We start from the raw sequence: 72,089 nt of genomic DNA on the forward strand, positions 1-72,089 counted from the left end.
TATCACCATTGTGATCTCTGTACTTTGGAACATATGTGCTGTCAGACTTAACAGAATAAAGCCTTTTCTGTCTCTGAATCTGTTCTTTTAAGTAGTTTGCAGCAGTCCCTGTTATTCTGTCATCCACTTGAAGTAAGAAAAGTACATGCTCCAATTCTTCAAAATACTTCAATGGAATGGCATTTTGTCTTATATGATAAACCCTACCATCTGTCATGAAATACAACATGATGTATTCTTTCAAGTAGGTATGGTAAACCATCTGTACAGATTCCAGTTGATTCAATCTCTCAGGAGTTGCTCCAATACCTGGTTCACTCAAGGAAGTTGGATCATTGGTAGTGTTGTGTACTCTTCTTTCATCAGCACTTCCCAATCCAGTTTTATCTCTTGCTTCCTTTCCAGTAACTACTCTTGCTTAAAAACCACTTGCAGTAGTCTTCAAAGATTGAGTCTGTTTTGCTTTAGTGAATCCCGGTAGGAGTGTCTTTGGTCTATCTTCTGATATCAAGTTAACTTGAGCTGTGTCAGAGGTTACTTGCTTCTTTCGAATATCAGAACTTACAATTTCTTGACTCTGAACAACTTGAGCCATGTCAGAGGTTGTTTTAAGAACTTTTCTTGAAGTCAGAGCAAGATCATCCTTTTCATCAGTAATTTCTTCTTCCTCAGGAGGTACATAAACCTTGATAGGTTCACCAACCTTTTCTTTACCCTTGGATCTTGGATCTATCTGTGGTTGTGATCTAGCCAATGTTGCTTCAGTATGTGTCCTTTCTTTGATCACAATGCCTTTGAGTTTTGGAAGTGACTTTTTACCAGAAGCTTCAGATTTAGATATTACTTTCTTTAATTTAAGCCTGGCTTCTTCTTCCTTTAAACTTTCCAAGTCCATTCCTGGATTTTCTTGAAGAAATAACCGTCTTGACATTTCCTCATCAAGATCTAAAAGTTCATCAGAACTTAACTTTTTACCAGCAGCAGAACTTATTCTTTTCCCAGTATCAGAATTTGTCCTGTGACTAGCTTGTCTTGATGTAAACCTTCTACCTTGACTATGACCGCTACCCATTCCAGAGTATCCTTGGTCATCATTTCCATCATCCTTTCCTTGCAGTGTCTTGTTAGTTTTGCATTTGGACTTAATTACCTTCTCCCCCTTTTTGGCATCAGCAGGTAGTAGAAGAGAGAGAAGCAATTCCACTGAGGATTGGATTTCAGTAAGTTGCGATTGCTGAGAAGCTTGATTTTTAATAATTTCATCAATCTGAGCTTGTTGATGATCTTGAGTCTTCTCAATATAAGCAATCCTGTCAATGGTAGGTTGGAAGAACTTTTTCTTATCAATTTTCCAAACTTGTTCCTGTTTGATAAAGTTCTCCTGAATCTTGTGTAGCTCTGCATGAGTAGTTGAATGAAGACCTTGTAAATGTTTATTACTCAATGCAGTGACCCTAAGCTGAGTTTTAAAATCATCAAAATTTAACATTGCATCAGCTTTAGTCAAGTGCTCAGCAAGATGTTTTTCAGTTGGAACACATGAAACTGAGTTCCATTCCTTAGTCCACTCCTGACCTGCAGGAGTTTCATTCCAAGGTACTGGTGCTTCCCCGGTAATAAATTGTTTAACCAATTCAGACTTAGGAAGAGTCTGTTGAGGAGTAAGTCCTGAAGGACCTGCTTCATCAGCATCTACAGTTGGAGCAACATCACCAGTATCTCCAGCATGTGCAGCATCAGAACTTAAAGAATCAGTATATGCTGATAAGACAACAGTGTGAGTAGCAATGGAGGCTTCAGCATCCTCTAATTTCTGATCTTGTTCTAAGTTCTGATCAACAGCCATATCCTGATGGTCACCTAAATTCTGATCATCAGCATCTTGATGCAGAGAAGGTGTTGTTGATAACTCTGGAGTTTGAACAGCATCAGTAACAGGTGTTGTGGAAGGAATATTTGTTGATGGAGCTTCTAAGAGAATTACTGCAGGCATAACCAAGTTTTGAACATCAATATCAGCACTTGTGCCTGGATCAACAGAAGACACAGAAGGTGTGTTAGCCTTTTCAGAAACAGCTTCCTGAGATGGAGTTGATGGAGAAGAAGTGACTGGAGCAAATTCCTTGTCTTGTGAGATCAGAGATTCCTGATCCCCTTCCTTAGCTGCTTCCTCTTCATCATCTGAAACTGGCCTTTGTGCCCTCTGTTTCTTGTACTTCTTTGTTGATTTGGATTCCTTGGGAGTTTCAGGAACTGTCATTCTTCTAAGCCATTTGAGAAGCCTAGATCCCCCAATTCCAGAATCCTTCTGAGAAGTCACTTTCTCAGCTTCACCTACAACAGGTTCTGAAGAAGGAACCTGTTCCTCAGTATCAGATTCATCTCTCAGTACAGTCCTCCTCCTCTTTTGAGGTGTTTGAGGAATAGTTTTTGTCCTCTTTGGCTTGGAGGATGAGGGTTGAACAGTCTGTAAAGTAGAGAGATAGGATTTGAGATAAGTCATGAGGGTAGGTTGAGTAGTATGAGTGATAGGTGCTGAGGATGATGGTTTTTGAGTGTTTGTGGTTGGTTGGACATCAGAGTAAACAGGTCTATAAGTATCAGGATCATCATTTACTAGGATCTGTTTTACAGACTGAGGAATCTGTAATGGTCTAACCACTTTTTTTTAGTATCAACATTTACCAGATCATTAAAATATCATTTTGCAACTCTAAAAGGTGGGGTTGAGGAACTGACTAATTGAGGTTCATCAGTACAAAAAGTATATAGAAGTTGACAGAATCTAGCAAAATACACAATATTTCTATTCTATGTCATCCTATCCCCAATAAAACCAATTATTCCAGTTGCAAAATCAAAATGAGTTTGATGAATAATAGCATACCCTATGTGCTGACTCAGAATTGGGATAGCATCAAAATTCGAACATTTGTTCCCAAAAGCTTTGGTGATGCAGTCAAAGAAGAAACTCCATTCTCTTCTGATATTAGCCCTTTTTAACTGCCCAAGCTTTGCCAAACTCTTTTCATATCCCAAATCAGCCATTAACTCCTGAAGTGCTGATTCCTCTGGAGTTGAAAAAGTACAATTTTCTGGGAGATGTAGAGCTTTGCGTATTGTACCAGGAGTGACTACATAAGATGAATCACCCACTTCAAAAATAATACTGGGAGTGCCATGTTTACCACCATCATCAAAGTGCCCAGTCCGCCAAAACGTCAGAACTTGTTGACTCGAAAAGACTTCAGGCTGAGTTAATGCGTACCTAATCTCACTGTGTGCAAGAAGATCTTGCACAAAATGCAATTAAGATGGAGCCTCAACATGATCAAGAATTGCAGCATAGTTGTTTGGAACAAACTTAGCTCCATCAATGATTAAATCCTTAGGTGCCATGTGAAAAATTGAGATTCAAAAGTGCCTGTTAGGTGTTTGATAAGATGTCTGTATGAAAAACCAACGTGAGAAGAAAGAGAGTAAAAGTAAGTAAAGAGAAAAAATATGAAGAAAATAAAAGATTAAAGAAATCCTCTCTCTGTTGTACTTATACTCTGAACAAAAAAGTTACCGTTGGACACCTGTCAGACATGCAGTAATAACGGATAGTTACTGGGCTCGAGAAAACAGGAATCATTACTTACCCAGTTGCCTGTTTTCAAGGAAAAACCGTTCCACTTATCAAGAGAAACAGTTTTAATTCAAAATTTAAACCGTTATCACTGATTGAATTATTTTTCACTGCATCATTAATATTCTGAAAATAAATCACATGAAAATGACCAAGAGAAATTAGATAAGTGCTGAAAACGAATCAGAACTTAATATAAAACAAAATTTATATGGTCATCAGAATATCAATCAGGATTTATCAACACAAGATAAAATAACTCAGAGACAAAATCTTGAAGTAAAAACAACTTTCATTAATATATCAAGACAATACATTCATGAAATGGAAATTACATCAATACTTATACAAGATTTTCCCTAAGCTTCTAAACCTAACATCAACAGCCTTAGTCCTAGCTAAGAAGCCTGACAAAGCTGATGATGAAGAAAAAAAGGAAGAAGACGAGATTAAGTCATCTTCTTCTTCCTACTCTCGACAAACAGAATGGCGAGTCGGATGATTCGCTCTTGCTGGTGAAGACGATGAAGATGAAGTTCTCTTCGAACGGCCACCAGATCACGTTTGATAACCTCTGGAAATTGAATCCAGAGATTGTGAGGAATGTTGGTGATAGGGTATGGAGTTGGAATTCCATTCAAAAAGACATGCACAGTCTCATCACCATAATTGTAGAACCAGCCAAATGCAGCCATTTGTGATGATAAATGAAAAACGAGAGTGAGTTTGTGATAAAAGTGTGATGAGAAGGCTGATGTGAAGTGGTTGCTTATATAGGCAAGAGAATGCCAGGAGACGCAAAGAAATTGAATGCTGACAGGTAGAATTAATTCTACCTCGTCTCCCTAGACTTTGAAAAAGAATAACATTCATTGGAAAGAGGAATCATGGTTTAAAACGCACAAGAGACAAGAAACAGTGGACTGTTCAAGTACGAATACCATTAATCCTAATCATAGTGACTATTAATCTTCCACTTCAACATATTCTAGTTCGAACTGAGACTGTTACCAATTTTTATTCACAGATAAGCCAAGTAAAGGATTAGACTGAGAAATCAGAACTTAGACCTATACCAGAACTTAACAGTCATAAGAACATAATTTCTTAACTCGAAGAAGGAATGCCCATCTTAGTAAATCCTCATACAAGTTCTGAGTTATAGACTTCAGAACTTAATCATCAGAATATGAAACCAGAGCTTGTCCTCAGAATTTATGCAAAGTGACACAATGACTGTTTATCTAGAATAACAGAGACCTCCACAGTAATTTTCATCATTCAGATGGAGAGATTAGTGTGTGCATTTAGCTAAATAACAGACAAAGAGTAAAGTCTGATTCACTTCAGTACATCTTAGAAATAAGGCATAACTAAAATTTTGCTAAAGAGCTGTCATTGTCCTGAAACCTACTGATGAATGAGTTCATGCTTGAGTCCACCTCAACTGTTTTGTGCTAATTTTATGCATCTTTTGAAATTCTATTTTACAGTGGCTTCTCAGTGTAAATGAGTCACGACTGTTTATCAGAATTTATGCTATTATCAGAGTATTTCTCCAGTAATCATAGAGTGTGAAAAGTCACCAAGAAAATATTTTGCTTTTCTAATGCATATTTACTTAATACCAGCAATGCACTTGGGTCGTCCCTTCCACATTTTTACTCTAGATCTCAAAGGAGTACCTGATTTTATTCTTTGATCTTTTTGCTTTTTCTTTTGATAAGTGAGGTTTATCAGCACTTAGTACATTCAGCAGTTTTACTAGTATTAGAACTTAACAGATGAGTAGCATTATTCTAATTTGTGACTTAGTAATAAGATATACAAAGTAAACTCAACTAAGCTCAATTATCAGAATTTGCTAGTGTCATAAGATTTCCACTGAAATAATTACTTCTTACATGGAATCATTTGTTTATTGAAGACTACTAGGTCAGTATCTAGCACAGTTATCCTCATAGGATTGAATAATTACTTAAACAGACATATCACTTATCCGAGTTGAGAAATATATATCAGACAACAATCAGTACTTAAAAACATTTATCAATTAAGCAAAGAATACACAATGAGATTAATTCTGTAAATACTGAGCATAAAGTCTGATAACACAGAACAAGACTAAGCAGATTTAAAGAAAGAACCTGAAACCATTCCAAGTTCATTTACCAATCTTGTAAAAGTAGCTTCACACAGTGGTTTTGTGAAGATATCTGCTAGTTGTTGATCTGTGGGAACAAAATGCAATTCCACTGTACCTTCATCCATATGTTCCCTGATGAAGTGGTACCTGATGCTGATGTGCTTTGTCATAGAGTGTTGAACTGGATTACCTGTCATAGCAATAACACTTTGATTATCACAGTAAATAGGGATTTTGAAATATGTTAACCCATAATCCAGTAACTGATTCTTCATCCAAAGAATATGTGCACAACAGCTTTCTACAGTAATATACTCTGCTTCTGCAGTTGATGTGGAAATTGACTTTTGTTTCTTGCTGAACCAAGAAACCAATCTGCCTCCAAGAAATTGGCAGCTTCCACTTGTGCTTTTCCTGTCAATTTTGCAGCCTGCAAAATCTGCATATGAGTAACCTATTAGTTTAAAGTCTGATTCTCTAGGATACCACAATCCCAGATCAGCTGTTCCTTTAAGATACTTAAAGATTCTTTTCACAGCTGTTAAGTGAGGTTCTCTTGGATCTGCTTGAAATATTGCACAAAGACAGGTAGCATACATGATATCAGGTCTACTAGCAGTTAGATGGAGTAGAGAGCCAATCATACCTCTGTAGTCAGTAATATCTACTGATTTACCGGTATCCTTATCCAGTTTTGTTGTAGTGGCCATAGGAGTGGATGCACTTGAACAATCTTGCATTCCAAATTTCTTCAGCAAGTTTCTGGTGTAAGATTGACAAATGAAAGTGCCTTCTTCATTCTGCTTGACTTGAAGGCCCAGAAAGTAGCTAAGTTCCCCCATCATACTCATCTGATATCTTGACTGCATCAGTTTGGCAAACTTCTTGCAAAGTCTGTCAATTGTAGATCCAAAGATGATATCATCAACATAAATCTGGACAAGAAGTAAGTCCTTTCCATGGTTGAGGTAGAATAGTGTTTTGTCTATTGTTCCTCTGTTGAATCCACTTTCCAGAAGAAAATGAGCTAAAGTCTCATACCATGCTCTAGGAGCTTGCTTAAGTCCATAAAGTGCTTTATCAAGCCTGTAGACATAATCTGGATGTTTGGTATCTACAAAGCCTGGAGGTTGTTCAACATATACTACCTCCTCCAATTCTCCATTGAGAAAAGCACTTTTCACATCCATTTGAAAGACAGTAAACTTTTTGTGAGCAGCATAAGCCAAAAATATCCTTATGGCTTCTAACCTAGCAACTGGTGCAAATGTTTCATCATAATCAATTCCTTCATGTTGAGAATATCCTTTTGCAACCAGTCTTGCCTTATTCCTTGTAATTATGCCATCACTGTCAGTTTTGTTTCTGAATATCCATTTTGTACCAACAACAGATCTATTCTTTGGTCTTGGCACTAGGGTCCAGACTTTGTTTCTTTCAAATTCATTTAACTCTTCCTGCATTGCTTGCACCCAATCAGCATCTTAAAGAGCTTCTTCAACTTTCTTTGGCTCAGTCTGAGAGAGAAAAGAATTGTAGAGACATTCATTTGAAGTACCTGTTCTAGTTCTGACACCTGCATCAGGATTTCCAATTATCAAATCAGGTGTATGTGATTTTGTCCACTTCCTTGCAGATGGAAGGTTGTCTCTAGAACTGGATGCTCCCCCATGATCCATGCTATCTTCATTTTCATTTTCTGATGCTCCCCCTGAAACTATGCTCTCTGAGTTGGATTCTTCAGTATTTAGATTTTCAGCACTATCAGAACTTGGCTTATCAGAACTTGACGAATCAGAACTTGAAGAGCCAGATGCATGTTCTGATGTTTTTTGAGATGAGGTAGGATCTTGAGTATGCTCCCCTGCATAGGTGCATCTTCCTTTGACGTAGTTACCACAGTTTCAATAACATCATAGTTTAATCCATCAGAGTTTACAGTATCAGGACTTAGACTGTCAGGATTTTCAGTATCAGAATTTGAGTCTTTATTTTCAAATCTCAGCTGATCATGGTAAATGAAATCTTCAAGACCAGTAATCTTCTTGTCATCAAAAGAGATATTGATAGATTCCATGACCACTTTTGTTCTCAAATTATAGACTCTAAAGGCTTTTGTGGAAAGTGGATATCCAACAAAGATTCCTTCATCAGCTTTTAGATCAAACTTTGATAGCTGTTCAGGATGAGTCTTGAGAACAAAACACTTGCATCCAAATACATGAAAATATTTCAGATTTGGCTTCTTTTTCTTCACCATCTCATATGGTGTTTTTCCATGCTTGTTAATGAGTGTTGCATTTTGAGTAAAATAAGCAGTCTGCACAGCTTCAGCCCATAAATAGGTTGGAAGCTTCGCTTCTTCAAGCATTGTACGTGCAGCTTCAATGAGAGTTCTATTCTTCCTTTCAACAACTCCATTTTGCTGTGGAGTTCCAGGAGCAGAAAATTCCTGCTTTATTCCATGGTTTTTGCAGAACTCTTCCATTATCAAATTCTTGAACTCAGTGCCATTATCACTCCTTAAAACTTTCACAGAATCTTTGACCATTTTATCCAGATGTTTGACATGATCAATCAAGATAGATGCAGTTTCACTTTTTGTGTGCAAGAAATACACCCATGTGTATCTGGTGAACTCATCCACTATGACCAACGCATACTTCTTCTTTGCAATAGACATGACATTTACTGGACCAAATAGATCAACATGTAGTAGATGATAAGGCTCAAGAATTGATGATTCAGTCTTGCTCTTGAATGAAGATTTTCTTTGTTTGGCCATCTGACAGGAATCACAAAGACCATCAGGAGCACATACTGACTTTGGCAGTCCTCTCACAAGATTTTTCTTGACCAGTTCATTTATATTGTTGAAATTTAAATGAGAGAGTTTCTTATGCCAATTCCAGCTTTCTTCAATTGATGCTCTACTCATCAGACAGATTGCAGAACCATCAGTACTTGTTGAAAGTTTAGCTTCATAAATGTTACCACGCCTGTATCCTTTCAGAACAACTTTGCCTTTAGATTTACTCACAATTTCACAGTGTTCTTCAAAGAAATCAACATGGTAACCTCTATCACATATTTGACTTATACTCAGTAGGTTGTGTTTAAGTCCTGAGACCAGAGCTACTTCTTTAATTATGACATTTCCAAGATTGATATTGCCATATCCCAATGTTTTTCCAATGTTGCCATCTCCATAAGAAACACTTGGTGTAAGGCATATGTCATAGCCTATTTGTATATTCGAGGATTTAACTCAACTCAAATAAGAATGTAATAAGTAAATAGTGGATCTACCGTCGAAGAGATCTCGCAAAGTAATATCTGTCAAAGGATTCAGAAATAAGGTTCATCTACAGACTTGAGGAATTAACTCACTGGAAGAAGTTCAAGAAATTGATCAAGCCTCAGTGATATAAATCAAGATCGTGGATTTAATCAAGTGACAGAGATCTCGTCAGAGTATCATTAATTACAAGGATTTAATCTGAAGAAAATCAGAGTATCAAAGTTAATACATGAAGAAACGTCACGGAAGTTAGTCACTCATGAACCAGACAGTACATCGAGTGTCAACGTTGAAGTGGTGGAATTGATTCATAATTCTCAGTGATTTTCAGAAGATATTCAGAAGATTGGTTGCTGCTCAGGGTTAGTATTAATTCTCTATTAATTAATTAAGTCATATAATTTAATTAAGAAAATAAATTATATCTGCAAAGATTAATTTATTTGATTAATTAAATTAATTAATTAATTAATTCAGAATTAATATTAAGGATTTTCAGAATTTAAATTGGATTAAAAACAGTCTTAAATCAGCAAGACAATTGAAAATGAACTAGCATGACAATCAGGATTGTCATACCGATTGTCATGCCAAGTCATTTCAATTATCCTACCGAAAGTTCTACCGGGAAGGAGATAGTCTTGCTAGTTCAACTGATTGTCATACCGAAAGTCATTGTAGTTCAATCAGATTGTCTTGCTAGTTCAATCCATTGTCCTACCGAAAGTCTTGCCAGCTATAGGATTGTCATTCCAGTTCAATTCAATTCTGTTGAATGAATTAAAAATACATAGAAGCAGCAGAAAGAATAATAATCATCCAATCAAGAACACAGAACTTGAGAACAAAGAAAAAGAAGCAGACACAAATATTTCATCTCATCTGCAACTTCAAGATCAATTTCTAGATTGTAAAGTTAAATCCAATCAACTAGAAATCTTTATCTTGTTCTTGTGTAACAATCTAGCGGATCAAAATCCCTAGAACTTAATCTCAAATTGTGTTTAGCATTTGAATCTTTTTATTACAAAAATAGAAAAAGTTCATGTCGAATTTACTCTAGATTTGTGATAATTAATTTGAGATTAATTCCTTGTAATTGATACAGTTGCTGTAACACCTTTCAAGTTTAATAATATTTTTATTTAACTTGAATTTTGTTTCACATTTTTTATTCCGCATTTAATTCGATTATTCGGTACTGTTTGTATTCAACCCCCCTTCTACAAACACATTGAGACCTAACAATTGGTATCAGAGCCTTCTGATTAACGAACAAATCAAGATCCTAGACTTTTGTGATTTTTCAACTCCTTGAATTTTTATTTATTCAAAAATTCATAATGACTTCACAAAAAGTTGGAACCGTTAAAATTCCACTATTTGATAAGGAAAATTATATCATGTGGAAGAAGAAGATGCTATTATTTTTACAAGTTGCAAATCCCAAATATCTGAACTTGTTAAAGAAGGGTCTAAAAACTCCGATGGTTATTGAACCAGAGGTGATAGTAGATGATGTTGTGATTACCATAGCTAGAACCTATCCAAAAGAGCCTGAAGATTTTACTCCTGCTGAGAAGGAAGAAGCCTCCTTGGATGCCAGCCTTCAATTAATATTAATTGATTCCCTTGATCCCTTGATGAACAGACATGTGATGCACTGTAAAAATTCCAAACACATGTGGGAAACTATTGAGGTGATTAATGAAGGCACAAAGGAAGTTAGGGAGAACAAGTTGGAGATCCTAACCTCTGAGTATGAATATTTTAAATCAAATCCAGGAGAAGGAATTACTGAAGTGTTTGAGAGGTACAATGCGTTGATCAACAACCTGAACATAAATGGGAAATATTATTCAATCAGGGAGGTCAACAAAAAGTTCCTTTTAACACTGCCAACTCATCTTGAACATAGAATCACTGCCATTAGAGAAGCTAGAGATCTGAGTGAGATTTCTTTGGACAGGCTCTATGGAGTGTTAAAAACCTATGAGTTGGAGCAGATTCAACAGAAGAAAGTCTACGTGAAAGAGATAGAATGGTCAGCACATCTACTGCACTTATAGCTGAAGGTCAACAACAACAGCAATCTCAACAATTGGAGAGAATGGTACAGTGTTCCAAGGCTGAGGAAAATATGTTAGTAGCAGAATATGATCCTCCTACTACAAATCAATCAAGTGATGATTTTTATTCCTTGAAAGAGCTGGAGCAATTGGAAGATGAGTCAATGGCCCAAATTGTCAAGAGATTCTCCCATGTCAGATTCAAGAGGAATCCCAAGCTTAAGTACAAGTCCAACTACAACAAATTCCAGAAAGGTGGATCTTCATCCTCTAACACCAGCAGTGGTAGATACAAAACAGTGATGGTTGATCGGAGCACCATCAGATGTTATAACTGCAATGAGTTGGGACACTTTACCACAGAATGTAGGAAGCCAAAGCAAGTAAGAAAGAACTCTGAAAGGGCTTATCTGGCAAAGGAAAGAAGCTGGGATGATACTGACAGTGAAGATGAAGATGAAGGAAATCTTGCTCTTATGGCTATTGATGGAAAAGCTTCATCGTCAAGAATAGAGGTAAAACTTTCTGATGCTGAAATGGTTTATCATCTAAAAGGTAACTTAGATTGTGCACGTCATGATAATGAACTGTTAAGTTTACAGATCACAGACCTTGAGAAAGAGGTCAATGAATTAAGACTTGTTCACATTAATCAAGACAAATTAAAAGAACAAGTATCTTTTCTAGAGAATAGAGTTGACTGTTATAGAAAACTCGAAACTATTCTCAAAGACAAGATCACCGGTCTTGAGACTAAGGTTAGAGCCTACTTCAATTCTTGTTCGAAGGCTAAAGAGTTCTACAGTAAGCAATCTGTTAATCAAACATCTAGAATAGGTTATGATTACAATGTTGCTATTGGAGAATTAGGCATAAACTCCCCTCCTCGTGTCTGTGCTAAAGGGAGGGAAGTACCACATGTGCTTAAGGGTGTTGATGAACCCCTCTATAAACCATCAATTGCTGAACCATTTGATGCGACCTCTTCTGTTATTCAGGAAGAAATACGTACTGAAGATCATGCTAATGAGAAGGTTGTTTCCAAGTCAAGTGTGTCGAAAGTTCCAGTCAAAGTTGTGAAAGCAACTGAGACTAACTCAGACACACATGAGTTGGATAACAAAAATGCCATGTCTGCCATGTATAAATTGCCTACTATTAATCACTCTCATAAAGCATGTGGTGTTTCTAATTGTATGTCTTGTGCTTTTAATATGATGTATGCTTATTTTAATGGTAAGCATATTTCTAATGATAAGAATACTCCTCGTCAGCATGTGAATAACAAGAAGCATGATAGGTCTAAGACTGCTAGTCCTTCTAAGGCTAGAAAGGAGACATTTATGCCTAAGCTTAAACAGAAATTTGTTAAGGCTGTTTACAAGGTCAAATGTTCAGTCATTGAGAAAGTTGAGGTAATTAAAATTAAAAATGTTGTTTTGCCTGACAAAGGACAGTTCTACAAGTATGCCGGGCCCAACCAAGTTTGGGTTCCGAAGAAGGTCTAATCCATTTGTAGTGCAGGGCATTAAACAGGTGTAACCGGTAGTGTGGATTCTTGACAGTGGATCATCAAGACATATGACCGGAGATAGAGCCCTGCTATCAAATGTGGATTAAGAAAGCTGGCCCCCTGGTTACCTTTGGAGATAACATCAAAGGTTTATCTGAGGGATATGGCTGTTTGCAAGCTGGGAATGTTATCATTGAAAATTTTGTATAGTGTGCTAGGTTATTATCATGAAGCATCATCTAACATATAGCACCAGTAACGAGACTTGAGAATATTACGACATATCAGGCACCTGCTGCACATTACACTTGGAATTGGACTCTAGTAAGATGTGTACAAGTGTACTCCTGGTTGGTGAGTCAAAAGAGGAAGTCAATGCACCACAGTTCATGGACTTTGCAGCTGCAGATCTATTGGACTATGCAATCTCTTCTTCACAATCTCACTTCAGGTTGGTATGAACTAGTGTACTACTCAAGCAATCGTCAAGAACATGGTATGTCACTCTAACTGAAGTTATTGTTTAATATGAACTAGTAGAGTCGTCATATTTTTAACTCTCTTATCTTTAGGCACAATCATATAGTTTTATATGTGCAGTGATATATTATTTATGCAACATAACAATTAGTATCTAAAGTACTTGACAAGTATCGGTCAATGATATGTTGTTAACATTATGTTGCAGATATTTGTAAGCTTTTGACATGAATGAGAATTACTTAGACTTTACCCTAAGTGATCAATGTTTTATCAAAAACTCATTCATATTAAAAAACAAAATCAAACTTCTTTCTACATTAGTGATTTCTTATTTCATGTAAAATCCTTTGAAATCACTATTGTACATCATTACTCTCAAAAGATTAAATGTATAATTTTTATTTATTATAAATCTTAAATACATTTTATCTCTATAGTGCCATATATTCTGTGTTAAAGGTTCAGTCTCCAATGACTTTCTTTCATTGACAGTCATGAGGTTGAAAACCCACAACGTCTATCCCAGACTGTAAAGACAATCATAAAAACAGAACCAACCAACACTCTCTTACCACTAAATATAGTATGAATGAGCGTGAGGGAGATAGTGCCTTAGTGCACCACATAAGGAAGGTTCTGTAGTCAACCCAGTAGCTCTGTCTCCTACATAGATGAGTAGTATTTAAACCGAGACAACTGCTAGCCCCCTTACATCTTCTCAAAAAGATGTAATGGCTGAAAAGGCTAAAAAACAGTTACTAGATTCATTCTCTCAACAGGGTGCGTCTATTGAAATTTTCCTGTCGGCCAAGGCATCCGATGTAGTGTCACCACTTCAAACATAAACAATTCTTGATGCACAAGGAGAGGTTACACACACAAAAGATGAGTTGACGGAAACAAGAGTTTCGACCATTTTAAGGTCAGATTCGATTGTTCAAGGTTCGTTAATGGACCAATTGCCTTTACAGGTGTTAGGAGAGGATACTGATCCAAAAGCCATATGTCAGTGGTCAGTGTCTACCTCCCCAGTCTTAAATCCCCTGGATGCATCTGCGGATAGTGGATCTGACATAGGCGCAGATCGGCAACTTGTTGACAATGATTCAGATATTACGTGATGAGTCACAAGGAAATGTCTTCACAGACATTAGAAGGGAACTTTGATCTTTATGCTAAATTCTTTGGATCATTGTTTACCTTCCCAGAATTCAAATCTGGAACCCTAAAAGGGAAACTAGCAACTTGTAGATTATGACTCAGATTCATCTGACGATTTAACAAGGATGGGGATTTGCGAACTCCCATTGCACCACCTGTGACCTCCTTAAGGATGGCTAAGGTGATTTTCCTTGCAGGTACAGCTGGATTATGGAGCTATGAGAGAAGAGTGATACATTTGTGAGAATGAATGTAAACACGAGTGGAGAGAAGAGTGAAACACATGTGAGGTACACTAAACAGAATCACACACTCACAGTGAGGAAGAAAGAGAAACTACTTGTTATTTCTTTTCCAACCAAGTGAAATATGAGAACTCCTTCAGACGACATCATACATTCCTTCTTTAAGGGGGAGATAAAAGCTTAAGTAATAGTTTGGAGGATTCCTCAACTAAGGGGGAGAAATAGCAGGGAGGAAGAAAAAGATCAAACATGTACACTACACTACACCATTGTTGTTTGTAACTACGGATCCTATTGTACGGGAGAAGTGGTAAACACAAGGTGATTTTCTAGTAAGGGAAGAAGCTGTTTTCAAAAGGGGAGTACCATTGGTTTTTATCTACGGATCCTATTGTACGGGAGAGGTGGTAAACGAATGTGATCTTCTTTAATCAGTTGATTCTCATAGGGGGAGAAGCAAGAGAGATATGTGCTTCTCAACAGGAAATGTGGTTGTACAAAAGAAGATGAAACTACTTGAAGATATGTTCAGTCTAGAGGAACATCTATTTGGAATCTGGAAAAGGTTAAATGTTATCCAGAACTTTTCTGCTATTTACTTTGCATTTCTGTTTATATCTTTTTCTTATTTGTTAGTTGAGTTATCCTCTAGGTATTTGTGTGTTATTGTCTAACAAACAAATAGGGGGAGATTGTAAGGCATATGTCATAGCCTATTTGTATATTCGAGGATTTAACTCAACTCAAATAAGAATGTAATAAGTAAATAGTGGATCTATCGTCGAAGAGATCTCGCAAAGTAATATATGTCAAAGGATTCAGAAATAAGGTTCATCTACAGACTTGAGGAATTAACTCACTGGAAGAAGTTCAAGAAATTGATTAAGCCTCAGTGATATAAATCAAGATCGTGGATTTAATCAAGTGACAGAGATCTCGTCAGAGTATCATTAATTACAAGGATTTAATCTGAAGAAAATCAGAGTATCAAAGTCAATACATGAAGAAACGTCACAGAAGTTAGTCACTCATGAACCAGACAGTACATCGAGTGTCAACGTTGAAGTGGTGGAATTGATTCATAATTCTCAGTGATTTTCAGAAGATATTCAGAAGATTGGTTGCTGCTCAGGGTTAGTATGAATTCTCTATTAATTAATTAAGTCATATAATTTAATTAAGAAAATAAATTATATCTGCAAAGATTAATTTATTTGATTAATTAAATTAATTGATTAATTAATTCAGAATTAATATTAAGGATTTTCAGAATTTAAATTGGATTAAAAACAGTCTTAAATCAGCAAGACAATTGAAAATGAACTAGCATGACAATCAGGATTGTCATACCGATTGTCATGCCAAGTCATTTCAATTGTCCTACCGAAAGTTCTACTGGGAAGGAGATAGTCTTGCTAGTTCAACTGATTATCATACCGAAAGTCATTGTAGTTCAATCAGATTGTCTTGCTAGTTCAATCCATTGTCCTACCGAAAGTCTTGCCAGCTATAGGATTTTCATTCCAGTTCAATTCAATTCTGTTGAATGAATTAAAAAGACATAGAAGCAGCAGAAAGAATAATAATCATCCAATCAAGAACACAGAACTCGAGAACAAAGAAAAAGAAGCAGACACAAATATTTCATCTCATCTGCAACTTCAAGATCAATTTCTAGATTGTAAAGTTAAATCCAATCAACTAGAAATCTTTATCTTGTTCTTGTGTAACAATCTAGCGGATCAAAATCCCTAGAACTTAATCTCAAATTGCGTTTAGCATTTGAATCTTTTTATTACAAAAATAGAAAAAGTTCATGTCGAATTTACTCTAGATTTGTGATAATTAATTTGAGATTAATTCCTTGTAATCGATACAGTTGTTGTAACACCTTTCAAGTTTAATAATATTTTTATTTAACTTGAATTTTGTTTCACATTCTTTATTCCGCATTTAATTCGATTATTCGGTACTGTTTGTATTCAACCCCCCTTCTACAAACACATTGGGACCTAACACTTGGGCCAGCTTTCTCCACAAAGTCTGATAGCAGGGCCTTATTTCCAGTCATATGTCCTGAACATCCACTGTCCAGAACTAGAATATTTTTCCTGTTGCCCTGCAATCACAAAGACCACTAATTATTAGTTTTAAGGACCCAGACTTGCTTGGATCCTTTGGCCTTTTCAAGTTTGTTAACATTTGCAGCGGATTTAGCATCAGAGTTTATGTTAACATTTTTCTTATCAGAACTTACACTATCAGACTTTGACTCAGAATTTACACTAGAAGGAACAATGGAAACTTTCTTCAAAGAAGGTTTTATTTGATAATAATCATAGTACAAGCTATGATATTCCTTACAAGTATAAATGGAATTCCATAAACTACCACAATGAAAACAAGGATTTTGTGGTTTGTATCTAACAGACTGACTCTTAACTCCTGATTTTGAAGGTAAGGAGTTAATATTCTTATTCTTCCTGCAAAAAGAAGCCAGATGGTTAGAACTTCCACAGTTATGACATGTTTTCCTAGAAGCATCAGGAACAGGTTTATAATTATTGCTTTTATTCACACCTTCCTTTCCATTCCTATTTTTCCTAGGTGATTTTACCTTGTTTGCATTCTTAACATCTTTCAGCTTATGCTTAAGCTGCTTCTTTGTCATTAAGCCTATGTTCACTTCAGCTGTCTTTTCCTGTTTTAGTTTGTCAGAAGTTAATTCCTTTGTAACTTCTGATTTCTCATTTTCAGACTTTACAGTTACAAACTTAACAGGTTTTAACTTTGGCTTTTGCTTATGAACTAGCTTAATTTCTTCAGTTCCTTTATCATTCTTATCTTCTCCATAACCTAAGCCCTCTTTCCAGTTTCCACTACTTAGCAAATTTTGAGTTGTTTTTCCAGAGTTAGTCCAAGTCCTGATAATCTCTCTTTCCTTTTCTAACTCAGTTTTTAGAGATTCATTCATTTTTAGCACTTCATCCCTAACATAAAAAGCATCATCTCTATCCTTCTGAGTTTGATGGAACATGACTAACTCTTTTTCTAAGAAATCATTTCTTTTCTTAAATGCAAGATTTTCAGAAGTTAATCTCTCACATGTTAAAGTTTGATCTCTATAACTAACAAACATGGTTTTAAGATATCTTCTCAACTCATTAATATCATCAGTATGAAAAGCATAAGTAGTCTGAGGTACCTTTGTTTCAGCAGCTTCAGAACTGCTCTCAGCACTTGATTTATCAGCATTTGCCATCAATGCATAGTTCTTCTCACTTTCAGAGTCTGAGGTGTCTGTCCAGCTTTTCTGCTTTGTGACAAGAGCCTTGCCTTTGTCACCATTTACCTTCTTGCAATCAGGAGATATGTGGCCTTTCTCACCACAATTATTGCATTTAACATTGGTGTAATCTCCTCTGTCAGACTTTCCTCCTCTGCCTTTAGATCTTCTGAAATTCTTCTTATCAGAACTTATGCCTTTCCTGGAAAACTTCTTTCCCTTCCTGAACTTCCTGTATGCAATCTTTGTGATTCCTTTCACCATAAGAGCACACAGCTTCATCATCTCCTCATCAGCATCAGTCTCAGGCAAACTTTCAGAATCTGAGTCATCATCACTCTCAGAACTTGATGACTCAGTATCAGACTTTATGAAAAGAGTTTTACCCTTGTCTTTCTTTGAGGAAGCTGCTTTGGGGGATTCTTCTTCAGCCTTAAGAGCAACTGTCCTTGACTTTCCTCCTTTCCTCTTGCTTCTTTGTTCCATCTCAAGCTCATGAGTCTTGAGCATACCATAGATTTCGTCAAGAGTTGTTTCATCAAGATTATAGTTGTCTCTTATTGTCGTTGCCTTCAAATCCCACCATTCAGGAAGAGCTAACAGGAACTTAAGGTTTGAATCTTCAAGATCATACTCTTTATTAATCAATGACAAATCATTCAAAAGTTTGACAAATCTATCATATAAATCATTCAATGACTCATTAGTCTTTGAGTCAAAGTGTTCATACTCTTGAGTGAGTATTGTCTTCCTGTTCTTCTTAATTATCTCCGTTCCCTGACACCTTGTTTCCAGAGCATCCCATATCTCCTTAGCAGTCTTGCAGTTGATTACCCTGTTTGACATTACATTATCAATGGCACTATGCAGTAAGTGTCGTACCTTGACATCCTTAGCAATTGATGCTATATCTTCAGCAGTATAATCACTCTTCTCCTTTGGTACGGTCTTTGCTGCTTCACCTGCAACTACAACAGCGAGCTTGGTTGGTTTGTGAGGGCCTTCCTTGATTCTATCAAGGTATTCTGGATCTGTTGCTTCCAGGAACATGGTCATCCTTACCTTCCATATGGGATATTCAGATGGTCTCAGTATGGGAACTCTGATGGTCTCATACCGACTCTGAATTTGTGTCTTTGGTGGTTCCTCAGTTTTGGTAGGCTTAGTTGGAGTTCTGTGTCCGACATGATTGTGTTTGGATCTTTAACTGTATGTGTGTTAACAGATAGGCTCTGATACCACTTGTTAGGTCACACACACACTGTAGAGGGGGTGAATACAGTGTATAGTACACTCAAATCGAACTTTAAGAACTTAAGTAACAGAAAACAAACTTTATTGAAACAATAAACTCTGTTACAGTATGGAACTGTTACCTCTCAGTGATGAACAATATCACGAGAGCTGCTAGGGTTACAATGAATAATCTTCTCGAATTATGATAACACTTATAGTGTAAACCCTATGTCTGTGTTTATATACTACACAGTTACAAGATAATCGCTAATTGATATGAAATATAATTCTGCTTCCTAAAATATATCAATCAGATATATTTTCTTCCAAGTATTCCATTCTTCACGGAATTCCTTCTTCATGCATATCTCTTCTTATGTTTATCTTGATCTTCTTTCCTTTAATCAGCTACTGTCCTTATCTGATCGTCCTTCAGCACTTAAGTTCTGATATCTATCTTCTGATGATTATCTCCTGATAACATAAGTACTGATATCCTTAAGTCCTGACTTCCAGTATAAGTACTGATCAACAGTTAAGTACTGATTTGTCCTGTTAAGTAAGATCTGAAATCTAAACATAAATTATATTAGCCATGACATTATCAAATATATCTAACATAAATATATCGGGTAATTTTAAAAATACAGGTATCAATCCAACCCATGCAGCGGGAAATCAGAAAGATTTTAAAATAAGTGGACTAGATAATGTGGAACTGTATGGGTTTAAACTGGAGAAAAGGAAAAGCCAAAAAAGTGAGGCCCATGACCAAGTAACCCAAATAAATCAAAAAAATACAACTAATGACTCTATGCTTTCTAATATGGATTGTAAATAGACCTCCCCAATTTTCTTGGCTACGCTTGTAAAACAAGCTAGCCAGTCACAATGAGTTGTCTAAGTTGGAACTGTCGAGGACTTGGGAACCCTCGCATAGTTCGAGCTCTCCATGATCTTCTAAAAGATCATAAACAAAATTTTGTATTTTTGTTAGAGATTAATTCTTATGCTAGTAAGATTGAGGAGTTAAGGGTCCGGTTTGGTTTTGAATAATGTTTCTCGGTTGATAGAATTTGTCGCAGTGGAGGGCTGACAGTTTTATGGAACATACCTATTTAATGTGAAATTTCTGGGTACCCTCATAATCATATTGATGTTTTGTTTCAGGAGAATAATAAGGTTTCTTGGCGACCTACGTGCTTTTACGGGCATTCTGAACGTAATAAATGACGTGACTCATAGAATCTCTTACGCAGGTTGGTCAACATCTCCCCTATACCTTGGTGTGTTGGAGATTTTAACGATTTAATGTACAGTTCTGATAAGAAGGGTAACGTCTCACACCCCCGGTATCTTCTGAATGGTTTTCGTATTGCTATAGAGGAGTGTAATATAACTGAGCTTTATTTGAATGGGGGAATATTTACCTGGGAAAAGGGTATGGGTACGAGTTCATGAGTTAGAGAGAAGCTTTATCAAGGCTTTGTTACAACGAGCTGATGGGGCAAGTTTCCTCTCCATAATTTGAAATTGATTCATACGTCATTTTCTGACCATAATGCCATTTTCCTGGTGTTGTTCAAGGTCAATATGTTGAGGAAAACATTTAGGTTTCACTTTGAGAACACTTGGCTGAAAGAACATAATTTTATTAGAGATGTGTCTAAAATTTGGAGAGCTATACCTCCTTCACACCTTCTTCCTAAACTATTTGAGATCACATCTTTTATGGCCAAATGGGGGAGGTAATTCTTTCATAAGTTTCGAGAGAAGATTAAGGAAAGTAAGGTGAAGCTTGATAGCTTGGTAAATTGTACTGATGATCAGAGTGTACAGGAGTATATACAAGAGAAGGAAAGGCTAAATACTTTTCTACTTTATGAGGAATCGTATTGGAAGCAGCGAGCTAAGGCCTTTTTGCTCAATGAAGGGGACAACAATACAAGGTTTTTTTCACTCTTGTGCATCTGCAAGAAAAAAAGGAAAACAAAATCAGCTTCTTGGTGAATAATGGCGGAGATCGAGTAAAGGACCATGAAGGAATGTGCGACATTATCCGTGACTACTTTACCACACTATATGCAGGTGAGGAACTCAATACCAGTATTATGGAGTTGGATAGTCCTAGAACTATGACAGACGTACAAAATTTGAAGTTAATGGTGGAATTTACCCTTAAGGAGTTCACTACTGCAATCAAACAAATGCATCCCGACAAAGCGTCGGGTCCTGACGGGTTGGACCGAGCTTTCTTTTAGAGTTTTTGGCCTATAATGGGTCAGGAAGTGTTCAAATTTTGCAGTGATTGGCTTCGATCTAAAAGCTTCCCAGGGGAGTTAAATGTCACCAATGTTGTACTAATACCTAAAAGAGAAAATACATCCCAGATGAAGGATCTCAGGCCCATTGCGCTTTGCAATATCCTATACAAAATTTTGGCTAAAATCATCTCTAATAGATTGAAAGATGTCTTTCCCCACATCATCTCGGAGAATCAATCCATTTTTATCCAAAAAAAATATAACTGATAATGTTCTTGTCATATTTGAAATTATTCACCATATGAGTCACAAGAAAACGGGTAAAGAAAGTGAGATAACTTTGAAGCTTGACATCAGCAAAGCCTATGATAGGGCTAGCTGGTCTTTTTTTTGTCAGAGAATGAAGAGTTTGGGCTTTTGTCAACTTTGGATTGACAGGAAGATAATGTGTGTAAAAATGATCACATATAATTTTTGTTTTAATGGCTCTGTTGTAGGTCCAGTAACACCAAAGAAAGGATTGAGGCAGGGGGATCCACTCTCCCCTACCTGTTTTTGTTATGTGTTGAAGGACTTTCAAATGCTCTTGATATAGCAACATATAATGGAGAGATAAACGGAAGTCAAATATGTCCCATAGCTATAACAGTTTCTCATTTATTGTTTGCTGATGACAACTTCTTATTTTTCAAAGGTACAACAGAGGAAACGACAAATGTTAAGAATCTCCTTTTTAGATATGAACAATGTTCTGGACAGTCTATTAACTTTCAAAAACCAAGTGTGTATTTTAGTGCGAATATTAAGCACGATATAACTCGAAATTGCTAATATCTTGGGAGTTCACAATGAGATAACATGTACAAAGTATCTTAGTTTGCCTTCGGTAGTTGGAAGATCAAAAAAACAGGTGTTTGATTATCTTAAAGATGAAGCGAGTAAACGAATTCAGTCATGAAAATCAAAGCATATATCCTGAGCTGGTAAATCTGTGTTAATACGGAATGTAGCACAATCAAATCCAGCTTATAGTGTGTCATTTTTTCTGATTCCCTAGAGGCAGAGACCCTTTGTCATGATCTGGAACAACTCTTTAATAATTACTGTGGAGAAATGAGCCTGTTGCAAATTAAAAAGGTCTGAATTGGCTGTCTTGGAACAACATGAGTGTTGCTAAAAGCAAGGGAGGTTTAGGTTTTGAGAAACTTACATGGTTTTAACATTGCATTACTTGGTAAGCATGTCTGGCAATTTATGTATAAACCAAACTCCCTGGTGGCTAGAATTTTCAAAGCAAGGTAACTCCCCAATTCCCATGTATTGCATGCAACAAATAGCCTGGGTTCCAGCTTCATATGGACGGGCATTTGGACTGCTTAAAGAGGAACTCTATAAGGGTTTCAGATGGGTCATTGTTGATGGTAATGATATTGTTGGTACTAGAGACCGGTGGTTAAGGAGAAAAGATGATTTTTGTCTTGAACGGAATTCTGTGTACGAGGGGAGATTTGAGATTGTCTCAAGCCCATTCTTCCCAAATGAAAAGAGATGGAATCAAACTCTAATCAGGAACAACTTTCTGGAAATTGATGTAGATGTTATTCTCGTGGTCTGAATTCCTCAGTGTTATGTTGCTGATAAGGTGGTGTGGTCGACCTCTACTAATGGAGTTTATAATGCTAAAGCTGGGTACTGTTATTAGTATAATTTGAACTTTGCCTCGATTGTATCAACTTAGTGTGTGGGCTGGAAAAGAATATGGAAATTGAAGCTACCATATAAGGTGAAGGTATTCATTTGGAGGCTTTGTCGCAATGTCATTCCAGTAAGGAGAAGCTTGAGCTTCAAAGGTATTAGACTTCCAATAACCTGTGCTATGTTTTTTAGGGATATTGAACACATGGCCCATCTCTTCTATGATTTCGATTTTGCTGTGGGATGTTGGTCTCATGTAAACCTGTGGTATGACTGGAATGCAGTAGAATATGCCCATGAATGGTTGCTAGGAAAGTTAAGTAATTCAAATGCAGAGGAGCTTATCAAGATTTATATTGTACTATGGGGGGGTTTGGCATTGGAGAAATAAAAAAGTTTGGGACTAAAAAACGGTCTCTCCTGCATTTTCCATGGATAGCAGCTTCGGAATGTACCATGAGTGGAAAGATGCTAGAAAGAGAAATGCCATTAACTCAACAACAGTGCAAGGACAGAAGCAACAAAATCACAAATGGCACCACCCAGAAACATGAACATTTAAGATCAATGTAGACGCATTAGTTCAACCGGGGTCACCATCTTATTCTTTGGAATGGTACTGAGAGATAGCATGTGTACTTTCTATGCTGGAAAGACAATGTATTTCTGATCAAGAGAAGTATTGTCATGGATCAAGGAACAATAACTTGAGAATGCTAAAATCTTTGTGGAATCTGATTCACTTCTTACAGTAAATGTCATCTTGGGTAAAGAAATAAACTTATTGGAGGTGGGCGACCTAGTATAGGTCTATAGAAAGGAACTCAGAAGTATGCCTTTAGTTTCTGTTAATTTCGTTCGGACTAATGCCGATAGGGTAGCTCATGAATTAGCTGGAATCCCTTGTCTAGCAAATTCTCATATCTTATTCACGTTTTCTCCTACGTGTTTGTTGGCTCTATCTTACGATCTTTTAATTGAATGAAGTTTTCGTTTTATTTAAAAAAAATAATGATGGTGCATGCAAAGTAAATTGCATAAAACTAAGATCTAGGGTAAATCGGGCAATCTTCTGCATCATATGAAATGGATCAATGAATATATAATTTTTTTAATTAATATTTAAATATTTAAACATATTTAAATATTTATTAATAATTTATTTAATTATATACTTTTGTGTCGGGTACACAACGGTAAATACATATCCGTACTCGTTTGGATTTCGTGTTCCATCCTGTCGTATATTTTCGTGTTCATGTAGCGAAAAGTTGAACACATATTCTTTTATATCATGTCGTATACCAAATTGCGATTTCTATTAGTATTAGTGATTTCTAGAAAGAAAGAGAGAAAATTCGGAGATCAAACCAAACCCATATATTTTTAATATTATTTTTATTAAATTTTCAATAATGTAGGTAAAAGAAATTGACCTAGAAAATAATAAATTTTAAAGATCAATAATCCGAAAACATCAAAAAAAATTTTTACCATGAAATTCATTATAATACTTTTAACTAAACAAATAAAAAAGGAAAAAAAGATTTTTTTTTCAAAAAAAATCCAAATTTTACATTATTTTTGAAAAATACAATTATCTTTTAAAAATACTTGCAAAAATAAGTTCAAACCAATTTTGCAACCACGTTTGCAACTTGAATTTATAAAAAATTACAAAAATACGTTATGTAAATTGCAACCATATTAGTAACCTAAGATGCAACAAACCGGAATGTAACCTAGAACAGTTATACAATTTAAACTAAATTACAATAACGTATTTTTACAAATATTTTATGAGTAATATAATATGTTTACAAATCTTTTTAGGGTTGATAAAATCATAAATAATTTTCCAAAAAAGTTATCTTTTTGATAAATCCCAAAAAAATAACCTTCATTTTTATAATCGGAGTACTAGTACCCCGGGCCCCAACTCAGGTGAAAGGAAAGGACAAAAAACAAAAAACAAAAAACATCTCCGAACTCCGAAGCCATATCAAACTCCAAGTCTTTATATCTTCTTTTTATTACACCCGACTTGGAGCAGAAATAGTAATCACTTCCTTCGTTGAATACTCTTAAATAATTATTAAATTAATCACTCATATATAAACAACAGCGTGAAGTTTCACAATACATTAAAATTCGTACATTAAAATTTCTCCACGCAATCAAATTCCCTAAAACTCTTCTTTCTTCTTAATCTCCTCGCTTAAAAACTAAAACAGCATCTTTAATCATCATCTCGTGTTCTTTGTGATTTGGGGTTTTTCAAGAAGTGCTAAATTGGTTTTTTTTGTACTGGGTTTTAGTCTTTTTGGCCTCAACATATAATGGGTTTCTGGTAAGTTTGCTATCTATTGTGTTTATTTGTTATGATATTTTGTAAAGTTTTTATTTTTATGCTCAAAACAAGATAATATATTTTGTCTGGTGTTGTATTTTTGTTTATGGATATGATAATAGGCTTCTTGCTGCAAATATTGTATAGTTTTTTTAAAATTTGAATTTATTAATTTATTGAGCTGCTGTGTTTTGTGGTTGGATAAAGATGTAATCTTTGTGTATGATTAGTAGTTTAGTACAATGGCTGTGCAATAATAATCACTCTATGCTTTATCCTGATAAAAGGTTTAATCTTTCGAGTTTTTCGGAAGTTTTACTGAAGGTTTGAGTATTTATGTGGTTGCTTAATTGAATAGGACCTTATTGTTCTTGTGGTCATTTGATTCTGAGGCTTTTCTTACTTGCTGTCGACTGTCATGGTTGGAAACTGAATATGATTGGTTTAAGCAAATAGTTGTTCACTAGCAATTCATGAGTACATTCTTTTTGGGTAACTAGAAAACTATGTGTGTGTACAGGAACCTTCGGATAAGTATAAATATAATTGTAACTAACATCTTGCACGAGACTTTGTTTATATTTTTATTTAAGGATGCTAAAGAATTTTTGCTAGATTTTTTTATCCCCTGGATTAGTAGTAGTTGCAATGTGGAAGTAGGCAAGAATTCAGCTTTATATTGTAATCAAAATCTATTAGTTGTTCGTCACATACTTGAATGGATTATATTTTGTTGATTTAATAAATGTGTGTGTGTGTCCAAGCTAGGTTGATCACACTTATATTTGCGAAATTAAGACTAGTGTGAGTCAGCTGACATTTTAATGTAAGAAATTTCACAAAGTAGTACCTCTAAAATTAAGAACACGGGTGTTGTAATCATTGCAGATTAAGAAGATAAATTGAATTGGCATTTTTTTCTTATCTTCAATAATATAGTTTATTTTTTTTTTAAACGTTAGATAGTGTGTTAGTTTCCTCTAAATATCATTACCATGCAAAATGAAGTTAGTTTGAGGAGTTAGTGCAAAAATTATGAAGTGTCCAGAATTTCGGATGAGTCCTAACAAGAATCATCGTCATAATTATTTGCTGCTGATTAGAAGTAAAATTACAATACAACTCACCTATTAGGCCCCTGTTGAATACCAATGGAACTTAAAAAATACATTGCTTCTTATCAATTGGACATCCAAGGAACAGAGATTTAAAAAGCTGTTTGTACATATATATATATATATATTTATAGGCTAGGGTTCAAGAGAGAACCCTCTTAAAAAGGGAAGCGAGAGAACTCTCTTGAAAACAAATGTAACATTTTTATTTATTTTTATAGTTCTTCTATCAAATTAATTACAAACAACAATTTATTTGAAAATTTTAAAAAAATCATGAAAAAAGTTTTGAACCTATTTTTGAATCTCATAATTTTTACGAATACGTTTTTGAATCTCATAAATGTGATTCAAATATTGATTTTAAAAATTATGCAATGACAATATTATATTGTTAATAAATAAGAATTTCTTAAAATAAGCTGAAATAAATTTAGATTCTCGTTTTAAATCTAAGGTTCCCTCGTTTCCTTTTTAAGAGGGTTCTTTCTAGAACCTTACTTTTCATATGTACTGCGTTCCTTTCCATTTCTTTCTCTGCTTGGGGTAGTTGAACTACAAAAGCTGCTCTCTTTTTTTGGTTTGTAGTTTTGCTACAATGACAAGTCTCTCTGTGTTCTTTTGAAAGCTCATCGTTTAAAATTTAAATCATTGTTTGTTATTTATATTGTGTGCCAACTTTTATTTTCATGATATTTAAAGTTTATGTTTTTTCTGCTTTTCAGCATTCTGCAGTAACCATTTCAGCACTTCGGGTAATGGATTGGTTGAACTTTTCTAGTGTTAGTGCATTTATATGATGTTTAGTCGACAAAACGGTGCTAATGCACTTGATATTTTGAAACGGAAACTGTGCGGTGAATCATCATTAAGAACAGGCTTGCTCAATGACAGTCATGAAATAGAATTGTCCGATTATCAGAGAGCACCAAGTTCAGGTAGTGAAAGCCCTTCAGGGCTTCTTGATGGTGATAGTTTGAGTGTGGAACCCATTTCTGATCTTGATCTGTTTTTCGAGAGACTGTATGGCTACTATTGTGAAAAAGGTCTTTTGTGCATAGTAATAAAGTGGATAGTTGAACTTCTGAGTTTGGCTTTTACAATTTGTTTCTCTTGCTTTTTCTTGTTATACGTTGATTGGAATGGTCTTCGCAATGCCAAGTGTGGAATGGTTGCAGTGGAATCTGGAATAAAACCATGTGACCTGGTGAAGGAAGCTTTTCATGAGCATCCATTGACCCCTTTTACGCTGTCTACAGCTATTATTGTTGGATATCTGGGAATCTTTTCCATATACTGGATATTTTGTTTTCTACGGTTTTTTGCACAATTGAAGGAAACTCTGAAAATTCGTCAATTTTATTACAGCAGGTACTGGTTGTTTTGATTCTTTGCACTTATTTTTAAAGTATGTAGTGGTGTTAAATGTTGTAATCATTTTTTGAGGGCAGTGGTTTTTTCTCTCTCATATGTTGGTCATTTCTAGCAACCTTTTATTTTTGTTGCATATCAGTTACTAAGCACTTTAGCAGGGAAACCAATTGATGGAAGTCATTATAATAATGTTTTTATACTACTTGTGCAGTCTCTGTATTACGGACAATGAAATGCAAACTATGCAATGGGCGTCTATTCTTGAAAAAGTTGTTAAGTTGCAGAACTCACAACAATTATGCGTAGTGAAGAACCTATCTGTGCATGATATTGTGATGCGATTGATGCGGAAGGATAACTACTTGATTGGGATGCTTAACAAAGGGGTGCTTTCTTTTCCAGTATCTAAGTGGGTTCCTGGAGCTGGTCCAATTGTGAAATCTGGTCCAAGCGGTACACAACGACGTATCGTATTGACAAAAATCCTGGAATGGACATTGAACTGGTGCATATTACAGACCATGTTTGACAGGTGTGTGGTCTTCTCCTTACCCTTCAGGGAAATGGATTTTTTAGTATACAATTTTTAAAGTGATTCTATTACAACACCCTCCATGTTGTAGAGAGCTCTATCAGGACTAAGTGTTCTAATGATAAATCATTTGTTAAGAACCTATTCACAGCATTTTCTATCAATTATCTCCGCATTTGTTGTATTTAATTACCTGTTTCTTATATGAATATTATTTGCAGAAACTTCCGTATCAGGAGGGATTTCATTTCCGATCCTGAAACATTGAAGAAAAGGCTGATTATAGTTGGCATAACAATGCTAGTTCTTTCCCCTTTCATTGTCATATTCATGCTGGTGTATCTCTTCCTGAAGCATGCGGAACAATTCTACAATCATCCAAGTACAGCATCTTCTCGAAGATGGTCAAATCTTTCAAAGTGGATCTTAAGGGAATTTAACGAGGTTAGTTTTTACATTAAGTCTTGATTGGTTTATGGTTCTACTTTTTGTGGCTTTTATTGTGTGTGTGTGTGTGCGTGTGCGTGTGCTTGTGTGAGAGAGAGAGAGAGAGAGAGGGAGGGGATGAGAGAGAGGGAGGGAGAGGGAGAGGAAGTGGGAAAGAGGGGCTGACCGAAAGATTAGGAGTTTTCCTGAGTGGCATACTTGGCTAAATGAAAGAGTAGGAGTGTGCCTGAGCGGCATGCTTGTCTGAATGAGAGAGTAGGAGTGTGCCTGAGTGGGCATGGCATGCTTGTCTGAATGAGAGAGTTGGAGTGTGCCTGAGTGGGCATACATGGCTGAATGAAAGAATACAAATTATTTTACACCATACTTCAAATTCTCTCTATGAAGCACGAGTTGAAGCTTATTTAACAACTGAAAATGAGGTTTTAAGAAGTTATGATCGACTAATACTAAGATGTAGTTTTAATCAAAAAATTATCTGAGCAATTCTTGACTAGAAACAAACCCTAATTTCTGCACTGCTATCTGAGATTTTAAAGTTTCACATTTTAATGTTTTGCAAAAGGCTGCCATCTTTACCTTTTTAACTTGGAACTTTGGGTAAAATTAATATTTTGCTTTGTTTTGCTTCAGGTTGACCATTTGTTCAAACACAGGATAAATGGCAGTGTAATACATGCTTCTGAATATCTAAAACAGTTCCCTTCTCCTGTATTATCGATCGTTGCCAAGTTTATCTCATTTGTGTCTGGTGGATTTGCTGCTATATTGATCATCATTGCATTTCTGGAAGAGTCTCTTCTGGAAGGCCATGTAATGCAATCCATTTATTTCATCTTTTTTCTTTAAATTTATATTTACAAAGAGACCATTTATTAAGGTATTTTTATTCGTCCTTTCAGATTTTTGGTCGCAATTTGTTCTGGTATGCTGCTGTTTTTGGAACCATCACAGCCATCAGCCGGGCTGCAGTATCAGATGATCATCTTGTCCTTGACCCACTAGGTGCCATGTCTCTAGTTGTCCAGCATACACATTATATGCCAAAGAGATGGCGTGGCAAAGAGAGTTCTGATGATGTCCGGATCGAGTTTGAGACTCTATTTCAGGTAAATTCTGTTTAAAATGGTCTTTTGCAACATAACCACGTATTTGCTTTATTTAATAAATTATATCTAATGAAATTTAATATTCTCGTGATTGAGTCTTATTGTAATGAATTGGTTAATAACTTGGTACTGGCATAACTTTTGGTGATTTAGCCCATAGGTAGTCATATAACTAATTGTTCGTAGCTTTAGTTATAGCTTTTAGCTTCTGTCATTATCCTGATGTACTGGACTGCTTTAAATACTCAAGTATGAAATAAAAAATCTGAGATCACACCTTTGAGTTGTACCTCTCCCATCCCGTCTTCTGTTTTTTCTCATCCTCGTACTCTGTCCATTATCTTGGCCTTTTACTTCTATGTTTTTCTTGTCTTTCCCTAGTTAATTACTTAAGCCAGCTTGTGAGCTCCAACTGAGGCTGAGAGAGAGCCTTAGTGACGATGGTATTATTGTGTATCATAGTTTGTTTATGGTATCTCGCTCAAATGGCCCAACCTGGAAACATTTTAAAGAAAGTAGTTTTTGACCAACTAATGTACTAAATGTAGTTTACCCAAAAACTATTGTGAAAAGTAGTTACTGAAATTCTTTCAAGTTAAATCATTATTTTGTTTGTAGATTGTAAGTATTGCTGTGATAGTACATGAATGAAAGGTTGGTATTGTTATGACAATGTCTTATGTAAAGTACTCTAATTAATGATCTTTCTCTAATGCTACAGTATACTGGAATGATGTTACTAGAAGAGATGGCTTCCATTTTTTTGACTCCTTATCTGCTTATATTTATTGTGCCAGAGGTAATAATTCAGCATTCATTATATTTTATCTGTTGCATTTTTGAAGTTATAAACCTACTCAACATCTGTTTGCAATTGCAGCGAGTGGATGAAATTTTGCAGTTCATTGATAATTTTACAGCTGATGTTGAAGGTGTTGGTCATGTATGCAGGTAATTTTACAGTGGATACTATATGTTCATTCTAAACACCACTATCCCAGAATTTTTGTTTTGTAATGGAAAAATAACATAAATCTACTAGCTTCTTGAAAGTTGTGATAAAGTGTAAGAGATAAAATGACATACTTTTACCTACTAAATGTGTATGTTTCTCATACTTTTGCAGCTTTAGTGCCTTCGACTTTCAAATGCATGGAAATATCAATTATGGTGCACCATGCAATTCAGCTCGTGTACAAAGGAGTTCACAAGGAAAAATGGAGAAATCTTTCTTAAGGTAAAACTATTGGCATCAGTGTCTGTCTATTTAATCAATCGAACAATGCACGTCTAAAATTATTAATTAACGTTCATGTGGCAAGATATCATAATCTTACATTTGGATATGTTATTCTTCTAAATTCTATTTGTTTAATATGCACCCAGCTTTCAAAGTAGCTATCCTTCGTGGGAACCTAATAGTCAAGGAAAGCAACTTATCTCTACACTAAAAGCATTCAGGGAGCAAAAGTTGCAGGTCCAGGACCGCATTCCTCCATATCTGCCTCCTAGAATGCAGCAATGGAGTCCAGACACACGAGTCCATGGTGATTTAAACAATGTCTTCTCCAGAGAAGCGTTTCACAATATTCAAGAAAGGGGTTATCAATTAGGTTCCTTGTGGTTGTTCAATTCTGAACAGAAGAATTATTTAAATATTCTCGAGTGGTACTACACATCTGGACCCCATCTTGAAATCAAGGCCGAAGGAGATTCCCCATTAAGATCATCTACTGTGGCCGAAAGCTCAAGAAACTTATGGATGCCACCTAAGATGATACATAATGAAGCAACACATGAGGAAAATTGGGGGCAATTGTTTGACAATGATAGATCACAGAACCCTCTGGAAGTTTCCACTGCAGCTCCCCTCTCCCATGTAAGTGTACTAAAACACAGTGACTCTGTCAATGCAGCACGTGACCCCATTAGTAGGAGTCATTGGTGGGCTAGAAGTGATGGACAAGGCATGAACGCGCATACAAGCTTCTTGGAACCTCCGACTTTCCCCCGCAATACAGTTAATTTTTCTGATAGTATGTCTGGTAGAAGCATAATAGAGGAAGAACAAGACCGCTATGACAACACACAGACGAGCTTCTTGGAACCTCCTACTTTCTACCACAACGCAGATACTTTTTACGATAATATGTCTAGTAGAAGCATAATAGATGAAGACCAAGACCCCTATGACTTGATGAGGAGCTCTAACAGGTCCCATACAATTGACATTGGTGACTTGGATGACGGACAATTCAATCTTCCTTTTGATGATATTTATAGTAGACATTCTACTAGTCCAGAATTAGATCCCTCGAATCTAGGGTGAATAATTGCTTCCAGATGATAACCTTAACATAGCTTTCGAAGGTTCACAATCTATCTAGAGGAATAGTGTTCCCAAAGTTTGTACATGGCTGATAACTTCCTCCTTGATGGAAACCTACATTCTTTCTTGTAAATAGTTAACTATTCCTGGGACTATGGGAGTGCACTCCACTCCTGTTGAAAATGTAAAATACATAATCCAGAGTGTTATTTATTATCAGATAAGTTGAAATTTCTGTTGGTTCTTTTAGGTTTTAGTACTCGAAAATTTGTCATTCTGATGTATATAAACTACTGTGCAGGTTTGTTTCTTGATTGATCTTCAATCTCTGAATTCAACGCAATAATAGCAGTAAGATTACTAAGAATCTAAGATACAGTTTAATTATCTAGAGAAGTCACCTTTAGTTTTCTACCACTTGATGAAAATAGTTGTTGCCAAGGACGTAATTAACTACTAGCTTAAATATCAAGTATTAGATTACATAACCATTATTATCAACCTAACCCCGTCGTCACTGAGTTTAACATCAAGTAACAGAAAGCAGTTACTATTATTATAAACTTGTGCCAGGTTGGTTTTACTTAAAATATTAAGCAGTTGTTGAAGTTCTTAAAACTGAGAGCCTGCTGGAGATTTCAACAGGGGAGGATGGACAATACTGCAGCTGCCAAATATGCTTTGAACTGGTTTAATGTTCCAAGTGTGCCCAAAAGTTACGTGTTACCGGAGAAAGATAGGCCCGGAGAGCTCCCTCCAGTATGCCATACGCTCCCGGTTATTGACCTTGGAAAGCGGATAGAGGCAGAGACAGTTCAACATATCATCAATGCTTCTCGAGAATTCGGATTCTTCCAGGTTAATTATCTATGTTTAACTTATAAGTTACTTATTCTGTTTGGTCGTTTTGGCCTAAACTAGAAATATTTGATATATAACCGTAGTAAAATTTGTGTGTTGAAATTACAGTAAATTAGGGCCAAGTTTTACACCTATTTTCACAAAATGTGTGATATTATACTCTAACCTCATGTAATTGAACAAGAAGCTTTTGTCACAAGTATGACCAATTTTGTGAAAACTAGGTATAAAACTTGGCCACCCCCTGTAATTTACTCTTGAAATGATTTTCAGGTGATTAATCATGGAGTCTCGGATGATGTAATATGCGACACAACAAAAGTATTCAGGGAATTTTGCGAGATGCCTGAGAAAGAAAGTAGCAATTCTGGTGGTAATAGTAATTGGGCATATGGTAACAGCACTAGCTTTACCAGAAAGGGGGTTGATTTATGGAGAGAAAATATTAAACACCCTTGTTATCCTTTAAAGGATTGCATGCAACAGTGGCCAGAAAAACCAAACGAATACAGGTAAGATAATTAACTGTACTCACCTTAAGTTTTGCACGTCTTTGGACTATAATACGGAGAAATCTTTAATGATACATGTCCATGAATCGTAGGGAAGCTGTTTCAACATATGTGACAGAAGTCGGGAAGTTGGGTAAAACAATTCTTGAGCTGATTTGCAAAGGTTTGGGACTTGAAGAGGGCTACTTAAATGGAATTAGTGAAGTTGAGATACTGTCAGCCAATAGTTATCCGCCATGTCCTGAACCGAGTTTGACACTGGGGGTTTTGAGACACCATGACCCTAGCCTGGTAACCATTCTCTACCAAGGAAATGTTCCCGGCCTTCAAGTTATGAAAGATGGGATGTGGATCAGTGTTGGGGCAATGCCAGATGCATTTGTTGTTAATATTGGCACCCAGTTAGAGGTAAAGCATTATTCAAAATAATTTATGATCAAACTTGACCTTTTATTAGAAATCTATATTGAGTTTTGGTTGACAGTAAATGAGTGTTGTTATTGCATCATACTTACGGCACTTAAATAAAACACCGTAAGATTAAAACATGTGCTACTGTTTGTCATTGTTAATAAGCGCAACAGTAAGATATGTTGTAACAATCATCTGTCAGGAATCCGGACTCCTACTATAATAGTTGATAGTTGTGGCAAAATTGATTTTTATTAAATTTATGGGTGCAGATGAATAGTAACGGGATGGTAAAAAGTGTTGAACATCGAGCTGTTACAAACTCAAAGGAAGCTAGGCTTAGTATTGCAGCTTTTATCAACCCTTCTCCAAGTTGCATTGTGGAACCTGCACAAGCTTTGGTCAGTGAACTCAATCCAGCACAATATAAGCGAGCGGTGTACAAAGAGTTTGTGAACAACTCCGGAGCTTTTGGTCCTCACACGAAAACTTTGCAGCGTGCATGATATCTATTGTTAATAACATGGTTCTCTGCATTAGAGAATTTGTTATCTTTGCTTTAGGTTTGTTCCTGTAAAGCCAAACTCGAATTCAGCTCTGGTTCTTGACATCTTCTATATTGTGATTCTTCACATTGACTTAAAGGGTGGTAATCCCTAATAATTATGTGTCAAATAAGCCATCTCTAACACACTGTTTCAGGACCCTTAGATTAATATTTTAAAAATCCAGATGCAAGAAATTTTTTTTCATTCCGCGGAAAGGAAAAAAGCCTTTCCGCGGAAAATATCCGCGGAATGCTAAAAAAAATTATTTAAATCTGAACACTTGAAATATAGATCCGATGCCCCGGGAGTAGGGCTGCTCATGGATTGTCCAACCCATCTAAACCGAACCAACCCGGCCCTTAATTTGGCCGACCAAACCGATTCATTCGGGACCGTGGGTTAATTTGTTTTTTAGTTGGACCGTTTATTATGGGTTGAGTCAAATTTTGATAATTAAAACCTTAACTCAACCCAACCCGGTTCTACTATATAGGCCCAACCCATTTTAATACTTGTTTCATTTGCAGTCCAGCTATCTGTTTGTGTTATTTATTATACGGACCACAAGCCAAAGTATAATAGATAAAGAACCCTTAAATAAATTATAAATACGCAGTCTTATTCGTTCTTAGGATGTACTTGGGGAGTCCCATCTTTCCTTTTTGTAATTAAAATAATTTTTATTTAACCTAAAATTATCCATTTGGAAGATATTGATGATCAGTTATAATAAACAGGATTTTTAAATAATACTAGTCCCTTCTTCCTATTTATTTTTGATAGTTTTATTTTCGAGAATAATTAAATAGCAGTATCTTATCATTTTACCACTGCAAATACATGATAATTTCATTAAATTAGGTTGGCTGGTGTTTGTCATATGTATGCTAATTAGATTAACCTGATTAACCCAACCCGACCCAACCCATCACATAATTAATAGGATTGGGTTTCACAATTTTTTTGAGTTTAATAGGTTGATATTTTTGTAACCCATTTTAAATGGGTTGGGTCATTAAAATAGTCAAACCGACCCAACCTAGCCCATGTGCAACCCGGCCTGGAGTAATCTGTTAGATAAAATTTATCTAACACATGTGCAACCCGGCCCTGGAGTAGTATGTTAGATAAAATTTATCTAACACACGATTGTCAGGGAGGGAACACTTAAATCCTCATGATTATGATTTAGAGCACGGTTAAATAAGTGATTATAAGTTTATCATCTGTCTTCCCGGATCCTGATTTCGATCCTATTTCACCCCGAGAATTTATGAGAACAGATACTTATTTGGAAGGTTATAAGTCATATTTATCAAAAAAAATCCTCATATAGACAACTACATTTAATAAAATTAAATGTGTTTCGAGAAGACGATCAAGTTCTTGAATGAGTCCACGGTTTATGTGTGACGGTCGTCTGATTGCCAAACCGGACCGGAAAATATCAGATCCATTTATGATCTAGTCGGACCGATTGAGTTTCTGTAACCAATATTAATGAGAAACATTTTTAAATTAATAAAGTCCAACAGCAACGTTTCATAGGACCACTAGCCAAATAACATGAAACGACCACTAGCCAAATAACAAATATGAATTAGTACAGAGACACGAATATAAGCAGAGTCCAGCGACCAACTGAATAATAGATTATATTTATAAGCCTGTCTATTACTTCATCATAATAGATTAACTGCAAATCCCACAACATCGTTTTAGACAAGAGGACCACTAGCTAAATCACCAAAAGATATACCAATAGATGAAGAGGAATACTTGGATAGATTTAGTATACACAAGCCCCGAAAGCTATTTAATGGATTCTAGGGCCTGTTTGGCCACTATATAATAAGTGTCTTATTGGCTTATAAGCCCGTAAATACTTATCGATGAGTGTGTGTCGACCCAACTTATAAGTTGAATTTATAACTTATAAGCTGATAAGTTGGATGTTAGTAACGACGTATTTTTTTCTCAACTTATTTTGATTTTTAAATTTTTTATTAATTTTAGTTTTTAAATTTATGTTTTTAAATGTTAAGTTAATTTTAAAAGTCATGAATTAAGATAATAATATTTTTTAAAAAAAATTAGTTCATTTAAATTAAAAAAATTCTGACTTATAAGTAAAATTAACCAAACACTTAACTAATTATACACTTATCACTTTCAAGTCACTTATTAATTTTAAGTGATAAATTACTTATTTTAAGATTTAACAAACGGACACCTAAATTTACCAATCATTCAAAAATTTAATAATAAATTATATTGGTCCCTATATAGAGTCTTATCATACAATAATAATATCAAATCCTTGCATTCTGCCCGTTAACCTGTCCTTGTCTCTTCTTCTACGCCTCTCTCTGTCCCTTTCGAATCATACAATAGTTTAGCAGCTTAATGACCTCTTAATGGAAAAAAAAAAACCGAAGGACCGGGTAAAAAGACGGTGTAAACTGCGCGGTCCAAAATTTAAAAGATTCGTTTTCAGTACTTCAGGGACAAAAACAAATGTTTTTGTAAGTAAATGGGTATATTAAAGTAAACCTTGTGGTTCAAAATGTCATTAAGGCTAGTATAGCAGTCTTGACATTTTGTTTTATGATACCTCGATCACCAGATTGGCCAAAACAAAGTACCGGATACCGTTGATCTAGCTTATATACAGAAAATTAAGATATAAAAAGAAGAGAGAGTAAGAAGTTACTGAAACTCTGAATAACATGATCAATGTTTTGATGTAGAGTTGTAGTTTTCATGAGACCATGACAACTTAAAATGCAGAAATCATTCTTGATAGAGGTTGGATTATTGCAGCGCCACCAGTATCTGTTCGATCTATTTGATCTATAGACGTCCCACGTCCAATAATTAGTGTCTACTTTCATCTGTCAAAGATTTATGATTTACATTTTACAGTGATCTATCTTGTGTATGTGTATCTTTTTCTTGATGCTATTCTGGAGCTTTCGGTCCTCACAGCAAGCCTTTGCAGCGTGCGTGATGCTAAGTGCTAACATCTTCATAATAAAATGCCTGAGTTACTGAAAACATGTGATATGATGTGTATGTGCCTATCTGAGGCAATTACTAATAACTGAAATTCCAATTTGTTTAATAATGGTCCCGTACGGTATCGATAGTATTCAAGAATATCTAGCAATGTAGTGGTCGATTTCAAAAAGAAAAAAGAGGCTAGATATTGACAATTTTAATATTAAATTGTACAATTATTATCAACAAAATCTCAAGAAAACATAACACTTCTTTAAGTAAGTTGCAGGATATCAAACTTTATATGTTTTGACTGATCTAAAAGAAGAATCTACAAGATCCTGTACATGTTCATTGTTCTGAATTACTATGGCTCAATCAGATTTGCTAGTTGCAAGCTGGTGCAAAAGTGTCAAGTCCCTGCCTGCAAATTACATAATGCCACCAGAACTAAGAACTACTGATTTTTCGGTTTCCAAAGACATTCCGGTACTTGATTTAGAACAAGATTCTGGCAATGGTAGATCAACTTTAGTCCAACAGATAATCAAGGCCAGCGAGGAGTTTGGGGCTTTTCAGGTATGTTAGCTACTCGTGTTTGCAAAATGTTATAAGTTTAAGGCTTTCGTTCATTAGTCACTGTTGATTAATTATTTTGATTAGTTGTATGCTTTTTTATCTAGTGTATAACATGAATCTAATATGTCAATTTGAAATTCTCCTAGCAGCTTAATTATCTAGTGTATAATATAAATCTTATCCCTGCATCTCCTGCAAGGATTCTGTAAGATTGGTTTACGTAGAAGCAGAAAGCATCCTTCATCTACATGTCTGGTTTACGAGCATGTTTGATTTTTTTATGTTGTCATTTACAATATGTCTCGAAATGGTTGAATGAAATTTGAAAAGGTGATCAACCATGGAGTATCAGACGACTTGATGCATGAAACAATGAGGGTGTATGAGGAATTCTTCAGCATGCCTGTCGATGATCACGAAAGCTTACTGTCGGATGATTTTTTCAAGAGCGTTAGGTTCTACACAAGCGGCTATAGTTACGCTAATGAGGAAGTTCATCTGTGGAAAGACAGTTTGAAACACCCTGCATGCGCACATCCACTAGATGCAGTTGTTCAAGGTTGGCCTAATAAGCCAGAGAGATACAGGTGATCTAATTCAATTCAAGGCACTTCTACATCATCTTTTCGATACATAAATCGATACTAAATGTTTAGTATGTTCTTCTCTGTTAAATTGTTTCCAGAGATGTTATAACAAAATATTCAGTGGAAGTGAATAAGTTAAACCATAGGATCTTGGACCTGATCTGTGAAGGACTTGGGCTCGAACACGGTTTTTTCAGAGGGGAGCTAAGCAAAGTAATGGGTATGGTGATCAACAATTATCCACCATGTCCAGAACCGAGTTTGGCCTTGGGTTTACATGCACACTGTGACCCTTACACCTTAACCCTGATTCAGCAACAAGTCTATGGGCTTCAAATCAAGAAAAGAGGCCAATGGATTGGTGTAGACCCAATTGCCAATGCTTTCATTATCATGATACCTTACCAATTACAGGTGAATTGTCACAAATAAACGATATTTAGCTAAAGAGTGCTTTTAGTGATACTTACCTGAATTGATTCTGTAATATACTAGGTCATCAGTAATGGAAAGCTAAGCAGCTGTGAGCATCGGGGAGTGACAAATTCAGACACTGCTCGGATATCGATTGTCACCTTCTGCGGTCCGTCTGATGAAAGTATTATCGGACCTGCAGAAGAGCTTGTGAGTGCTTCCAATCCACCGCGTTTTAAAACATATAAGTGCTCGGATTTCCTGATGAATTATCTAGATCACTTATCCAAGAGGAAGCTTTCCAATGAAACAGCATTGGGTCCTTACCTGCTCTAGGGCCTAATAATAATCATGTATCACGATCTATGTTTATCAGTAGTCCAATATCACAGTTCTTGTGTGCGTTTGTTTGTGTGACTTGGTGTGTGTACAAAAAGTGTTTGCTTCATACATTAAGATTTCAAAGCCTACATGATTGCAAGAAGGCTTGCTTTATTTGTAACTTGTAAAATGTATGTTTCTCATTCATACCCTGGATCATTGTCATGCGCTATATACATTTGATTTTTCTGATCTCCCAGCACTGATATCTTCGCTTCATATTTTTACAATATCTAAACTTTCCAGTTCAGAAAATCTAATCGAAGTCGAGTATCCACTTCATTTTTCTCAAGTTTGAATCCTCTATCCCCTTCCCTATCCCCAAATATGTCCCCTCTTTTCATGTAATTTTTTTTTATTTGTCGATTTTACTTTTACATATATTTCAATATATATTGGCTGACTAATTAAAAATATAATTTCAATTTTTTTTCTTTTAAGAATTACTCCATATAAGCTATTTATTAGTATAATAAAAAAAAAGCTTTTAGAGCATATGCACCGGCTCTTCTATCTAGTTGATTCAGCAGCCGTATCAATGGACTAAAGGAGAAATCATATGCAGAGCTTATTTTTTGCTCCCATCAATTTTCAAAGTTCCATTGATTCATTAATAGGAACATTAATAATCAATAGAACTCTTAATGACCATCAAATACTAGGACCCACATTTTTCTCATGTACACACTTAATAACAGCTATGTATTTGGTAATTTATTGTTATAAAATTACTCCCTCCATCTCATATTATGTGTCATGTTTTGACTAGTCAAAAGTTAAATTATTTAAATTTTGACTGTAAATTATGTATAAAATATAATTAGATAATTTTTAAAACTAGTATTATTAGAAAATATATCTAATTTTCTTTGAAATGTATTTTTTATTTTTTAAAAATAATACATAAAATTATCGTAATTATCGGTCAAAACTTGGTCAATTTGCCCATATATTAGTCAAAACAAGATACATAATATGAGATAGAGTGAGTAGTAAAAATAAGGTGTATTGTTATAAATAGTAATTGATAAATTGATGGAGTTACATGAATGTATAAAAACTGAGAAAAAAGTCGATTTTAAGTGAATAATAACTAAATCCGTTGATTCAATTGATGAATTAATGCTCATGCATATGCTCTTATAAATGATTATTTTAATTAACCATCAAAATATACTAAAATACGTGTAAAAGTTAAAAGGATGAATAAAAAAACAGAACAGGAAAACGGAGTTGTCAGTTCTCGATTCAAATAAAGATAAAGCCCCCACTTGCACAAGACAAGCAGCACATGCCCATCACTCCACAAAAACACCATCTCCAAGAAACAAACGGTCAATAAACAACTGCCAATTTCAAACACTTAATTTTTATCTATAAAATAAAAACGTACTTAATAATGTAATTTAGTTAATTACATGCTTGATTAGCCTCATGAAATAACTGGGCTCGTTTGGCAGCAGCTTCTTTAGAAACCAATCCTTGTATAACAAGTGTCTTTATTTCCCATGCTGAATATGGATATTCTTTTCTTGCATACGAGTTTAGTAGTGCTGCCGTTGACTGTTTGACTAGCCGAGCGAACTCGTTCTCTACGTCGTCGTTTCGTTCCGTTGCTTCTAGTAATGTTAGATCGTATCTGTACCGTTCATATGCTCTTGATCCAAACACGTTTGATACCGTTGATTCTTCTGGAACCATCCTTGGCCATGACTCGCTCCTGCTGCTCCAGTACCTGGTTCAGTGAGTTGACTCAGATAACGAGGTGACTCGGAATTCAAAATGAACAGAATGCAAATAAATGTTCATTTTACATATTAAGTTAAAATAATGCATTGTTGTTTTGTAGATTCATACAAATGGCACACTTAAATAGAAACTAACCGAGTTAAACTAACTGAATTACTTGGACGAGTTACAAACTCAAGTTGTGCTTTTAAAAAATGATAGGAGTTAACAAAACCAAATGATAAACTTTAATGAGCCAACTCGGGTGAGCTATGAACTTAATGAATAACAATCAGTAGGTATGTTTAAAAAATTATGAAAATAAAAAAGCTATAATCAATATGCAAATGAAAGGGAGAAGACTTAAGAGTATTACTGGGGAGTGCATTTCCCTCTGGTCCTGGTGTAAATAAATCCAGGCTTAATCTTGCGGCTAGTTGATGATGCTTCAGTAGCTGTTGCCAAGTAAACAAGAAAAAGAACGAGAACGAGTTGACTCAGTTGTTTTAGAGAAGAAAGAGAAGCTTCCATAGTTGCTCTCGATTGTTTCACCACCTTATCCGTAATAATAATTAGTTGTACATTTTAAAAAAACTCGATTGGGCTATTCAGAGTTGGTAACAAGGCATGTTCTTGTTAAAAAAACTCGCTTCCTTCTATGTATATTTTTTGCCCGATTCCCGTTGTGCAAATTATATTTTTCTTGTTAAACATATTTTTCTTGTTACTGCTATGAAAAATTATCTTTCCGATAACTTATACTATAAATTTAACACTGGTTTTATTTAGTCTAAAAAATGTAAATATCGTCATAATTTATATATATATATATATATATAATTTGAAACGCTACAATATTGTTTCATTTCGACTACTGCAATGAAACATTTCGCAATGAAACATTTCGCAATAAAACATTATTGGAGTACGCTGTTTTAAATATAACGATTTTGCCTGCTTTATCTTTTCTAATTTTTTTTTGTTAAAAATAGATTTTTAAATATTTTTTGAAACTTATATTTTGATATTTTTGAATTAATATTTCAAACTAAAATATTTAAATTAAATATTGAATTTAAAATTTTTGAGTAAAAAAAGTATTTTTTAATTATTTGTTCGAAATAGTATTTTCAAATTTTTATTATAATGGAATATTGTGAGTATTATGTTTTTTTAATATTATGAGTTTTATGTTTTTTTTATTTTTCTTGTACTTGTCCAATTTAATTTATCAATTTTTAATTTATAGTAAACGAATATAATGCTAAAAATTGAAAATGTGGAAAACTAAAAACAATGAAATTTTATCGATTTTTCGTTACCTTTAAAAAAATATAAAATAACTCAGCCCCCAGAATGCTAAATATTTTTTCGTAACAAATAAAAAAAATACTCTCTGGCACCTACAACATTATTTCATTACGGCTAGTGCAATGAAACTTTGCTAGAGGACGCTGTTTTAAATGTAACGGTTCTTACCCGCTTTATTTTTTCTAATTTATTTTTTTTGTTAAAAATGAATTTTTAAATATTTTTTCGAACTTATATTTTGATATTTTTGATATAATATTTTAAACTAAAATATTTAAATTAAATATTGAATTCAAATTTTTTGAGTGAAAAAGTATTTATTAATTATTTGTTAGAGATAGTATTTTCGAATTTTTATTATAACGGAATATTGCGAGTTTTATACTTTTTTTTAATGTTGCGATTTTTATGTTTTTTTTTTATTTTTCTTGTACTTGTCCAATTTAATTTATAAATTTTTAATTTATAGTAAATGAATATAATGCTAAAAATTGAAAATGTGGAAAACTAAAAAAAATGAAATTTTATCGATTTTTGGTTACCTATAAAAAAATATAAAACAACTCAGCCCCTAGAATGCTTAACATTTTTTCGTAACAAATAAAAAAATACCCTCTGTCACCTACAGTATTGTTTCATTGCGGCTAGTGCAATGAAACATTGCTGAATGACGCTGTTTTAAATGTAATGGTTCTTGCCCGCTTTATTTTTTCTAATTTATTTTTTTGTTAAAAATGAATTTTTAAATAATTTTTCGAACTTATATTTTGATATTTTTTAATTAATATTTTAAACTAAATTATTTAAATTAAATAATGAATGTGAAAAAGTATTTTTAATTATTTGTTCGAAATAGTATTTTCGAATTTTTATTAAAACGGAATATTGTGAGTTTTATACTTTTTTTTAATATTGTGAGTTTTATATTTTTTTTATTTTTATTGTACTTGTCCAATTTAATTTATCAATTTTTAATTTATAGTAAACGAATATAATGCTAAATATTAAAAATGTGGAAAACTAAAAAAAAATGAAATTTTATCGATTTTTCGTTAGCTATAAAAAAATATAAAACAATTCATCCCCCGGAATATTAAACATTTTTTCGTAACAAATAAAAAAATACCCTCTGCCACCTACAACATTGTTTCATTGCGGCAAGTGCAATGAAAATTGCTGGAAGACGCTGTTTTAAATGTAACGGTTCTTACCCGTTTTATTTTTTCTAATTTATTTTTTTGTTAAAAATAAATTTTTAAATATTTTTTCGAACTTATATTTTGATATTTTTAAATTAATATTTTACACTAAAATATTTAAATTATATATTGAATTTAAAATTTTGAGTGAAAAAGTATTTTTTAATTATTTGTTTGAAATAGTATTTTGGAATTTTTATTATAACGGAATATTGTGAGTTTTATGTATTTTTTTAATATTGTGAGTTTTATATATATTTTTATTTTTCTTGTACTTGTCCAATTTAATTTATCAATTTTTAATTTATAGTAAACGAATATAATGCTAAAAATTGAAAATTTGGAAAACTAAAAAAATGAAATTTTATCGATTTTTCGTTACCTATAAAAAATATAAAACAACTCAGCCCCCGGAATGCTAAACATTTTTTCGTAATAAATAAAAAAATACCCTCTGTCACCTACAACATTTTTTCATTGCAACTTTTTCATTGCGACTAGTGCAATGAAACATTGTTGTAGATGGTTCTTTAACCACCCGCCGCAATATTTTATATATGTTGGGGCTGACCGAACACCTCCCGCAATGACGCATTGCGGGAGGGATTTTTATTATTATTTTGTCCTTATTTATTTTTTTAAAATTAATTTTTTTTTATAAAAAAATATTTAATTCATCATAACTTCATTAATGAGTACAAATGTGTTATTATACATAATTTTGACATATTCAAAATTTAAATTAAAATAGTTTGATTAGAATTTACTCAAAAAAGTTTTAGAGAAGATGACACCTTTCGATCAATAAACAATCATACTTGCAATACTCCATTTATACATTTCAGTTACTATCTTCGGTTTTTATTTTTTTCATTAAAACTAATATTTTAATTATTTTTCCGATTATATATCTAATTTATTTTTAAATTTTTAACTCATTATACATTTGATAATAAATGGGAAGTAGTAATAAAAATAGAAAATATAGAACAAATGGTTGTTAAAATTAATTATAGATTTTCTAACTCCGTTATTATCGAAAAAAATTAATTCATTAAAATATAATTTTTTGTTATTTTAGAAATTAAATAAAAACAGGAGGCCTCCAACCACATTATTTCATTGTGGCAGGTACCTCCCGCAATGTCTCATTGCTGGAGGTCTGCTGCAATGAAACAATGCGGGGCAACCAGTGGTTACTACAACCACCTGGGGTTGTGGACCAAAATCCAATTTGAAAATCATAATATATATTTGTCCTGTTAAATCATTACTGTGCAGTTAACATGCCAATGATATAAAAAATACAAAGTGAAAGGAATCAAAATTAGAATTCATTTTACAATGTATTGAATGCTCGTATATGTAATTGAATTATAACCTGATCTCTCATTCCATTCCAACCAAACAAAAAAAGGTGTCTCTCACACTGCCTTTGGAATTTATTTATTTTTTATCGTAGGGAACCCGCATCTACTATCATTTGGGTGCGCACTGGGTAAACCTCACATGCTCACGCAATAGCCTGCAAATCACGTGAACCAAGATAAACCACCCTTAAGCGATAAACTCTGGTTCAGGAGGCATAATCATAAATTCTCCTCCCGTGGGATTTAACCTGTGACCAAGAGGATAATTATCCTTTTTTTAAACAACTGAGCCAACCCTTGCGAGCCTTTGGAGAAGATTTGTACATCAGTAATAAAAATTCCTTGGTTGTGGTCAGTAAAAAGAAAAAGGAATACCTTGGTTGCTACTGAGCTTTTTGCAGACTTGTATATTTCACCATATGCTGAGCTTTTTGCAGACTTGTCTATCTCACCATCTGAAATATCTTTGTATGGCTATATTCATTAAGCACGAAATGAGTCAATTTTCTAATAAATTGCCACAATAATATAAATACATGTTTCAATCGACAATGTTAACAAAATATGTTCAAGGATGCACATCGATCATATATCTTTATAAGGATGCACTATAACCATTCACAATTATTACAGTACTCCTACCTTTTCATCATGTGGTTTCTAGCCTCAAATTAGTTCCTATATTTGTAATGATACTCAGATGATTTGTGAAGCAAAAGTAAGTGCAAGCTTTCATGCAGAAGTCAGGCAACCTTACTAACATAAATTACCGGAGCTGCTAAATTAAATATTGATATACTGTAAATACTGATTTATCAGGATTTGTTGACTGAGGAAGATGCAGGATTTGATGACTGCGCAAATACTATCTGTCATCAGGATTTATGAATCAAGATTTGTTGAACACAACAAATACTGATATGTCTATATCAGGATTTATTGACTGGAAAATATTTATCTGAGCCCTACATTTTCTATGAGCCCTGAATTATTTACAATAATCTCTAAGAACACTTGATCACATAATCTTCTTAGTAAAGTGATCCAATCTATATCAATTCAGTATCACGTAGTACATGATCGATCATGTGCATGGGTACCTTGAAGTTGTGCCATGCATGATCGATCAAGAATTGATGCATGTTAGGTTAGTACATTTCATGTATCCAACATATAAAGAATTCAATATACGCCATTTTAAAAAATATTAACACCTAATAGAACCTTACAATGCTATATTCTAAGCTTAAAAAGAACCTAATATTAAGCAAATTCTTTACAGCAACATGAGTATTATCCTTCAAAACACCATGTTAAAAAATCTAGATTACCACCTTGACCATTATCTTCACAAACAAAATAAGAAGGCCAATATATGTTGTTAACTAAACCCACAAATACTCAAAATTAAACTACACGTGAATCAACTAATTAAATAATATTTACCAAGTCCAAAAAATACATTATGTACTTATCTGAACTCAATATGAGGACAACTCTAACTTCAAGATAATCTCTGAAAAATAAAATAAGTTTGATCTTATTTTAAGACTTCCGATATAATTTCCAAACAACTAAATAAACTCACTTAAGAGAATCAGGATCTGGAATAAATTCACTAAAAGTTACGAAATTATAGACACAAAGTTTAAACAAATAAAAGGTTCAAACCAAATTATTACTTCAAACACAATGTCCCTGAGGAGCATAAAAGCTTATGAGTGGAAAAGCTTAATAAAGATAATCAAACCAATAAAATATGTAATGATTCAACTAAATAGTAAATTTAAACATGACCTTGACTCGCGTATGTGATGTGTATAAGTGCTCATGCACTCTGCCAAGAATTGAAATCTAAAGATGCATCATAAATCAAATATAAAAGCGCATAAAACATATAATATGATTATAATGGAATGTAAGCACATAGTATGAATTCTAACCTTTTACTAATCAAATTGATAAGACATATACGCACATATGGTAAAATTTGTTAACCTTTTCTTTCACGTAAATCATCAAACACTTCTCAGCAATGTTTAAACTGTAACTAAGAAGAAACATTATTAGTAAATTTAAAGTTAGTAAGGAAGTATTAAAGCATATGAAAATCAATTATAACGAATACAACAAACAGTAGGAGAGTGCATATATAATTTTGATGAGAGACTTGCACAAACATACCCAAAATCAAACCATTAACAATAATTTTGATGAGATACAACTTATAATTTTGTTAAACTTTTCTTACTTTTCTTTCAGGGAAATCATCGAACAGCTTCATTTAGGCATTTCATCAAACACCTGTAGCATGTATAGTAACCTCAAGATTACAATTAAAAACTAACAAAAAAATTGAAGCAAGAACGGATAGAGTTTGTTGGGTAATGAATATAACACGGGGGGTGAATTTGTTTTAAACAATTTTAAGGTCTTTTTGAACTTTTAATAATGGTAAACAAAGTAGTCTATGTTGTAGAGATAATGTGTTTTAACAGAATAATTAAAACATGCATATGAACACAATTATCTTTCCAAACTCACTTAATTTTATATTAAAATCAAGCTAGTGTTTGCTAAAAATTTATGGGTTTTTAGTATGTTAAGAACTCAGCTTCTCTCTTGAGAGTTACAAGAAATTTTTGGATCTATTTGTTACACACTAAAATAAAGCATCCAGTGTTTACTTTATAGAATAGTAAATACTGGTTTTTACACAGCATGCAATAACATGTACTAAACCCTACTTTTGGATAACCAAATCTTTCTATTTCTGGCTTAGTGTATCTTTGCTAATCTTCTCTGCGTGTGACTTTACTTTGCCAGTTAATCTTGGCCTTTGATCTTGTACTCTTCAAGCTACTTTTGTAGACTTTTCAAATCAGTGATTGATTTGTTTGTTGATTGATAATCTTGGAAAACTAATCTGCATTCTGTACTTGATCTTTTATATCGAGATCTCCGGTTAGTCATGTAGAGAACTCGACTTCTCGATAAGTATAATAACTTATCGAGATCTCTAATAACTCTATAGTTGTTTGACTTATCAAAGTCTCGGAGTTCTCTATAAGAGAATTTTGCTTATCGAGATCTCTCATCTTCATATCTTCACTTTGGCTTATCGAGGTCTCTGAATTATCTAGTGGCAAATTGAATTATCGATATCTCAGAGATCTCTAGTGATATATTGACTTATCGATATCTCAGAGATCTCTAGTGATATTTTGACTTGTCGATATCTCAGAGTTCTCTAGTGAAGAAATGACTTGTCAATATCTCCATTCTTCATGTCTTCAATTTGGTTTGTCGATATCTCTGAGTTCTCTATTAGCTTTTCTTGACTTCTCGATAAGTCATTCTGGAGTTCTCGAATGACTTCTCTATAACACAAAATTTGTGACTTGTAGATATCTTGACTTAGAATGTTTTTCTCAAAATAGAATTATTCAACTCCAAGCTTCTTCACACTTTCTCTGAGGCATGATCTTCATGATCTTCTTCGAGAGTTTATTCCTAGGCTTGAAACTGTTTATGGAAAAATACTCAAGTCTAATCTATTTTATTTTTTTACAGACTTAAGTGCTACAATACAAAATACAAACTTAGATTACCATACAACTTACTTAAGGTTGTCAATTTGACTTAGTCTTGTTATTGTAAAGGCATATCTTGCACAACAATCTCCCCCAATTTGTGAGAAGATTGCTTATCACAAATTCATGCATGTTAACAAGACTAACCCCAAGATACAATGGACAAAAGGATTATACATAAAAATTGACACAAATACGAAATTTATACATTAGGTATTTTCATGAGTTAATCAGATACATACATCAGACAAATACTGTATCTCCTGTTTCTTCTCTAATGAAGTCCTTTAAGTATACAAGAATTTCCAGTTCCTCTATGATTGGTGTCCCTCTTAGAGCTTCCACAAGTTAGAGTCTGTCAGGTTTTGGATAATGTAATAACCCCAATTTTTGAAAATATTTGAAATCCTGATGAATAGTAATATTTTGCTGATGATGCCGATTAAGGAAAATTATCAAACCACACTATATAGGAGTACTGTTATGGAAATTCTGAGATCGTATTAGTATTCCATAAAGTAAATGACTGTATGTAAAGGTCGTCAGAATTCAGATTCAAACACTTTGGTTTTTCCCAAAAATCCACCAGATACCGAAAGGATTAAGTATAAGGTAACATAATTAAAATGATTTTTATTTAAGGATTATAACAGAGGATCATTAAAGGAATATAAGATATTAATAAAGGTTCAGGGAAGCCCAAGTAATAAGATCCCGGATATGATCCCTCAAACGATCAACAAGATCGATCGACGAATGAATAATGAAACAAAGGGAAACCAAATAAGAAATTAGAGTGTAAGTATTGAGAGCATCTTTTGTGAAAGGTTAAAAATGAAAAGTAAGAGGACTAGAGGCATGAAATTGTAATTAGTAAAAGTGAGTGGGAGCAACTAATATAAGCCACACAATTAGTAGCTTGTAGTTGCCTTGGTGTCCAACTAAACACCACATGTTTAGTATAAAGGAAATTAGATATTTAGTAAATAAAACATCACACCAATAACCAAGGCAAATCAAAGAAGCATTTCATCACCTCATTTTTCAAAGTTTGCTCTCGGCCAAAACCATAGCAGCAACTTCAAACTGCCATATCTCCTTCAATACTCACTCAAATATTATGTTCTATAGCTCTTTGGAAAGGTATCGAGATGACCTACAACTCTTGTTCACAAGTCTTGTCCAAATAATCAGGGTAAGACCCTAATTTGTACAGTTCTTTCAATCGAACTTTTAGAAACTTCAAAATCTAACCTTGTGTTTTCTTGATTGTTTATGAGATCCAAGCTTGTATAAGGATTAATCAAGGGTTTAAGGCTTCCTAGAAACTTTCCCCTCACAATTAAAGGTATAAAACTTCTGGAACTTTAAGTACTAAGTTTGTTTGCTTGAATTTTGGGATGGTTTGGATGGATGAGTAGTTGTTTGAATGATTAAGCTTGAATTGAACTTTGATTGTTAAGTAGATTAGTTGATTACGGAGATGGTATAATATTGAATTGGATTGAGGATCTTGAGCTTGTTTTGGCTAAGATCAGTAGCCTAGGTTTGAATCTTGAAGTTGTGGATGGATTGTAGTTGGAAGGGATTGATTTAGAGTGGTAAAAATATTGGAAATCGTTAAGTTCTAGCCGTCATAATGCCCAAATTTCCTTAAATGTTTCTGTCGTCAACTTTAGGACCCATGAACTCACTGTAAATTCTGAACTTTGCCATGTTTAGATAGTTCATGTTATGAGCTTCGTTTTGATATGTCGTTCGCCTAAATCCGAGTTACGAGCGATGAGAAATGACAATTTTAAGTAACGACGTTTCGCGAGCGAACCTTGAAACCTCGAGTGACTTTGAGACCATAATTGAGACCCTTAAATGATTAATCGAAACACGAAACAATTATGCAAGGTGTATTAGGCAGTTGGTAAAGTACTCGCGAAAGATTCGCCTTAAAATTCGTAACGGTTAATTTATTAAAATTGGTGGAGCCGAGGGTACGCGAGCGATTAACCCAAATCGATAAGCGTATAAGTGACTGTAAGAGACCGTTAGGGTATGAGTGAGTTTTGACTAGTTTCTTAAGCAACCGTGGTCTAATTCCGGATTATGTTCTTGTTCATAGGTTAGCGGATCCACTCTAAGCTTAAGTCTATCCGGGAATACTCAGGCAAGTTTTCTACCCGTTATACTGTTGTTGTGATGTAAATATGTATATGCATTATCTTGTGATAAGTGCATAATTGTTATTAGCAAATCTTGCGATATATTGGAGCATGTTGATATGGTATATATATACATATTGTGAAATTTTGATATTCTATTATCAATTTAAATGCTTATAAACTGCATAATACCTATGCTAGAGATAAGCAGTAGTTGCGTATACCCTTAGTATAGGGGACCCAAAGGTGAACATTTTTCTAAACTGGGAATCGATGTTCCCGAGTATAATATATATATATAGTTTCTATAACTATTAATCAGATAAGGTATATTCAATAGTTTTGAATAATAATCAAACTTATTTTCGATTATTCAAATAAAGATCGTACTTTCGTGTAAGTATATCTTTGGTTATTTATTATTCATTTCAAGTATGAGTTTTAAAACTTCTACTTCAATTATTTTTATAAAGATTATCCTTTATGGGAATATTATTTAAATAATAATATTCAGATATTTTCTAATATATCGTGACTGATTTAATTTATTAAATCAGCATTACTCTAAGCATTCTTTAAAATGTTTTCGAGACTTCAAAATGATTTTAAAAGTTAGAGCGGATCCCAAAACTCATTTTTAGATTTAAGATCTTCCTTTCGAAGGGGATTTAAATACTCGCTCAAAACCTGAGGGATCCGGCTCTGTGGTGTATTTTATATTCATAACGAGGTTGCTGTTTTGAGAAAACATTTTGATTACTTGCCCAACATTCGGAAAGTAAGTCCATCTATTTGAGTCGGCATAAGCAACATGGGCTCAATGGGCGTCCATGAAAGTGTAAATGGCTCAGTGGGAGTCCATCAATGCGTAAGTGGCTGAGTGGCACTCCAACATAGGTCCTAATGCGGCCAGGGTGATGACCAGTGGGGAATTCGTCCATCTACTAGTAGAAAAGGTTACTTATTGGTATCTTTGCCTGATCAGCAAGATTTCAGGTTTATGCCAAAATTCTCTTCTTTCCAAATTCATTGGATATGACAACTCTGTTTATACTTTCATGACAGGTTTTCAGGGAATGTATGAGATATATATATAGGTGTATATATATATCGGGACTTAATGAAGTATCTCGTAACTTCATTTCTTTTGAATGATATTTCAAAGATTGAATTTATTCAAGTCTTATCTTGTAGTCTCATCTATGTGATGAACTTTTGAAACTGATTATACCTTGAACGGTGGTAGTTCAAGTCGTATTGGGAAAAGATATAAGTATATTGGAGTATCTGGTAACTTCATCTTTTTAACTTATATCCAGTAAATGATTATCTTATGCATGACAAAGATTTTCTGAAAAACGTTGAGATAAGGTTAGATATATGAGATCACCTATATGAGATCACCTTGCAACAATATTTTTATACAGTTATAAACTGGAACTCTGTGTATATTATGCATTGAAGAGGACTTCCAAGATTTTGAAAAGTATATATACATATATACTGAATATTTTGCGACTTGGTCGCGTTAAGATATCAAACTTGGTTCATATCTGCTTGACCAAGACTTTCATGAGTATTATGATGAGAATGATCATATATTGTTAATCATTATACATATTATTTTGGTGGGCTTATTGCTCACCCTTGCTTTCTTCTTTCATCACACAACAACAGATAGACAAAATGAACAAGACCAAGCTCCCAATTCGCAAGCAGATATGAAACGTTCCGCAGTTTCCTGTAGGCATTGATGACGCTGTAGCTGAAGTAGGAACTACCAATAGGCCAGGCTTTCAACTTTTGATGTACCAGACTTATGTATATTATAAATTGTAATAATGACAAGGAATATGTAAATTTATTCAGAAACCCTTTTAAGGTGTAATGGTTTATAATTATGGAATAAAATGACTTGTGTTATTTTTGGTATTCATCTCTGAGACTATAACTTGTGGTGTGTGTGTATATTGTGGGGTCACAGTATGCAGTAGTGGGTTGTTTATTAAGATTGAGTGTTATTAAGGGAAATGGAACTCGTGATAACCCGGATCCCCAACCCCGGATTTGGGGGTGTTACAGAAATGGTATCAGAGCTAAGAGTTATAAACCTCAGAGATGATGCGACGTTAAGATAAGAAGTTTAATAAGATAATAAGAACTCTTGCCAAGTTCATAGTCAGACTACCTAATGTAGTACTGACAGTTAAAACCCTTATGGGAACCCTTATAAATATCATGAAAGAAGCGTAGTTTGTTATCGTATATGGTAGTGGGACTCCGAACCCTGAAGTTCAAGATCAATAATACGATGATGTTTTTCTATATATTGGGGATCATATTGTGGATCCAATAGAGCGTCTTAACGAGGGACCGAATAATGTTCATGTCGAGGATGTAGCCATTGAGGAGGTTGTCCCAGAAGAGATTGTGCTGAGAAGGATCCCGAGGAGGATCCTGACAAGAGTAAAAATTTGATCGTTGAGGAATTGATGACCGTAGTCAGGGAGACTACAAGAGATAGGAATTGCCAGTTACTACCGTAGGTTCGTTCAAAATTTTGCAAAGATCACAGTCCGTTTAACGCGGCTTACTCGTAAGACTGACAAGTTCGAATGGACAGAGGAATGCGAGAACAGCTTCCAAGAATTGAAGAAAAGATTGGTGACGGCCCCTGCGTTGGCGTTGCCGGAGGGAAAAAGGAGATTTTGTGATTTATAATGACGCTTCACACAAGGGATTAGGGTGCGTGCTTATGCAACACGGTAAGGTAATCATGTACGCATCAAGATAATTAAGGGAATATAAAATTCGATACCCCCCATGATCTTGAGCTTACGATAATATTTTTACCCTGTAGATTGGAGGCACTACTTGTATGGAGAGAAGTGCGAGGTTTACGCAAACCCCAAGAGCTCAAGTATATTTTTACGCAGAAAGAGCTCAACATGCGCCAGAGGAGGTGGTTATAGCTAATCAAGGATTATGATTATGAGATTATTTTTCAGCCATGTAAAGCCAATGTGGTGGCTGACACCCTTGGTAGAAATGAGAGATTCAAGGTGATAATATCTTCGGAAGAGTAGACAAAAAAAGATTTTGAGAAAATGGAAATAGAAGTGAAGGTAACCGGAGCCGGTACTGAAAGGCTGTTTAGATTGAAATGCAGCCTAAATTATGGGAAAAGATCAAATTGTGCCAAGAAAAAGTGATGAATGAAGGTAGAGAGCCAATGACTGGAGAAAAGATTAATACCGAGAAAGATGATAAGGGAATAACGAGGTATTCCTATAGAATTTGGGTTCCAAATGTTTAAGAGCTTACGGACTGGATCTTAGATAAAATCCATAGTTTGAGGAATAAAATTTAGGGCAAACCCTGAATGTGATAGTCAGGGAGGTCGCCATCAAGAAAGAAGGAACCCATAACATAATGAAGTGGAAAACAAGGATTGTAACGTATAAGATAACCCCAATTATGGGAGAAGGATGAAACATTTCATACTGAGAAATTAGAAGTCGAGCAAGATAGGGAGAACCAGGATGGTACTCCTATGGGGCAATTCATGGACCCGCCTAAACAAAACTTGTACTTCTATCCCCAACCACCACCCTGAGGAAACAATGCGGTGAGAAATTCTTTCAGGACCTTTAAGTCGCTAAGCTCTCAGAGTTCCAAGGAACAAGCTGACCCAGTCGAGGCAAGAGCCTGGATAAAGGAAATATAGAAATAATTTGAGATTCTAAATGATTGACGAAACACAAAAGACTATTTTTGTCACTTACCCTCCTAAGAGAGAGGCACCCGCCGGTGAAAGGCCAAGAAAGGCACGGAGCCAGAGGTTATAATAAACTGATTAAAGTTCAGTCAATTGTTTTCGGGAAAGTACTTCCCAAGGTTATAGAGGTAGTGTAAAAGCTTTAGAGCCAGAACAAAGGCGGACGAGTATGATGAATTATGAATCTAATTTGTAAAAGTTGTCAAGATTCATTCTGAGGACAAGAATCCCAGAACGACGTGATGTTTGAAGTCAATGATTAGTGGGTTCATGAAATGATTGTAAGAGAAAGGAAAATAAAAAGAAACTGAAGTGGAAAGGAATATAAAGGCAATAGAGTCTGAGGAATGATAAGGGAGTTGGGTATGAGGAAACCATAAAGACTCGTAGCAATAAAAATAGAAAAGTATGTAATCATCAGGATGAGGGTGATTCACCATGAGTTAAAGTTGATGGTTGAAGGCATAAGAGATACATATATTTTATCCCTTTTAAGTTAAGAGTATTCGATGAAACTTTGAGATAGACCGATGGATTAATAAGGAAACACAAATAGACTGAGGAGACATGATAACAAGAAATTAGGAAAATGGGATGAAGGAAGTGACCTTCAAGAATGTGAAGTGTATGTTAGACCTGTGACTTGATGCCCAAAAAGGGAGACACCAGGTATAGAAGATATCTCAACATTGAGATGACTGTTGAGATAAACGACAAAAGTAAATTAGGATTTAGTAAAAAAAAAGAAGTTCACATTGAACACGATCAATATTTTCCAGAACATCCATGTTATCATTACCTAATCAGGATAGAAAAGCGGATAACCATTTTTATCTTTTGGAGGCCATATGGATTGACCTCAACTTGAATAAGGATGCTATTGTGAAATTTGGTATAGACTATCGAGGTGGAAATGATTGAATAAGATACCCTTATCAGGGATATATGAATTGATTTATCCATGGAAGGATGTAAGTACCTTTTTAAAGGTGGAATTAAGGATATAACCTCAATAACTTGAGATAAACCATGGGGGAATGCATAAAGGTTGGCATTTCACCCTTAATAGGGACATTATGAGTTTGGGTAATACGGAATGAAGGATTAATGCAACAACAACCTTTTAGGATCAATGGAGAAATTTTTCCGAAGTACATATACAATGGTTCTAGTATTAGTAAATGGTATTTTGATATGCCCTGTATCTAGGGAATACAGGAGGGACGATTCAAGGATAACCTTAGAGGTTTTACAAGGAGAAAGGTAATATTCAAAGTTCTCAAGAATAGAAATTTTGATAAGGAAAATATGACGTAATTATAATAATGCCAGGTAGGGCACATGTTGAACCAAAAAAAATAAAAAATAAATACATATAGACCGACCCAATGAGGGTCGAGATTGGTAAAAACAAGAAGGACCCAAGATAAGAGACGTCCTAAGTATGATCAAGAGTCAGTCGTGACAATATTCACATCTAAAGACCGAGGCAATAACTTATGGAGAAATGGTGATTTTTTTCTCACCAAAGCTTAAGGAAGAGCATTTGCACACAAGCAGTGATTGGAAATAAGGTAGAAAATTTAGATGGAGATCGTTCAAAAGACATTGATTATAAAGAACTATTACTATCAGGAAAGGCCAATGAGGTGGCCGACACTCTAAGTGTAAGAGAACAATTATAGGCGCTCGTGCCATAGGAATACAATGATGATGTTTAAAGCCGTGAAGGGTGTATTATGGTGTGAAAGATTGACATTCCTTCTGATGATTGTCCGATACTCAACTGTAATAGTAGTTGGGTAAAGATTTAATTCATATAATTATCGTGAGCGGGCTATCTATCTTAGAAGGTCCTAGCTAGAGAATAAGCCAGGACCATGTTACGAAAGGACTAAATGAACCTTTGAGCTTCATGTCTCCTAATACAGACATATGGTTAATAATGGTATTAACCTGCTATCGTTGCTTTCATTGAAACTCTTCTGCAATTTTATCTGCTTCATGTCATATGTACGTCAAGTTCAGGAGTGTTCTTCATGAATCATGAACAGTGATCATGTTGCCTCCTTAGAAGAATTCGATACGATAGCTATGGACTCCATATGGTTAGCTATTAAGATTCCAAGGAAAATGAATAACTACAGTAGGTCAACGGTGGACCACAATAATGCAGCGATGATTCTGCGAGTAATGAGCCGATTACAACCATAAGAGTTAGATTGGAATGGATGTTGAGATTCAATACCACTAATCGGAACGTGGTGATGTATAAGTTATTATTGATAGACCAACTAAGACGAACATTTACCTATGATATATTTATTCCTTCTTATCGATAAAGTGTAGTATTACTATACGAGGAAGGTTACATGCAAGCATATAATTCTAGTAACGATGATGTCTAGAATGAAATCACAGTTTTGATTTTCGCTGTCGAGGGAGTTTCAATGGTGATTGTTTATAAGCTCGAGCAAGAGCATGGGTCCATAGAATGATAGACGGAATAGTGAAAGATTAAGGAACATGAATTGCGATGCTATAATACTTGATGTTAAGATATATATATATATATATATTTGTTCTCCTGTGATAAACCTCTATAGTTCAGAGGTAGATTCCAAGCCAGATATTTCGTGGCAGTATATTTTATTATATAATGCTCTTAAATTCGTTCTTTTCTCTCCTTTTTATTTTGTATAAGCTGAGAAGAACAACCCTTCCAGAAGGAGAGGTATTGCCGAATGACTATCTATCTATGTGATAGAAGCCTAGTAGGATACGATCTATTGTTTAATTGCTTGTCAAGTACTAAAGGCTGGCCACCTTTTGTACTAACTGTGTGATGTAACAAGTGTTCATGATCATAGTGATCTCTCAATAAAATCTTTTACTTCTATGTGATGGATCAAGCTTTCGCAGATAGAAGCAGCTAGAAATGAAGTAGTATCAGTACAGTGGTATTCCGATTCTAACGCGTTCGTGATACTAAGGTCGGCGCAATAATTAAAAGGTTATAAAACTCCAGCGAGTAAAAGTATAGACCAAATAGTATTATGAACGAAAGATAGTAACGCTTACGAACAAGAAAAGAATGAGTATTGAGAAACGAAAGCTGTAGAGCTAGATGATATAATGAGAGTCTGTGCGATAGACTTGAAAGAAATTTGGAATGATCATTTAGCACGGATTGAGTTTTCTTACGATGATAGATGATATGACAGTGTCGAAATATCACCTTACGAGGCCCTGTACAAAAAAAAAGAAGTTGCCGATCTCCCTTATATTAGGATGAAGTTGGAGAGCGCAAGATGCTCAGGTCCAAAGTAGTCCGAATAACTAAGGACATAGCAGATCTAATCAGAGGACAGCTGGTAGCAACCCAAGATTGACTAGAGAAGTATGTCGATTTGGCCCAAAAGGACAAAGAGTATGAAGTAGGGAACCTAGTATTGTTAAAGGTATTCCCTTGGAAAGGATTAATGAGGTTCGGAAAGAAAGGAAAGCTAAGTCCATGATTTATTGGACCCTTGGAGATATTAAGACGTATTGGGAAGTTAGCATATGAGCTACCTCTACCCTCGAACCTGTAGCAAGTTTATAACGTGTTCCACGTATCAATATTAAGGAAGCATAATCCGAATGTCGGACATATAGGAGAATACGAGCGCATAGACATGCAACCAGACTTGACCTATATGGAGCAACCAGTAAGGGTTATGGATTGAAAGGAGCAAGTGCTTAGGAACAGGGTTATCAGACCAGTCAGAGTTTTGCTGTAAAACCACAATGTGGGAAAAAAATTGACTTGAGAGTTAGAAAGCGCAATGCTAGAAAAACATCCCCAACTGTTTTCTATCTGATTCCGGGACGGAATCCTTTTAAGGAGGGGAGACTGTAATAACCCCAATTTTTGGAAATATTTGAAACCCTGGTGAATAGTAATATTTTGCTGATGATGATGATTAAGGAAAATTATCAAATCACACTATATAGGAGTACTGTTATGGAAATTCTGAGATCGTATTAGTATTCCATAAAGTAAATGATTGTATGCAAAGGTCGTCATAATTCGGATTCAAACACTTTGGTTTTTCCCAAAAATCCACCAGATACCGAAAGGATTAAGTATAAGGTAACATAATTAAAAGGATTTTTATTTAGGGATTATAGCAGAGGATCATTAAAGGAATATAATATATTAATAAAGGTTCAGGGAAGCCCAAGTAATAAGATCCCGGATATGATCCCTCAAATGATCAACAAGATTGAGCGACGAATGAATAATGAAACAAAGGGAAACCAAATAAGTAATTAGAGTGTAAGTATTGAGAGCATCTTTTGTGAAAGGTTAAAAATGAAAAGCAAGAGGACTAGAGGCATGAAATTGTAATTAGTAAAAGTGAGTAGGAGCAACTTATATATGCCACACAATTAGTAGCTTGTAGTTGCCTTGGTGGCCAACTAAATACCACATGTTTAGCATAAAGGAAGTTAGATATTTATCAAATAAAACATCACACCAATTAACCAAGGCAAATCAAAAAATCATTTCATCACCTCATTTTTCAAAGCTTGCTCTCGGCCAAAACCATAGCAGCAACTTAAAACTGCCATATCTCCTTCAATACTCGCTCAAATATTATGTTCTATAACTCTTTGGAAAGGTATCGAGATGACCTACAACTCTTGTTCAAAAGTCTTGTCCAAATAATCATGTTAAGATCCTCATTTTTACAGTTATTTCAATCGAACTTTTAGAAACTTCAAAATCTAGCCTTGTATTTTCTTGATTGTTTGTGAGATCCAAGCTTGTATAAGGATTAATCAAGGGTTTAAGGCTTCCTAGAAACTTTCCCATCACAAATAAAGGTATAAAACTTCTGGAACTTTAAGTACTAAGTTTGTTTGCTTGAATTTTGGGATGGTTTGGATGGATGAGTAGTTGTTTGAATGATTAAGCTTGAATTGAACTTTGATTGTTAAGTAGATTAGTTGATTATGGAGATGGTATAATATTGAATTGGATTGAGGATCTTGAGCTTATTTTTGGCTAAGATCAGTAGCCTAGGTTTGAATCTTGAAGTTGTGGATGGATTGTAGTAGGAAGGGATTGATTTGGAGTGGTAAAAATATTAGAAATCGTTAAGTTCTAGCCGTCATAATGCCCAAATTTCCTTAACTGTTTCTGTGGTCAACTTTAGGACCCATGAACTCACTGTAAATTCTGACCTTTGCCGTTTTTAGATAGTTCATGTTACGAGCTTTGTTTTGATATGTCGTTCGCCTAAATCCGAGTTACGAGCGATGAGAAACGACCGTTTTAAGTAACGGCGTTTTGCGAGCGAACCCCGAAAACCCGAGTGACTTTGAGACCATAATTGAGACCATAATTGAGACCCTTAAATGATTAATCAAAATACGAAACAATTATGTAAGGTGTATTAGGAAGTTGGTAAAGTACTCGCGAAAGGGTCACCTTAAAATTCGTAACGGTTAATCTATAAAAATTGGTGGAGCTGAGGGTACGGGAGCGATTAACACAAATCGATAAGCGTATAAGTGACCGTAAGCGACCGTTAGGGTATGAGTGAGTTCTGACTAGTTTATTAAGCGACCGTGGTCTAATTCCGGATTATGTTGTTGTTCATAGTTTAATGGACCCACTCTAAGCTTAAGTTTATCCGGGAACACTCAGGCAAGTTTTCTACCCGTTATATTGTTGTTGTGATGTAAATATGTATATGCATTGTCTTGTGATAAGTGCATAATTGTTATTAGCAAATCTTGCGATATATTGGAGCATGTTGATATGGTATATATATACATGTTGTGAAATCTTGATATTCTATTATCAATTCAAATGCTTATAAACTGCATAATACCTATGCTAGAGATAAGCAGTAGTTGCGTATACCCTTAGTATAGGGAACCCAAAGGTGAACAATTTTCTAAACCGGGAGTCAATGTTCCCGAGTATAATATTTATAAATATATATAAATATATATTTATTTATATATATATAGTTTCTATAACTATTAATCGGATAAGGTATATTCGATAGTTTTGAATAATAATCAAACTTATTTTTGATTATTCAAATAAAGATCGTACTTTCGTATAAGTATATCTTTGGTTATTTATCATTCATTTCAAGTATAAGTTTTAAAAATTCTACTTCAATTATTTTTATAAAGATTATCCTTTATGGGAATATTATTTAAATAATAATATTCAAATATTTTCTAATATACCGTGACTGATTTATTTTATTAAATCAGCATTACTCTAAACATTCTTTAAAATGTTTTCGAGTCTTCAAAATGATTTTAAAAGTTAGAGTGGATCCCAAAACTCATTTTTAGATTTAAGATCTTCCTTTCAAAGGGGATTTAAATACTCGCTCAAAACTTGAGGGATCCAGCTTTGTGGTGTATTTTATATTCGCAACGAGGTTGCTGTTTTGAGAAAACATTTTGATTACTTGCCCAACATTTGGAAAGTAAGTCCATCTATTTGAGTCGGCATAAGCAAAATGGTCTCAGTGGGCGTCCATGAAAGTGTAAGTGGCTCAGTGAGAGTCCATCAATGCGTAAGTGGCTGAGTGGCAGTCCAGCATAGGTCCTAATGCGGCCAGGGTGATGACCAGTGGGGAATTCGTCCATCTACTAGTAGAAAAGGTTACTTATTGGTATCTTTGCCTGATCAGCAAGATTTCAGGTTTATGCCAAAATTCTCTTCTTTCCAAATTCATTGGATATGACAACTCTGTTTATACTTTCATGACAGAGGTTTTCAGGGAATGTAAGATATATATATATATATATAGGTGTATATATATCGAGACTTAATGAAGTATCTCGTAACTTCATTTCTTTTAAATGATATTTCAAAGATTGAATTTATTCAAGTCTTATCTTGTAGTCTCATCTATGTGATGAACTTTTGAAACTGATTATGCCTTGAACGGTGGTAGTTCAATTCATATTGGGAAAAGATATAAGTATATTGGAGTATCTAGTAACTTCATCTTTTCAACTTATATCCAGTAAATGATTATCTTATGCATGACAAAGATTTTCAAAAAAATGTTGAGACAAGGTTAGATATATGAGATCACCTTGCAACGATATTTTTATACAGTTATAAACTGGAACTCTGTGTATATTATGCATAGAAGAGGTCTTCCAAGATTTTGAAAAGTATATATACATATATACTGAATATTTTGCGACTTGATCGCGTTAATATATCAAACTTGGTTCATATCTGCTTGACCAAGACTTTCATGAGTATTATGATGAGAATGCTCATATATTGTTAATCATTATACATATTATTTTGGTGGGCTTGTTGCTCACCCTTGCTTTCTTCTTTCATCACACAACAACAGGTAGACAAAATGAACAGGACTAAGCTCCCAATTCGCAAGCGGATTGGAAACGTTCCGCATTTTCCTGTAGGCGTTGATGACGCTATAGCTGAGGTAGGAACTACCAATAGGCCATGCTTTCAACTTTTGATGTACCAGACTTATGTATATTATGAATTGTAATAAGGCAAGGAATATGTAAATTTATTCAGAAACCCTTTTAAGGTGTAATGGTTTATAATTGTGGAATAAAATGACGTGTTATTTTTGGTATTCATCTCTGAGACTATAACTTGTGGTGTGTGTGTATATTATGGGGTCACAGTACGCAGTAGTGGGTTGTTTATTAAGATTGAGTGTTATTAAGGGAAATGGAACTCGTGACAACCCGGATCCCCGACCCCGGATTTGGGGGTGCTACAGATAACCACTCAGCAAATCAATCCTAAATTTTGAGAATATGCCAGCTTTTACATTTAGAAATTCTGCTTATCCTCTTGCCTTGAGTTTTTCTGATCTTTAAATGTACATTTTTATTTCCTCATCATACTTCTTCTTCCTCTCCTCATATTCAGCCTTGTTTCTTGCTCTTATTTCCTCCCTTACAATCAACCATTCAGCTAAAACAAATCTCCATGCCCTGATTACAGTATCCTTATCCTTCAGTAAGCTTATCACTCTCTTGATTTCTGTGGGTGAAAAGGTGTCCATTAAGTTACATCCAAGAAATGTGAAGGACCCATCTTGATAGTAGATGCTTACTTCCCTTAGTGTTACAACCCACACTCTGACTATTTCCTCAGCTAGTTGTTGAAAGTAGTCTTCATCTAAGTTGCACCAATTTAGAGGTAGAAAAGTACTTTGCTTGTAACAATTTCAGATGGCCCTCTCTGTAACTTGAATTTTCTTAGGTTTCCTCCCAACATACTTGTAATGAACTTTGAGTGATGGCTTGACAGAAGGTAGGTTTGTGATTTTCTTGAGATATGTTTGGCTAGAGGTGATTGGTATTTTCAGAAAGGTGTTAGCAGTCTGTTTGTACAAGTATTTAGGCTGTGAGGTTTAAGGTTGTTTGGTATTTGAGTTTATTGGCATAGAGGGTTGAACTTTGTTAATTTGAAATTTTAGGGTTTGTTGTTGTTGTGGCTGTGATCCATCTTCCCTTTTCTTCCTTCGTCTTCCTTCTCCTCTCTTCTTGTCATCTCCATTCTTCTCATCTTGCTTTTTGCCCTTGTCACCAGTTGCTCTTGAGGATTGACTTAGATTTGAGCTAGAAGGAGGTTGATCACTTGGCTTCTGCTCATCATCATCCTTTAAATTATAATCTGTGGTAGGCAACATGGTGTCTACATTTTGTAAGTATCTCCACAAGATTATGATCATTTCCTCATCTTCAGGCTTCTTGTAGATTTTGGTCTTTAGATCAGTTTCAAGGGTCATAATCAATCTCAAATTATTCCTTACACAGTTTTTAGGAACTGTGAAGTATCTGCACTTTCTGGTTTGTGGACAGATGTAGGCAATCCCCCTGCTTGGATATAGATAGGCTTCAGGAAAAGCAGCTATCTGAGCATTTTTGAGTTCCTTTAGCAGTTGAGTGTCCTCTGGAATTACTCTGTGCACTTTGTCAATCATCACATCCATCTCAGATGCTCTCAGTTTTTGAATATTAGTGAGAGACACCTGGAGACATCTGTCCAGACCACATTCATTCACATTTGTTATGATTCTCTTTTCCAAAAAGTCATCAATCTTGACAATCACCACTCTTATGAAGTTGATGTTGTTGTCCAAGGCTTTCTTGTATATGATGTAGTTATTTTGGAGATACTCCCTTAAAACTGACAGAAGTTCATTAAATTCTTGATCTTGACAAGGTCATCTGCAGCTTTTTGGAGTCTGTCTTGTCTAACATATTTTGATAATTGAGCTTTAGAAGAGCCCGTGGTTGATTGGCTAGGCTCCTTTGACTTACCAGCATCCTTGGATTGTTGAATCCTAGCTTCTATCTCCCCCTTAGTCTTGGAAACATGCATGAACATGGGAGTTGGTAATTCTGGCCTCACAGACTCAAGAAGTGCAGGCAGTGGGATATTGAGCTTGCCTATGATGGCTCCCAAAGCAACATAATTTTGCATTTGTAAGTGCTTGTGGGAGTCCACTAATCTTGAATATCTGCCTGTTAACTCTGCACCAGTGTAGTGAGAGCATGCACTTGAGTTGTGAGTTGGTCATTGGAGGTTTGCAGATTTGAGACTTGGCCTTGGAGAGCTTGAATCTGTAGATTTGTGGATGGAGATGCAGGTTGAGTTGTGGAAGTAGATGCAGAGATAGATGGTCCAAATATTGTTTGCACATGCTTTTGTATTTCATTAATAACCAAATGGGAAGGAGTGTATCTTGCAGTGTGCATTTGATCCAACTTCCACCTTGTGTCATTAGGTTTAGTGATGTGATCTTGAACTACCTTGTGCAAAGCTACAAAGGGTTCTTTCAGTTGTGTCACACTCTTTTCCACTCCACTTAGATCATACCTTGACATTTATTCTGAAAAGGTTTTGAATTGCTTCTTGATCTCTACTTGTGAGGGAATTATCTCATCCATCTTTCTCCTCACCGTACCCATGATTTTGTCTTGATGACCAGTCAATGTGACAATGAGGGTCTTCCCTATGTTGTGAAATGCATTGATTTGAGCTTTGGTCACTACATTCACTCCATCATAGACTTCCTATGGAGACATGCATCTGACATTGCTTCCCAGTATGGTGATATACTCTTCTCAGAACTATGCCAGTAGTGTGTCCATTTCTATCTTGAACTCCTTATCCAACCAGACATCACAATTTGCATCTCTGCCATCTATTAGGACGAAAACACGCGTTAATAATACACGCAAGTATACAAGTTCACAAGTAATATAGAATTCTTTCTAGTTCGTTCCCACATAGACTCTTTTGGTTAACTTAAGACTTATGCGCTTATGCAACAATGATATGGTTATTATTCAATACTAAGATGAATAACAAATTGAGATTGTTTATAACTAATATATTAACTAACATACAAATAACTAAGAGAATAAAGGTTAATTTATTATATGAGACAAACATGGGATTCTAACTTCATTACTACTTCATTCAATATACTTTTTGTTCTTAACCTTAGCATGCAATGGTGATGACAACTAATCAGATAATACGAAACTGATAAACGCCAACTTTCGTTGCACGAGTAACATACTACCACACATCCACAAAAGAGATAGAAGCTAGATAGACACCAAGTATGTTGAGACCCTATATGTCAATAGAATTTGACAAACAAATGTTTAATGCATAAGTTATCTATCATGATTACATAGGGCAAATAAGATGGTTAAAATTACCTACGAATCATGCATAACAAATACATGAACCTATGCTAGCATGGCAAGTTCTAAACCTCTAAATTCACTGTCGCTTCATTAGAGATTAACACGCTATCTTATATGTTCGTGACGCACATAAGACGAATAAGCACAACAAATACTGGGATATCATGCAATCACCACACACTAAGATATCGAAATAAGATTAACTATTGAAATCCATAAATAAATCCGTTAGAACCCCATGATAACGATTAGTTCATAACCGAACTCATCATAACCGTGGGTTCCGATAAAAGCATGGTATAATAATGTAACGCCCTCCAGACCCGGGGTATAAGTCTGGGGGTTACTATCTAATCACCAAACCTGTACAATCTGATTAACAACTAATAAAGAAATGAAACTAAACCCCTTTAACCCTAACCAGGATCTTTTCAGGTTGAAGTATGAAAACAAGAACCACTAACTACCTTTATTACAAACCAAATTCAAAATCTCACAAATTCTCTTTATTACAAACCATTGTCTAATCAGTTTTAAACTAAGTCCATCTTTTATTTAAACACACACACTAACTATCCATACTCCACCTGTTCGGGCAACTCAAAGCTTTCTTCCTAGATTGGGATCAACACCTTGGGTATGAGAGGATCCCGAGGCTTGACCCGCTTCTTTACCACTCGAGTCCTGATAGGTTTCATATTCCTTCTTAACTGAAAACAATAAGGTGAATAACAACAAAAAGGGTGAGCCAAAAATTGCTCAACAAGTCCACAAAATATAAGCAGTGTTAAGCATTTTAAATGAAACCGTAATCCATGGTATATCTGCAAAGATATCACCCCAAAAGAATAGAAAGAAGGCCATTACTGGCGAGTACAAATGAACTAAATTGGACACAAGTTCGCATCTATATTCTGCTGATCAGTCAGAATATAATACAGATCTATATCTCAATATATAGATCCAGTCGGGTACCCAGGCACTACGGCCCATGTCGAGGCACCAGTCATATCCCGGTCCTCAGGATTAAGACACACTCAATCCCCAAAATATCATTATCCAGTCCATCGCTTAGCAACCGGAACAATCACTATGCTTTGATATATTCTAATCACCAGAATATATCAATCCCAATGAATCACCAATGGAATATGAATCAAGAATCCAAAAAAACGGAGTAATCAAGAATCAAAATGAAAAATGAACAAAGGAATAACAAGTGTACATCAGTGATTTAAAACAAGAATCAAAAGAGTGCAAATGTGATAAGCATCTGAAGAAGTGTCACTATTCTGAAAGTAAAATAGGGGAAAAACTTGCCTTTTGCGCGACTCACTACAAACCTGTCACCTTCGTCTATTACCGACTCAACCTGCCTTGTTGACTTAGCTTCTATTAGAGAAATAGACTGATTTAGTCATTTCGTACTTCAATTGTATCTTGAATCGACTTCACACCGTTCCTAACATCTACCCATGCGCTTATGACCGACTCATGTATTATTTATTAGCAAATAAGAATCAATTAACCACGTAATACACATAAGCACATAAGCACATAAGCACATAATCATTTTTATAGTTAAAATAATTTTTAGAACCAAAATCGACTCGCTGATCGCTCAACTGATCGTTATCTGACTCGTTTCCCATTTTTCCGGAATTTTTCGGACTTGTCTCGACACGCATTTCGACTGATAATCAAACAAGTAACAAATTCAACTGATTTCTAGAAGAAATTAAGCTTTAATATTATTTTTAATGAAAAAAATCATTTTTCTGAGTCAAAGGGCTTTCGTTTTGCTCGAATCGGACTAACGGTTTAATTATTATCAATTAAACACTGATAATTCAATTTATTATTCACTATAAATAATTATTACTAATTTTTAAAACTCAAAAATATTTTTAAATAATTATTTAAGAAAAATCAGAATTAAAAATGATTTTTCTATAATTTTTGGAATTAAAATGAATTTATTATGATTTATTGAAAATTATTTGATTAATTATCAAAATAATTAATCATTTTAAATAAATAATAAATAATTAATAACTAATAAATAAATAATAAATAATTAAGAAAATAATTCAATCTGATTTTTAAAAAATAATTCAGAATTAATTATAATATAAATCAATTAATTAAATAAATAATTAATCAATTTATAAAATAAATAAATATGATTTTTAAAATAAATAAAAATCAAATAAAAATAAAAAATCCAGAAACAGTTGTCAGAAATCAAACATCTGACAAAACAGATCAAACCCGGGTTGCAAATCGGGTTACAACCGGGTCACCAAGAACATCCCGGGTCGGGGATGAACTCACCGGAAAATTCCTAGATTCCGGTGGGTTTCCCAGACTCCGGCGACCTCTGTTCCCGGTCAAACAAGCACCGTTTGGTACCGTTTTTTATCCCAAATCATTTCAAATCACTTCCCCAACCTATCTCAGGCCAAAATCAATCAGAAACATCCCTGGATATAATTCTCCGATCAAAACCGACTTCAACTCCGGCCAAAATCCTATCTTTTGATTCTGTAAACCAAACTTAACGTTCTATAGTGGAAATTAAAGCTATGAACACATACAATCAAAGCCTTAACTTCCAGGAACCAAAGATTAACAGAAATCATCGAGTTGTAATTTGAAAATTCAGTATAAACCCTAGAAATCGTGAATCACGATACATACATCGTTTGTTCAATTAAACACCATAAATCGATTGTAAATCATCTAACAAAGCTATATCAACCATCAAAACATCAAAATAACCCTGAAATCAAAAAGTCCTAATTCGAACATAAACCCTAGAATTTGAAAATCACAAACTACGAATTAAAACGTGAAATTGATGCTAAAAACAGAAAGAACAGATCAAAACCTTCAATTTGGGTACTTGAATCACACGATTTGGTGCTGAAATCAGTGAGAAATCACGGCTTGAATTCCTGACCCGACCCTGTTCTTCCCGACCCGATTTGCAGAGAATTTTTGTATTTTTCTGAATTTTAATGATTTATTAATTATAATTAATTAATAATCAGGCTATTTATAGTGTGAAAAATAATACCCCTAAATAAAATTAAGGGGCTAATTATACATCAAATAAAAATATTTGGCCCTAATTTTTATAATTTTTGAGTATTAAAATTTAATTTATAAATATTTTATATATGCAATATATATGCCAAAATTTCCCAAAAATTGTGAATATTGCAAAAATGCAAAGAAATAATATAAATGAAAGTCCTATAATTTTATAAAAATAAAAATGTGATTTTTGTGGGGTTTTTAACACCCAACAGGGCCCGGAAAAGTCATTTTTCGTAAAACGAGAAAATTTATAAAATGCCTAGATGTTCAGAATAATGCGATGGTAAAAGCCGTTTGATGAAAAATAAGGCCCATTATTTTATTTGAAATACTGGCTTTAAAATCATGGTTCGGGTCGTAAAACGTTTGAAATGAAAGTGAGGAATGCAAAATAAAATATCTGAAAAATATCTTAAAAATACAGAAATGACACAGAATGCACATAACACGTAATAATTAGGGTTTTGACAGATAATTACACATAAATGACACATTAACACACATCATTTATTATAAATATGATATAATACAGACGTAGATTTCCCAGACGTTACATCATTCCCCCCTTAATAGGATTCTGTCCTCAGAATCTTACTATGTAAACAAATGAGGATATTTCTCTAACATCTCACTCTCAAGTTCCAGGTTGATTCTTCAACCATAGGATTTCTCCACAACACTCGCACTAAAAATACGGACTTATTTCTCAACACTTTCTCTCGTCGATCTAAAATTTTTACCGGCTGTTCTACAAATGACAAATCAGTTTGGATATCTATTGGTTAATACTCAATTACATGCTTAGAATCAGGATTATATCGCTTAAGTATCGACACGTTAAACACATTTTGAATATGCTGCATATGCGGCGGTAAAGCTAATTCGTACGCAACTTTTCCCACTTTCTTCAAAACTTAAAAAGGTCCGACGTATCGTGGCTTCAATTTACCCTTGTTTCCAAATCTGGTCACTCCCTTCCATGGTGATATTTTGAGTAATACGTGTTCTCCTTCCTGATAATCCATATCCTTCCTTGCTTGGTCTGCATATTTACGTTGCCTATTTTGTGCTGCATCTAATCATTTTCGGATGAATTCAATCTTTTCTTTAGTTTGTTGGATTAATTCTGGACCCAAAATCTTACGTTCTCCAACTTCATCCCAATGTACTGGTGATCTGCATTTTCTTCCATATAATGCTTCATACGGCGGCATTCCAATGCTTGCGTGATAACTGTTATTATAAGAAAATTCCACCAAAGGTAAATGCTCATCCCAACTACCTTCGAAATCAATCACACAAACTCGTAGAATGTCTTCAATCATTTGGATAGTTCTTTCACTTTGCCCATCGATTTGCGGATGATAAGCGGTACTCATGTTTAATTTAGTTCCAAGACATTCTTAAAATTGTCTCCAAAATCTTGAGTTGAAACGAGGATCTCGATCAGACACGATAGATATTGGAACTCCATGTCGCATCACAATTTCCTTGAGATACATGTGCACTAGCTTGTCGAGCAAAAATCTTTCATTAATCGGTAGAAAATGTGCTGACTTCGTGAGTCTGTCAATAATCACCCATATCGCATCATGATTTGCTTTAGGCCTTAGTAGTCCTACCACAAAATCCATTGCTAAATGTTCCCATTTCCATTCTGGAATGTCTAATGGTTGTAATAATCCGCTCGGACGTTGATGTTCCGCTTTGACTCTCTGGCATGTGTAGCATTTACTCACCCATTCTGCTATTTCCTTCTTCATATTCGGCCACCAAAAGTTTTCCTTCAGATCACGATACATTTTTGTACTCCTTGGATGAATGGAATACCTCGAACTGTGCACATCTCGCAATATTTCTTCTTTTAGTTCTGCCACGTTAGGGATCCAGATCCTCGATGCGAAACGTAAAATTCCTTCATTATTCTTTTGAGTTGTGATCTCTTCTCCCGTTAAGTTGTCATCCTGACTCATCACTTCTTCTTGACAGCGACGAATTTTCTCTAACAACTCTGGTTGAAAAGTCATAGCGTAGATAGCTTCTGCAGATTCATTGGGAATACGAATTTCGATTTCCAATTTGTCGAGCTCCTTGGCTAATTCTTCGCATGAAGTTAACAAATTCAATCTTTCCTTCCGGCTCAACGCATCTGCCACCACATTGGCTTTCCTTGGATGATAACTAATCGTAACATCGTAATCTTTAATCAATTCCAGCCATCGACGTTGACGCATGTTCAGTTTTTTTTTGCGTGAAGATATACTTCAGACTTTTATGATCTGTGTAGATTTCACACCTTTCACCGTAGAGGTAGTGTATCCAAAGTTTCAACGCAAATACGATCGCTGCTAGTTCTAGGTCATGCGTAGGATACTTCTGCTCATGAGGTTTAAGCTGTCTCGAGGCATATGCAATGACGTTACCGTGCTGCATCAATACACATCCTAATCCACGATACGAAGCGTCGCTGTAAATGACGAAATCCTCATGCTCGTCTGGAAATTCTAGTACCGGTGTGGTTAAATAACCGATTCTTCAACTCTTGAAAACTTTCTTCACATTTATCATTCCATACGAACTTTTCACTCTTTCGGGTTAACTTGGTCAACGGCGTTGCTATTTTCGCAAAATCCTTGACAAATCTTCGATAATATCCTGCCAATCCCAAGAAACTTCGAACTTCTGTCGGTGTCTTTGGTCGTTCCCAACTTAACACAACTTCAATTTTCACTGGATCGACTTGGATGCCTTCTCTACTGATGATGTGTCCTAGAAATTGTACTTCCTTTAACCAGAATTAACATTTAGAGAATTTCGCGTACAGTTGCTTTTTCCTCAGAATTTCCAAAGCTATCCTCAAGTGCTCAGCATGCTCTTCTTCTGTCCTTGAGTAAATCAAGATGTCATCAATAAATACGATCACGAATTTTTCCAAGTATTTTTTGAATACTCTGTTCATCAGATCCATGAATGCTGCTGGCGCGTTAGTCAAACCGAATGTCATTATCAGAAACTCGTAATGCCCATATCTCGTGCGAAACGCAGTCTTGAGAATATCTTCAGCTTTAATCTTCAATTGATGATAGCCTGACCGCAAATCTATTTTCGAAAACCATGCAGCTCCTTTTAGCTGATTGAATAAATCGTCGATTCTCGATAAAGGATACTTGTTCTTGATGGTGAGCTTATTCAATTTCCGATAGTCGATGCACAATCGCATGCTGCCGTCTTTCTTCTTTACGAACAATACTGGTGCACCCCATGGGGATACACTGGGTCGTATGATGCCTTGGTCTAGAAGATCTTGCAATTGCGTCGACAATTCCTTCATCTCGAATGGAACCATTCGATATGGAGCTTTCGAAACTGGTTATGTACCCGGTGCTAGATCAATCGTAAACTCGATTTCTCGATCTGGTGGTAACCCTGGAAGCTCGTCTGGAAAGACGTCCGGAAATTCACTTACAACTGGAATGTCTTCTATCTTAGGACTTCCTTTTTCAGTATCTAATATGTAAGCTATG

At 34.8% G+C, this 72,089-nt stretch overlaps 4 protein-coding genes across 4 annotated transcripts; 3 read left to right on the plus strand and 1 right to left on the minus strand.

Moving 5' to 3' along the window:
- Positions 1-25,045: 25,045 nt before the first annotated feature.
- On the plus strand, positions 25,046-32,535 carry LOC141684212 (autophagy-related protein 9-like). Its single transcript, XM_074489075.1, has 10 exons — positions 25,046-25,380; positions 27,221-27,866; positions 28,081-28,401; positions 28,623-28,845; positions 29,482-29,661; positions 29,751-29,957; positions 30,679-30,756; positions 30,838-30,908; positions 31,084-31,194; positions 31,344-32,535. Exons 2-10 carry the CDS (start codon positions 27,292-27,294, stop codon positions 32,284-32,286), a joined length of 2,709 nt encoding a protein of 902 aa, XP_074345176.1. The 5' UTR covers positions 25,046-25,380; positions 27,221-27,291; the 3' UTR covers positions 32,287-32,535.
- Positions 32,536-32,819: 284 nt separating this feature from the next.
- Positions 32,820-34,741, plus strand: LOC141684213 (hyoscyamine 6-dioxygenase-like). Its single transcript, XM_074489076.1, has 4 exons — positions 32,820-33,144; positions 33,421-33,659; positions 33,752-34,067; positions 34,343-34,741. The coding sequence occupies exons 1-4, from the start codon at positions 32,938-32,940 to the stop codon at positions 34,574-34,576; spliced, it is 996 nt and encodes a 331-aa protein (XP_074345177.1). The 5' UTR covers positions 32,820-32,937; the 3' UTR covers positions 34,577-34,741.
- A 3,140-nt stretch (positions 34,742-37,881) lies between these two features.
- Positions 37,882-39,771, plus strand: LOC141686450 (hyoscyamine 6-dioxygenase-like). Its single transcript, XM_074491485.1, has 4 exons — positions 37,882-38,197; positions 38,528-38,784; positions 38,883-39,198; positions 39,280-39,771. The coding sequence occupies exons 1-4, from the start codon at positions 37,988-37,990 to the stop codon at positions 39,532-39,534; spliced, it is 1,038 nt and encodes a 345-aa protein (XP_074347586.1). The 5' UTR covers positions 37,882-37,987; the 3' UTR covers positions 39,535-39,771.
- A 1,025-nt stretch (positions 39,772-40,796) lies between these two features.
- LOC141682819 (uncharacterized) lies at positions 40,797-41,944 on the minus strand. The gene is made up of 2 exons (XM_074487510.1): positions 41,684-41,944; positions 40,797-41,314 (listed from the first exon to the last, which is right to left on the minus strand). The coding sequence occupies exons 1-2, from the start codon at positions 41,836-41,838 to the stop codon at positions 40,990-40,992; spliced, it is 480 nt and encodes a 159-aa protein (XP_074343611.1). The 5' UTR covers positions 41,839-41,944; the 3' UTR covers positions 40,797-40,989.
- Positions 41,945-72,089: the final 30,145 nt, after the last annotated feature.

Source organism: Apium graveolens, chromosome 9 (assembly GCF_009905375.1).
Source record: "Apium graveolens cultivar Ventura chromosome 9, ASM990537v1, whole genome shotgun sequence".
Lineage (NCBI taxonomy): Eukaryota > Viridiplantae > Streptophyta > Magnoliopsida > Apiales > Apiaceae > Apium > Apium graveolens.

Excerpts from the sequence above, each read along its gene's own strand:
- LOC141684212 (XM_074489075.1), top strand. The coding sequence starts at position 27,292 with ATGATGTTTAGTCGACAAAACGGTGCTAATGCACTTGATATTTTGAAA. Across the intron at positions 29,662-29,750 it reads AGTCTCTTCTGGAAGGCCAT|ATTTTTGGTCGCAATTTGTT; the intron begins GTAATGCAATCC and ends TCGTCCTTTCAG. Across the intron at positions 31,195-31,343 it reads ATGGAGAAATCTTTCTTAAG|CTTTCAAAGTAGCTATCCTT; the intron begins GTAAAACTATTG and ends ATATGCACCCAG.
- LOC141684213 (XM_074489076.1), top strand. The coding sequence starts at position 32,938 with ATGGACAATACTGCAGCTGCCAAATATGCTTTGAACTGGTTTAATGTT. Across the intron at positions 33,145-33,420 it reads GAGAATTCGGATTCTTCCAG|GTGATTAATCATGGAGTCTC; the intron begins GTTAATTATCTA and ends AATGATTTTCAG. Across the intron at positions 33,660-33,751 it reads GAAAAACCAAACGAATACAG|GGAAGCTGTTTCAACATATG; the intron begins GTAAGATAATTA and ends CATGAATCGTAG.
- LOC141686450 (XM_074491485.1), top strand. The coding sequence starts at position 37,988 with ATGGCTCAATCAGATTTGCTAGTTGCAAGCTGGTGCAAAAGTGTCAAG. Across the intron at positions 38,198-38,527 it reads AGGAGTTTGGGGCTTTTCAG|GTGATCAACCATGGAGTATC; the intron begins GTATGTTAGCTA and ends AAATTTGAAAAG. Across the intron at positions 39,199-39,279 it reads TGATACCTTACCAATTACAG|GTCATCAGTAATGGAAAGCT; the intron begins GTGAATTGTCAC and ends GTAATATACTAG.
- LOC141682819 (XM_074487510.1), bottom strand. The coding sequence starts at position 41,838 with ATGGAAGCTTCTCTTTCTTCTCTAAAACAACTGAGTCAACTCGTTCTC. Across the intron at positions 41,315-41,683 it reads AGAGGGAAATGCACTCCCCA|GTACTGGAGCAGCAGGAGCG; the intron begins GTAATACTCTTA and ends TCACTGAACCAG.